The 70,597-nt window shown below is 52.8% G+C and overlaps 1 protein-coding gene across 1 annotated transcript; it reads left to right on the top strand.

Moving 5' to 3' along the window:
- Positions 1–26,820: 26,820 nt before the first annotated feature.
- Positions 26,821–55,629, top strand: LOC123346125 (E3 ubiquitin-protein ligase TRIM39-like). The gene is made up of 6 exons (XM_044983352.1): positions 26,821–27,310; positions 42,196–42,291; positions 43,689–43,919; positions 46,770–46,792; positions 46,865–46,968; positions 55,010–55,629. Exons 1-6 carry the CDS (start codon positions 26,891–26,893, stop codon positions 55,567–55,569), a joined length of 1,434 nt encoding a protein of 477 aa, XP_044839287.1. The 5' UTR covers positions 26,821–26,890; the 3' UTR covers positions 55,570–55,629.
- Positions 55,630–70,597: the final 14,968 nt, after the last annotated feature.

The raw sequence follows: 70,597 nt of genomic DNA, 5'->3' as shown, positions 1-70,597 counted from the left end.
GTCACCCTAGCCATGGGAAATGGCAGGGGAGGGGCCAGCACAACCAGCTCTGTCCCTGCATGGTCCCAATTCCCAGTTCTGCTCATTGTCAGGCCACCGGGCCAGAAATTAAAGCCAGGAAAACCAGAATAAAGTACCATGGATCACAATGACATCTCTATTGGGTCTGTGAAATGACAGGGGTTAATGTCTCACCCAGCATCAGCATCTCAGCACACAAGGGAGCCGTGCGGTGCCTGGCTGTGTTAGAGCAGGGGGGGGGGGGGCGGGGTTCAGAGAGAGAAACACAAAGGAAAGTGAATGTCTGTGAGGCTCTCATGACTCCCATAGTGTGCTGTGTCATTAGGAATGTACGATGAAGCCCTTTTAACACTACAAAACCTGCTTCCAGCCTCCCTTGTCTGACCTCCGCACAACATTCACCCACCTCAGGCTCACCAGCTCCCTTCCCACAGATGGCACTGAGGGAGGGAGCTGCTGGGAACAGAGCAGGGCAAGGAGGGGTTAGGGGTGTGGTTGTACAGGAAGGTGCCGAGGTGCAGGACGTGGATTGGGGATGAGCCATGTGGTCGGGTGAACATGTGGCGAGAATGGGAGACAAGCTGCCCAGGCTCCTCCCTGTGAGCAGGTCCCATTTACCCAGCCTGGGCCCATCACTCACATAGCCCTGGGCCTGGGGTCTCACTCCCCTTCCCCTTGCCCAGCCTGGTCAGTGTAAGTTCATTACCTAGTTTGCCACTTTGTCAAAGGAAAGTGGACATGCACCAGCCTTTGTTACCTGAGCAGATTTCCCAAGCATTTTAGACAAACTTACTGGTCAGGATAAAACATTAAAATAAGTTTAACTAGAGAAAGATAGATTGTAAGTGATTGTAAGTGGTAGGCATAAAGGTCAGAGATAGTTACCTTAAGAAAATAAAAAGTAAACACATTCAAAATCCTAAACTTGTAGTCTAAGGGTAGGTCTACACTTACCGCGCGCGTCGACGCGCGGTAAGTTCGACTTCTCGGAGTTCGAACTATCACGTCTAATCTAGACGCGATAGTTCGAACTCCCCGCGCGCTCCGGTCGACTCTGGAACTCCACCATTGCAAAAGGCGGTGGCGGAGTCGACCTTGGAGCCGCGGACTTCGATCCTGCGGCGTTGTGGGTGAGTAGTTCGAACTAGGGTACTTCGAATTCAGCTACGCTATTCACGTAGCTGAATTTGCGTACCCCCTTCTTAGTGCTGAATTCGACCCCCCTTCTTAGTGTAGACCAGGCCTTAGTAAGAGTTGAATCAAACAGCTTTTCTCACCCTGACAAATGGTAAAAGCAGGTTACAGTTCCTCAGTACACAGGCTGGGACTGCCTTCCAGTCTGGGACCACCCTTCCCCAGTTCAAAGCCTTGTCTTTCAGCTGTGCTGCCAGGTGTTGAGATCAGAGGGGAGAGAGGCCAAGTGATGATGTCACTGTCTCTCTTCTATGCTTTCTTCCAGCTTGCTAGAAAGATCTTTGCTGTACATGGGTTAGGTCCTCCCCCATGGTGTACGTGCCTTCTCTGAGAAGCCTCCGGGATAGTGGATTGTGTGATGATGAGCCATAAAAGCCATTTGGCTCCTCATGTACCTGAAAGGCTGGTTGTGGCTTTTCCCAACCTCACAACATATTTCAGAGACACACACAGCAACACTTCATAACTTTCCATACAATGATAGCACAGACAATCCAACAGGATATTATTTTTCAACAGATGAAAACTTTTAGAATGGTGCCTTGCAAGGCCTACTTAGTACAAAACCTATCATAGTCATATCACAGTGGTGAATATGGTGATTCCAGGGTGCTGCTTTGAGGAACAGAGTATCACACCCGGACACTGACACCTAGCAACCAACCACCCAGAGGCAGATGGAGTCCCCCACACCTCAGCAAGGAAGCTGAGCAAGTATCCCCCATCTCGAGAATAAAGGACTGGAGTGGTGTGAGGTGGGGAATAAGAGTCGGCTGCTGGAAGGAGTTGGCGCTCTCCCCTGGGATCTGATCAAGGCTCAAGGGGTTCAGAGGGAGAGACAGACAGAGCTTGAACAATGGGGTTCCTTACAGCTTGGCTGGGCTCTGGGCTGACCAGAAAGGTCTGTGCTTTAACCTTCAGTTCTCTGTGCTAACCTAAGGACTTCCTATGCTGTTTCCAGATGATTAATAAATCCTATTCTTTGGACAATGTTGTTTGAGTGTCACTGCAAATGCCAGATGAGGTGCTTTAGTCCTTGAAGAGTGGACAAGTCTCCCCCAGGAGTCTATCTCAGCTGGACTTGCTGAGCAGAGCTCCTGGTGTGAAGCTGGAGCTCAGTGTAAGGCTCAATGTAAGGAGGCGGTGAGGCCGCGTGGCTTACCCTGGAGGAGGAGTGAGGGGGTCTGGCACACTGAACTCATTCCTCTTAGAGACTGTTTCAAAGCTGGGGGCTTAGCGCTGATTGTGTGGCTCTGTGACACCTCCTAAGGTAGCCAATGGGAGATGCTGATGAGAAAGGAGTGTACTAAGCCCTGCCCCTCTCACAGAAATAGGTGTCACAGTTCAGGGCAACTGCACCTGTATCTCCCACTCAGTGATTCAGCAAGGGCACCATTCACAGGCTCCCAGCTATTGCTTCTGTTGGGTGGAGACCCCATGTCATTTTCCCTTCTTACCAGGGTATGTCCAGGCTGCACAGTGCTTGGCCTTCACTGTGTAATTCCCAGCAGCACAGACAGGTTGCCCTGAACACCTGCTTGCTTTCCCTCCAGAGATGGATACAGTGTAATTGCTAAAGCAATAAATGACCACCCAGCTCTTCCTAAGCAAGCTTAGCTTTATTCTTAAGGTAAAAAGATGACATTAAATACAATGGAAGGACCTACACACAAGCTCATAAGCTCACCAGGCATCCCCCCACCCTAGGGGTTTCCTTGTGGTTCAAGTTCATCAGAGCTTCAGCTCAGAATGAGCACCCAATGTTATGAGGCCTCAGCAGGCCAAGTCCTTCCAATCCTCCTGTAGGGATTGGGGCCCTCGGGGGACAAGGGTTCTGTCCATTTGCTGGACCAGGAAGAAGGTCCCAAATCATTTTAAACTCAGGCTTTTATCCAAAAAGCTTTTCTTTGTCTCTGGGTCTCCAGAGAATCCAGTTCCAGCTAGCATATTCATATCTCAGGTGCAGGGGGTGGGGGAGAAGGGCGACTTCAAAGGCTGATATAATATTTACATTATCGTACTATCTTTGAAGTTCAGAGCAGATCAGTCTGTTATGTATCTCTGAATGGTGCTGGTCTTTTAATTACATGAACCAAATAGGTAACAACTTGGTCATCTGGCTGTCCATTAGTTCTAATGACTGGCTATGGTCGGTCTGGAATCCTTGAATCATCTTCTTGTTCTGCATCCACTATCTGTAGAGTTTGCTCAGCTGATTGTTCTTTCTGAGAAAGTATCAGAGGGGTAGCCGTGTTAGGCCTTGTCTACACTACAAGACTATTTTGAATCAACTTAGTTCGAATTTGTGGATTCGACCTTATGAAGTCGAATTTGTGTATCCATACTAAATACACTAATTCGAATTTCTGAGTCCACATTAACGGGGCCAGCGTCGACTTTGGAAGCGGTGCACTGTGGGAAGCTATCCCACAGTTCCCGCAGTCCCCGCTGCCCATTGGAATGCTGGGTAGAGCCCCCAATGCCTGCTGGGGGAAAAAATGTGTCGAGGGTGGTTTTGGGTAACTGTCATCATTGAACCGTCAATCACGCCCTCACTCCCTCCCTCCCTGAAAGCGCCTGCGGGCAATCTGTTCGTGCACTTTTCTGGTCAGTGACAGCGTGGACGCCACAGCACTGCAAGCATGGAGCCCGCTGCGATCCTCGCCGTTTTCTCCTCCTCGCACTTTATTGTCCACCTCTTCCACATTCAGCTGCTGAGAAATTGGGCTACTTTTCAGTGGTTCTGCAAGCACTGGGGGACCATAGGGGACGTTTTACCAACATGAACGTCGGATGGCCGGGCAAGGTTCCTGATGCGTGTGTTCTCAGGAACTGTGGGCTGCTCAGACGCCCGCTGGAAGGTAGTTTCTTCCCGTACCACGAAATAACTGTTGTGGATGTGCATTTGCCTATAGTGATCCTCGGTGACCCAGCCTGCCCGCTAATGCACTTGCTCATGAAGCCCTATACAGGCGCCTGGGACAGCGACAAGGAACTCTTTAAATACCAGCGAGCAGCGAGCAGCGTGACCTGTGACTGTTCAGTTTCTTTACAGAGAAGCTGAACCTGCCCCTGTTTCTTTACCCACTGACTGTTGACTCTCCTCTTCGGTTAAATACCCCGTTCTCCCCGTTTCCCCCACTTCCAAGACACGTGTAAAAATAAAATACATGTCACACTGTTACTGAGGAGAGGTTTCTTTATTCATGACTTTTCGTTAAAGGGTTGAAACTGGAACGCAGACTGTGGTGGGTAGGGTGTGCGCTGATGTAAAGACCACCTCTAAACTCAAGGAATGACAGGCTCCTGCTCCTATAGCGGTCCGCATTGCCGGACTGCTTGTTTCAACAAAGCCTGCCATCCCTCCTTTTTGGGATTCTGTGTGCGGGGGGCTATGTGGCCTTGTGGCGGAGGAGGACGGATACAGATTCCTCTGCTGCGTGACTCAGCGGTCCACGACAAGGACCGCTGTATAAGATCTGTAACAGCCCTCCCCCGCTAAAAAGTCACATCCCCACCGCCCACACAGAACCTGGAAACCACCTCCCATACCGACCACGGTGCCTACTGACTGCACTGTGTGTGTGACCCGCTGCTGATCCGGCCCCCGTGTCTGTACCCTGGGAAAGGTGCCTGTCCTATGCAATTAGCAACGCACTTCCCCACGCACCCCATTCAAACACAGTCTTCAGTGAAAAAACATGACGGAAACAGTACTTAACAGCAAAGTATTTTTATTACTTAAGTACACAGTTATGGGATGGGACTGGGATTGGGACTTGTTTGAGTCCGGAAGGGAAGGACTTATGCAAACGTAGGGTATGAGAGCTTTTGGTTACTTGAGCACTCTGCTGGGGTGCAGTGACAGTATTCACGGCCCAGGGCGGGCATCCTCCTGGTTATTTAGGGTGAGGGGGGTATGTGACTTTGTGGCGGGGGAGGGCGGTTGCAGAGATACTGCCGGGGGCTCTGTCCTGCAGCGGTCCTGCAGAACATACACAAGTCGCCGGAGCGTGTCCGTTTGCTCCCTCACTAGTACAAGCATTGCTTGAGTCGCCTGCTTGTGTTCCTCACGCCACCTCTCCTCCCATTCGCTGTGTGAGCGCTGGTACAGAGAGACTTTCTCCCTCCACTGCCTCTGCTGGTCCGCCTCGGCTAGGTAGCAGCCCACACATTCATCGAAAATCGTGTCCCTTGTCTTTTTCTTTCGCCGCCTAATCTTCGCCAGCCTCTGCGAGGGGGATGCTGTGGAAGGTCTGGAGACAGTGGAAGCTGTGAGATGGGAAACAGTTAGTGAATTCCTTGCAAAGATACTTTTTTGCGAACAATTAACTGAGTCTAGGCTGTCTCTGTGAATTTTTTGTTGAGACCCCTGTGCCTGCTGTTCCACAAATCATTTGCGCGGTGGATTCTGGGTAAATGTCGGCAGTCATTCCTTCCTCCGGGAAAGCAACGGCAGACAATCATTTCGAGCACGTTTTCCATGAAATGCCCTGGCACACGCCATAGCGTGGCAACAATGGACCCTATTTTGCCTTTTGTGTATGTCACCGTATGTGTACTAGATGCCGCTGACAGAGGCGGACCAGCAGCGCTACACAGCAGCATGCTTTTGCTTTTGCGTGACAGCAGCGATGGTTACCAGGCATACTGTACCGTCTACCATACCATGAACTGGTAAGAAGACGGTAATAAGATGGTCATGGTTACCTGTCCTTTTGCACTGCGCCATTTGGTGCTGTCATAAGTGCCCCTGGCCGATCAGCCAGGGGCGCAAAAGCAAAATTTGGGAATGACTCCCCGAGTCAATCCCTCCTTTTTGGGTATCTAAAAATAGAATCAGTCCTGCCTAGAATATGGGCAACTGTACTAGAGAACCACTGTATCATAGAACCAGAGAGCACAGCTGCTCTCTGTCCAATCATGCATAAATTTTGAGCTGAATGCTATTCACAGGGTGTGCTCCTGAAACAACCCCAGCTGTTCATTCCGTTCTTCCCCCAGCCTTCCTGGGTTCCAATACCATTGTCCCCCCACTTGTGTGATGAAGTAATATAGAATGCATGAATAAGACACAAGTAGTCGTTTGTGAGAAATGAGTGGAAGGAAGCCTCCAGCTGCAATGATAGTCCAGAGATGACATTAAGGGGTGTGGAGGAGGGAGCCAATCATCCCTCTGCTAGTCCAGGGGCAATTGAATCTTTTCTTTACAATGAAGGGTGGGGGCTGATGGAGCTCAGCCCCCTGTTGCAATGATGAGGACGGTTACCAGCCATACTGCACCATCTACCATGAAAAATTAGGACCAGGCGACCTTGATCGACCTGTCCCAAGCAAGTTGGTATGGTTACCAGTCCTTTTGCACTGCCCCATGTGCCAATAGGCTGATGATGAGGACGGGTAGCAGTCCTATTGTACCATCAGCCACCCATGGCGGGGTGGGAGGAAGGATGTTGTTGTTGAGTGCTGCAGCAGCGCGTCTATCTGCAGCATTCAGTACAGATACGGTGACATGTAAAAGAGTCAACAGAGGATTGTTTTCCCTTTAACTTCTGGGGGTCGGGGGGGGGTGTGCGTAAATTGCCGAGCTATGCCCCGACCCACCGCGGACACTGTGTTTGACCCTAGAAGCATCTGGAGATCAGCCAAGAATGCAAATGCTTTTCGGAGACAGCAGGAACTGTGGGATACCTTGCGTCCTCGTTCCCCCCTCCCTCCATGAGCGTCCATTTGATTCTTTGGCTTTCCGTTACGCTCGTCACGCAGCTGCGTGCTGAGTCTGTGCTATGCCGTCTGTCCGTTTATTTATTAAAAATACTTTGGACCAGGCGTAACGTAACAGTTCTTCCCCTACTTAGATGCAGGAGTCTCCGAGCGAGATAACCGTGAGGACGGGCACTGAAGGAGATAGAGAGCGCATGCTGCGTGAAATCTAGCACGAACCACGGACCTATGCAGCCGTGCTCTGGGAGGCAGTGCTCCCTGAATACCGCATGAAAGCCTCGCGCGGAAAAGTGTGCTATCATGGAGCACCCAATAAGGCAGCTCTCCCCAGGAACCTCCTGCTGATGCTTATCGATTAACGGCAGGAGAGCTTCGTGGAGATCTCCCAGGAGGATTTCTGTTCTATCACCATATATACAGAGACCTCCTTTTCACACACTTCAGATTCCTGTTATATTAAGAATAAAAGTTAACATGGTTAAAGCACTTACCGACTGCTCCTACCCCTGATTCAGGATCCGGGTTCCTGGCCGGGGAGGGTTGGTAGGGGATCTCCGTGACGGTGATGAAGAGATCCTGGCTGTCGGGGAAAGCAGTATTGTAAGCGCTGTCGCCTGCCTCGTCCTCCACAAACCCTTCCTCATCTTCCCCGTCCATGAACATCGTCGAGGAACTGTCCGTCGACACTGTCCCATCATCAGAGTCCATGGTCACTGGTGGGGCAGTGGTGGCAGGCTCCGTAGCATCCGTTGGCCGCTTTGATTTTTTGGTAGGCTTGTGTGGGGTCCTTGATTTTCACGCGGCACTGCGTTGCATGACGGCTGTATCCTCTGTCTGTATCATGGCTTTGGAGACCTTCTCGTAGGTCTTTGCATTCCGTTTGTTGGAGCGCAGCTCCGAAAGCACAGACTACTCGCCCCCCACACCGATCAGATCGAAGAGTTCCCTGTCAGTCTATGCCGGGTCCCTCTTTCTATTCAGAGATTACATGAACTCCTCTGCTGCAGAGCTCTGCATTGCTGCCGGTGCTGCTGAGCTCGCCCCGATGTCCAACCACAAAATGAGATTCTAACTGTCCAGAAAGGAAAAGGAATTCAAATTTTCCCGGGTCGTTTCCTGTGTGGCTGGTCAGAGCATCGAAGCTCGGACTGCTGTCCAGAGCGTCAACAGAGTGGTGCACTGTGGGATAACTCCCGGAGCTACTAAGTTCGATTTCCATCCACACCTAGCCTAATTCGAACTAGCCATGTTGAATTTAGCGTTACTCCACCTGTCGGGGTGGAGTACCAAATTCGAACTAAAGAGCCCTCTAGTTCGAATTAAATGGCTTCCTGGTGTGGACGGTTGAGCGGTTAGTTCGAATTAACGCTGCTAAATTCGATTTAAAGTCCTAGTGTAGACCAGGCCTTAGTCTGGATCTGTAAAAGCAGCAAAGAATCCTGTGGCACCTTATAGACTAACAGACGTTTTGCAGCATGAGCTTTCGTGGGTGAATACCCACTTCTTCAGATGCAAGACATCTTGTTTTTGTTTCTTGTTTTTGTTTGAGAAACAAACTGTAGATGTTGACAGTTTCTGTTGAAATCGCCTCTGTTGGTCTCAATCACAGACAACCTGGGTGTTGAATTCTTTTTCTTTACAGCAGCTGGAGTATTCCATTCTTTTTCTCCATCCAGTTTGACACAAACATGGTCACCAGGTTCTAGGCCTGGCGGTTTTCTAAGGGTAGGTCTATACTTACCCGCCGGGTTGACGCGGAGAGTTCGACTTCTCGGAGTTCGAACTATCGCGTCTAATCTAATCTAATTCGCGTAGCTGAAGTCGCGTACCTTAGTTCGACCCCCCCCCCCCCCCGTAGTGTAGACCAGGCCTAAGTGATGTCTGTTGTAAAAGTGTTCATAAGCTCTTTTTGCCTTTTTATTCAATTTGACTAGTTGGGAGGACAGTTCTGAGTTGTCTTCCCATCAGGAGTTGTGCTACACTATATCCAGTAGCTGCTATTGGTGTTGATCTATAACTCAGTAGAGCAAACAATGGATCTTCCTGCTGAAGGATATTCTTGGCTGTCTGTACAGCTCTCTCAGCCTCTCCATTCGCTTGTGAGTAATCTGGGCTGCTCGTAATATGAGGAAGATCATATTTTGTTTGGATAAATTAAATTCTACTTCAGTGAATTGTGGTCCATGCTCTGTCACATGTTCTTCTGGAACTCTGAAATGACCAAAAGTGCACGTCAGTTGCTCTGTAACACTCGGGTGTGTTACGTCTTTCAAGTACACTATTTCTATACACCTGGAAAAATAGTCCACGACTACTGGGTAAAGATGTCCCCTGAATTCACATAAAGCTGCAGCTAGTCTCTTCCAAGGTCTCCTTCATTCAGACCAGCTCCTTGATAGTGTCACTAATTGCTACAGGCCATATCTTTTTCCCTGCAGCCTTCAGTAAAAGAGCTATGGGAGCCCAAGGGGAAATTTTCTACCAAGGGCAAATTTAACAGCAGTTCAGGAGTGTTTAATAGCTGATGTCCTGAGCCTGGCCTGCCTGTACCTGTGTATTTCCCTTCCCCCAATCCCTCAGTGCTGCCCATCCCTTCTCTAGCCCACTCTTTGAACCCCTGATGCCCAGCCCTCCCCTCATCTCTCTCTCTTTCCCTTGGCACCAGTTCTGCCTCTCACTCGTAATCTACGGCCCTGGTGCATGCCCCTCCTCTTCCCCCGTAGCCCCCCCCCCAGTGCCCGCCACTCCCATCACCTCATTCTGCCCCCAGGCACATGCTCCTCTCCTCACCACCCCCCTGCAACTCCCTGGCACCTGCCCCTCCTCCTCTTGCCCTCCTCTGCCTACTGGTGACACAGTCCCTGCCCTAACCAGCCCCTTTGCCCCTGGGCTCCTGCCTCACTCTTTCCCCGGGTGCCTGCCCATTCCCTCCCTCCATGGTCCTGGCACCTGCACACTCCTCATCCCCCCCACACACCCCGGCACCAGTCCTTCCCCTTGATGCCCTCTGCCCCATTGGAGCTCCCCCCCATTCCCTCACATCCCTCTGCGCCCTGGTGCCCACCTCTTCCCTGGCTTCCCTGTGCCCCCGGGGTCCGTCCCCTTCTTCTGCCCTGGTGCCAGCCCCCCCACCCTCTGCAGCCCCCGGGAACCTGCCCTTCCCTTCACCCCCCTCTGTCTTTCTGGTGCCTGCCCCTTCTCTTGACCCCACATTCCCCTTGTGCCTGCCCCACCACTATGTCCCTCCCTCCACCCCCTCTGCTCCTGTCACCTCCCCCTCCCCTTTCCTCTCCCAGCATCAGCCTGTCACCTCCCCACACCTCCACTGACCCCTTCCCACCCCTCCCGCATTCCTCCTGCCCTTTCCCCTCATTGTCTTCTCACAGGCAGAGAGGCCCTGACTCCTCTCAGGCAACAACCCCCCCCCAGTGATAAACAGGGGCGCAGGTTAATTTCCCTTTGATCCCAGTGACCAGCCCCTGCCCCTGGCCCTGACTCTGTGACTCTCTCCCCAGTGGACGTGACTCTGGATCCAGACACGGCAAATCCCAAACTCGTCCTGTCTGAGGATCGGAAACGTGTGAGACACGGAGACAAACGCCAGGATCTGCCCAAGAACCCTGAGAGATTTGATAAATATCCCATTGTCCTGGGTGCTGAGGGGTTCGCGGGCGGGAGGCGTTACTGGGAGGTGGAGGTGGGAGACAAGCCTGACTGGGCTCTGGGGGTTTGTAGGGAATCTGTGAGCAGGAAAGGGCAGGTCAGACTCACACCTGAGGCTAGATACTGGGTCGTGGGGCTGAGGGATGGGGGATACCAGGCCCTCACCTCCACCCCGACCCCACTCCCTGTGAGCGTCAGGCCCAGCTGGGTGGGGATTTTCCTGGACTATGAGGCGGGCGAGGTCTCGTTTTACAATGTGACTGACAGGTCCCATTTCTTCACTTTCACTGACACCTTCTCCGGGACGCTCCTCCCTTTGTTTTGCCCAGAGCTCCATAAGGCAGGTAAAAATGCGGCTCCCCTGATAATCTGCCCGGTCCCAGCTCAGGCTGGAAGAAATCTCGGTCCCTGACAGTGACCCCACGGCACAGACTGGCCCCTCCCAGCCCTGCTGCTCTTCCCAGTCCCAGTGGTGGGGGCCAGTTACTGCAGCAACTGGACTTTCTGTGCTGCCAGTTTCCCTTCTCAACTGGAGGTTCCAGTCGAAAACCAGACACCTGGGAACCCCCAGCCCCCACCTTTCCCGTCCCCTGCCCCAGGGGTAGCAGGTGGTGGGGGATGGGGTCATTCACTCCTGTCAGAATTTTCTACTCCTGTGAAATCTCAATGTAAAATATGAAAGGATAAAGATTATTCTAATTTGGAAAATATTATTGTAACAAGGTATAAATACAAGACTATTTTAATTTACATTTCAACAGTATTTCAAAAACAAGCATCTAACCATATTTTTAGAACTGGAATTATTTACATTTATTTTTTGATTCTTCCCTCAAATCTATATTAAAGTTTAACTTCTCTAAATAACGTCATTTGTATTTCAGCTGTGGAATTTCAAGAAATCCAAAATATTTATCTTAACAAAATAAACTATTAAATTGTAGGACTGGGTTGTTCAGTTACAATGTACATGTGTCATAAACAACATAACTACACATGTGCAGCTTCTCTCCCCGCCCCCACTTTACTGTCTTAATTGGTTCTCTCCAGGAAATTCATCACAATTGCTCTGGGTTCTATCCACCACCTTCTGGAATGCTCTGTAAAAATAGTGACCGGCTGGTCTAATTCCTTGAAATTAGCGATTAGGACGTTAGGTACCTTGTGGGATTTTCAAAAGTGCTTCTGTTTAGGCACCTAACTCCCTTTGGTTTCAATAACCCTTGGGTACCTAACTCCTATTGATTTCCCTTGGGCACATTACTTGCTTAGAAGCTTTTGAGAACCCACTAGGCATCTATCTGCCTCTGTAGGCACTCCTGTGTCTTCATAACTCTGGCCCGTAGTGAAATTCCATGGGCCGGACTGGTCGGGACATCTGCCTCTGTTACACCTGGACCCTGCTGTGCTTCCTGTGCCCAGCTCTATGAGTGCACAGGCCCTTCCCTCTGGGCAGCCAGGGGCCAGCCAGGGCCCTCAACCTCTGTGAGCATGTCCTGTTGTCAGCTTCCCCAGGACCTGCTGCGCCCACTCTCTGCTGGCACCACAGGAGGAGCCCTAGGAAAAGCCAGACTGGGAGGAAAGCTGGGGCTGGAGTTCCTGTTGTGTTATTGTGAGTTACCTTATGAATAAAGCAAAGTCCCAGGGCAGGGGTGAGTTTGACCCCACACAGCATGTGCAGACTCTGGAGCAGGATGGGAATGCCACTCATTTACAGCATCATATGAGCAGGAGTTCATAGCTCCTTGGACAGTTTCTAACCACCTGTCCAGTGACAGAAGGAGATCGTCCATCAGTGCCCCTAAAGCAGTTGCAGTTCAATGGCCTGGCCTCAATCCAGAGCGAGCCATGTCTAGAGTGTAGCTCCAGCTAGATGAGCTAGTGGGGGGCCATTTGCTAGCTCCCCTCTCAGCTCGCTCAGGAATAGATATAATGCTAGTAATAGTGGTGAAAACTGAAGCATCCAGGGTGGGTTTGCTCAGTGTTGGTTGGACTATTACATGTTTGAAAGAGGGAGGGAAGATTCCTTCTCTGACTGGGGCATTGGCTGTTTAGGTGAGGGGGTGGCTCCCCCCACTCCTGTCTGCAGCAGGGCAGGGACACAAAAGATAAAACTTGGGGGAACCTGTGAATTGTGGGAGACACACAGAATTCCATGGCATCACGAGTCCCCTGAGCTGTGATGAATGGAGACGTTCCCATTTCTTAGCGCTATGGTTTCAGGCTGTCTGCAGACTCAGGCGGGCATCACTGCATCACTTACACTCAGTTCCTTTTCAGGGTTATCTCTGCAAGCACAAGGTCTAGAAACACAGGGTGCGATACTGTGCCGGGCCTCTGGAACGTACAGCACAGAACTCACAGCTCTGGGGGAGATGGCAAAGGTCACTTGACACCACTTCTGCACCTTTGGCATTCCAGGCTGCTCTGGGGGGAGGGAGGGGATAAACCATCCCCCAGTGTAATTTAAGGTAGCCAGGGGAGCTGCCCTAAGTCACAGGAGCCCAGAATGGACTGCCTATGGGAGGCAGCACTCTCAAAAATGCCCATTGTGCTAACAGTATGGACCCACCTCCTTCTACTTGCAGCACATTCCTTGCTGCCTTTCTGCAGAACATCCCTGCGAGATTGGAACGTGAAACTTTTTGATGGGTTACCAAAGAATTGCGGTGAGCGAGGCAGGACACATAGATATAGGGGGTGGGGAGTGACTTTTGGAATGGCTGCCTGTAGCTTTGGAAACAGGACACACCTGTGTGTAACTGTTATAACTATAAAGGAAGGGAACAGCCCTCCTGTGTACAATACTATAAAATCCCTCCTGGCCAGAGACACCAAAATCCTTTTACCTGTAAAGGGTTAAGAAGCTCAGGTAACCTGGCTGACACCTGACCCAAAGGACCAATAAGGGGACAAGTACTTTCAAATCTTGGTGGGGGGAAGGATTTTGTTTGTGCTCTTTGTTATGGGGTTGTTCGCTCTTGGGACTAAGAGGGAGCAGACATCAATCCAGGCTCTCCAAATCTTTCTGAACCAGTCTCTCATATTTCAAACTTGTAAGTAACAGCCAGGCAAGGCGTGTTAGGTTTATCTTTGTTTTCTCAACTTGTAAATGTTCCTTTTTGCTGAGAAGATTTACCTCTGTTTGCTGTAATTTTGTACCTAAGACTAGAGAGGGTTCCTCTCGGCTCTATGAATCTGATTACCCTGTAAAGTTATTTTCCATCCTGATTTTACAGAGATGATTTTTACCTTTCTTTCTTTAATTAAAAGCCTTCTTTTTAAGAACCTGATTGATTTTTCCTTGTTTTAAGATCCAAGGGGATTGGATATGGACTCATCAGGAATCGGTGAGGGAAAGGAGGAGGGATGGTTAAATTCTCCTTGTGTTAAGATCCAAGGGGTTGGATCGGTGTTCACCAGGAACTTGGTGAAGAAGTCTCTCAAGACTATCCAGGGAAGGGAGTTAGTATTTGGGAGTGGTGGCAGCAAAACCAAATCTAAGCTGGTAATTCAGTTTAGGGGTTCACATGCAGGTCCTCATATCTGTACTCTAAAGTCCAGAGCGGGGAAGGAACCTTGACAGTAACAGTCTCTGTTTGTATTTGGGTCTGATTGCTCTCTGTCTATGAGGGTGTCCATGTATAGAGAAAGTTTTTAAAAACAAAATTTCTCTGTTAATCGATTGACTGCTCCAGATGGTGGCAATCATAGAAAATATTTACTAGTGAAGCACTTTGGAGCTGTGGAGTCTTAGCAGAAACATTTATTTGTATGAACTTCTCCTCACCTCTGTACAATTCTTCACAAAGCACTCAGACCCGTTCCCTGGGCTGAGTCAGAGATTGACAATGGCTTGTTGTTTACATTTGGGTTGCTTTAAGCAGGTATCTGAAAAGACATGCAGCTTCGTGATTCATGGTCTGCAATGTAAATGCCTCCGAGTGACCTGAAACCCTCAGGAGTCACCTCTTTGCTTTGAGCTTTCTGGTAGTTGATAAAGAAGTTTTATTTCCTCATCCTGTATTGGGACTGGCCGGCAGGAACCTGCTGTACCTAATCAGGGGGCTGCATTCTACGCTAACAGCAGAGGCACTGACTCCGAGGGTGCTCTGGGGCCCAAGCACCCATGGAAAAAAATAGGGAATGTTCAACACCCACCAGCCACAGCTGTTTGGTGCTGGCCGCTAATCAGCTGTTCTGCAGGGTCCTGGGGCTGGCCACCAATCAGCTGTTCCCCAAGCTCTATTTGGCTGGCCCTAGGGCTGGCCGCTGATCAGCAAGTGGCTGGTGGGAGGCTCTCGGGGAGGGGGCAGAGAGGAGTGAGAGGTTGGCGGGTGGGCGGGAAGGCTCAGGGAGGGGGTGCAGAGGAGCAAGTTGCAGGTACAGGAGGAGGCAGTGTAGGGGCAGGAAGAGGTGAAGTGAGGATGGGGCCTGGGGGAAGATGCCCCGCGGGGACAGGGCCTTAGGGTGGAGCAGGGCCAGAGCATCCCGTGGGAAAAACAAAAGTTAGTGCCTGTGTCTAACGGGCTGTCTTCATGGCAGAGGTAACTCAGGCTCTAAGTCTGGCACTGCCCTAACCCCCGTTCTGTCCACACACAAACCCTCTCATCCCAGTCTGGTGGTGCTTTCAACCCAGGTGACTTAAGTGACCAATCTGGTGGATGTGAGCTAGGAGCCTTTCCAAATTTCCAGCTCCCACCTTCCTCTCTCCCCCTACACTCTCCCTCTTCATTCAGCCCCCGAATGAGTTTTCAAACTGGCAGTTGGATGCCCAGGCAATTGGCTTCTAACTCGGACTGAAGCCCCAACCACTGACTGTTAACATGCCCATGCCATGGTGGGCACATCCCCAGCTACTAATTTTCTTTTCTCTTTGAGCATCTGTCCATCCCCCAACCTCCATCTGTGAGCTCAAAATGGCGACCTCCTGGAGCAGTCACAGCCTCTACCTCCCCTCCTTTCCCTTACAGGGTAGATTCAAATAATGATTCTGTTCAGTTGTGCAGCTTTTCAAAGTTTATTGAGAGAGTTGGTACAGGAAAAACAGTCTGGTTAGTATCATTATGAACTGGGTGAAACCTTGATATGGGTCAAGTTAAAAACTCTCTGAGATTGATGGATGTGAATTCATCCTTCAGTTAACATAACTGTTAGGATAAATTTATCACCAGCCGCTACCTAAGACAAAGGAGGTATGTGAACCCACCCAGGGGGTTTGGACAGAAGGGCTTTGCTGAGCAGTATTTTGGGTAGGAGGGCGTGTGTGTGAAAATATGCAAAATGCAGCGGACCAGCGAACAGACAAGAACAGAGAGGCAGAGGCAAAAGCCAAGCAGCCGCTGTGAGCACAGTGTGGCCCCGGACAATCTAGAGAGAGCGTCTGGTGTTGACTAAACGGGCTTGGAGCTGCAAGCTACAAAATTGGTCCTGTTCTTGGTTCCTGGCTCCTTGTCCCTAATGACTATTCCCAAACCAGCCCCCAGCAGTGTACGGGGAGATCTCGGCAGACCAGTAAAGTGCTGAACCACGACCGCTTATTGCTAAAAGTAGCCAAGCCAGCAGGCTGTAAGTGGGCGTATGCCAGAGCCGTAACTAGGTATTTTTGCGCCCAAGGCAAGAATATAAAATTGCGCCCTCCCCCAGGGCTGGCTCTTCGGCGGCAATTTGGCGACGGGTCCCTCAGTCCCTTTCAGAGGGAAGGGCCTGCCGCCAAATTGCTGCCAAAGAATGAATGAAGTGGCGGCGGTAAAGCCTGTGATTTTGGGGGGGTCAACTCATTATTTTTGACTGCTTGGGCTGGTAATGTTGCTTCCAAGATGGTCTTTGATTCCAGTCCAGTTCCAAATCAGAGAGGGACTCACAGGTTAAGAGAGGTGGGAGGTGCTGGATATCAGCAGTGGCCACTAGGGATTAGCAAGTGTCTTGAGAATGCTGGGAGTTCAGGTCTGCAGGGCAGGATCAGGGGTGGCAGTTTGTAGAAATTTTGGTGGTGCCCAGAACCCATCCCCACCCAAACTCTGCCCCACCCACCCACCCAAGGCTCTGGGAGGGAGTTTGGGTGAGGGAGGAGGTCTGGGGTGCAGGCCCTAGGCTCGGGCAGGGGATTGGGGTACAGGCTCTGGGAGGGAGTTTGGGGATGGGAGAGGGTGCAGAGGGAGGGGATGCAGGTTCTGGGAGGGAGTTCTGAGATGAGATCTGAGTCATAATTGCTGAGGTTCGCATTTTAGGTAACTAGGAAGTTTGTCTATATGTGCCCCACAGCCCCTGATCTCACCCCCACAAATCAGGCTGCAAATGGAGACTCGGCTACAGCCTGAACTCTCTGCCCAGAGCCATTTGTCCCATAGACTCTGCCCAAGGCCGGCTCTAGCTTTTCTGCCGCCCCAGGCAGAAAAGAAGAGCGCCGCCCCCCCCCCAGCGGTGCCGACCGCAGCCCGAGCCCCCGCCCCCCGAGCGGCGCAGCGCCGCCCTAGCCCCCCCCAGGGAGGCGGCCCGCAGCTGGCTACCGGTTGGTCTGGAGGGTGGGGGGTGGCCGCTGCCCGCAGGAGAGCAGCGCGAACAAGCTGAGGAGCAGCCCCTCCTCTGCAGCTGGGGCAGGGCCGCGCTACCAGCTCCGCCGGGGGGGCCCTTACTGCGGAAGAGCGGCGGGAGCTGGTAGCGCGGCCCTGCCCCGGCTGCAGAGGAGGGGCCGCTTCTCCTCCGCTTGTCCCCGCCGGTGCACTCCGAGAAGCGGCCCCTCCTCTGCAGCCGGGGCAGGGCCGCGCTACCGGCTCCGCCTGGGGAGGGGAGGGGGTTGCTTACCTTGGAAAGGCAGGAGCCGGTAGCGCAGCCCTGCCCGGGCTGCAGAGGAGGGGCCGCTTCTCGGAGTGCACCGGCGGGGACAAGCGGAGGAGAAGCGGCCCCTCCTCTGCAGCCCGGGCAGGGCCGCGCTACCGGCTCCCTCCTTTCCGCGGTAAGCAACCCCCTCCCCTCCCCTCCCCACCCCACCCCACCCCACCCCAGGCGGAGCTGGTAGCGCGGCCCTTCCCCGGCTGCAGAGGAGGGGCCGCTTCTTGGTGTGCACCCGCTGGGACAAGCCGAGGAGCGGCCTGTCCTCTGCAGCCGGGGAAGAGCTCCCGCCGCTCTTCCGGTAAGCGGGCACATACACGCCCGTCATTTCGCCGCCCCCTAAATTTTGCCGCCCTAGGCACCTGCTTGTTTAGCTGGTGCCTAGAGCCGCCCCTGACTCTGCCAGAAGCACAGACCCTCTGCAGCTGCACCTGGGCATCTCTCAAAGTGGCCATCTCAGAGCCCCAGGGGCTCATGTCTCCATCTAATGACTGTGCCAGCCCCCCCGCTCTAATTAACCAGCCCTGGGTCAGACACGCTGGGAACTTTCACACTCAGACTCTGGAGACACTTTGGGTTCATCTACACAGCCCACGGCAGTGAGTCTCAGAACTGAGTGGACAGATTCAGGCTTGCAGGGATCCCTCTTTGGCCTTAAAAATAGCCGCATAGACATTCAGGCTCAGGCTGGAGCTCAGGCTCTGAAGTCTGGGTGGAGCCAGGTCTGCCCCTCAGAGCGCACACGGGTACATGGTCTGTGTCCACATCCCCTTCACCCCCTTCCTGGAATGGGGAACAGCAGCCCCAGGGCCCCTCCTTTCACCCCCCAGGGCAGGGGCGCGAGAGCCCTCGGCCTCCTGGGCAGTGGGACCTCCCAGCACCAATTCCTGAGTCAGTGTGAAAGTGTCTCCACCCAGAGAGCTCTGCGCACCCAGCAAACACAGATGTGCCTGTGGATCAGGATATAGGACGATATTCCCCCAGGAGTGATGGAAGCTCCCTAAAAGTAAAGGGGCCATCGGCTGCTGGAGCTCTGGGTAACCATGGAACGAGGACGTCACAGCAGTCGTGTGAGCCCCTCACTGTCCTGCCAACGTGGCTCATCTCTGACACCTGCTGGACCCTCTCTCTGGGGAGCAATCATCCCTGTGGCCCATTCAGGTCTTGGCTTCCCTGCGGAGGTGGCCGGTGAGTGATGGCCATTCATGTGAGTGATGGCGTGAGCTCCTGTCCGCTGGGAACCAGACTGTGAGCCTGGGCTGAGATTGGTGGGGAGTGAAAGGCCCCAGCTGCCCTCACAGCCCCCCTGAGCCAGCTGGTTTCCCCCTGCAGTGCGATACCAGCGCTGCTCACTCTTGGTGACACTCCCAGTGCCCCCAGCAGGCAGGGCGAGGGCCTGTCCAAGGAGAAATGGGCACAATCTGAAGCAAGGGAGGTTGAGGCTGGAGATGAGGAAACACTTTCCAATTCTCAGGGCAGTAAATCTCTGGACCCGGCTCCAAGGGAGGTTGTGGGATTCCCGTCACTGGAGGTTTGTAAGAACAGGTTGGATAAATCCCAGCTGGGGATGGTCTAGGCCAGGGATAGGCAACCTATGGCACGTGTGCCGAAGGCGGCACACAAGCTGATTTTCAGTGGCACTCACACTGCCCAGGTCCTGGCCACCGGTCCGGGGGGCTCTGCATTTTAATTTAATTTTAAATTAAGCTTCGTAAACATTTTAAAAACCTTATTTACTTTACATACAACAATAGTTTAGTTATATATTATACACTTAGAGAAAGAGACCTTCTAAAAACATTAAAATGTATGACTGGCACACGACACCTTACATTAGACTGAATAAATGAAGACTCGGCACAGCACTGCTGAAAGGTTGCCAACCCCTGGTCCAGGCCCTGCCCCAGCGCGGGGTGGCTGAACTAGGTGACCTCTCAAGTCTGGGTTACAGCTGTTCTGGGGCTGGGCCAGGGCCCTGGGGGCTTTCAGTGAATCTGCCCAGGACATTACAAGCCCCGGGTGTGTGGGTGGCTGTAGCAGGGGAGCTATGGGGTGTCGGTGCCTGCACAGAGGGAGCTCTGGGTCCAGAGTGCCTGGGAGTTGCAGGGATGGGGCAGCTTGGGAGCAGTGAGTGAGATGGGGAGCTCGGAGCCAGCAGGACCCATTCACCACAGTGCAGGTACCGGCTGTTGTGGGGAGGGGGCACTGCTGGGGGGAAGCAGGGTGGATCTGGCACCATGTCCTGCTTTGTGAGAATAGTAACTGAGGCAGCCCAGGAACAGAAGCCAGTGGGGGCTGGTGCCCAGGGCCGGTGCAAGGATGTTTCGCGCCCTAGGCGAAACTTCCACCTTGTGCCCTCCCCCGTCTCCAAGCCCCCGCCCTGAGGCGACCCCCCTCCACCCTGAGGCGCCCCCCCTGCAGCAGCTCTGCCTTTCCACCCTGAGGCACCCCCCCGCCCCAGCTCACCCCTGCCCCGCCTCCTCCCCGAGCACACCATGGCGGCTTCACTTCTCCCGCCTCCCAGGCTTGCGGCGCCTAAGCTGATTGGCACCACAAGCCTGGGAGTGGGAGAAGTGAAGCAGCCACAGCGTGCTCAGGGAGGAGGCGGGGCAGGGGTGAGCTGAGGTGGGGAGTTCCCCTGTGTGCTGCCCCCCCCGTACTTGCTGCAGGTGGCCCTCCCCACACTCCCCTGCCTCAGCTTCCTCCGCCTAAATGCTGGCGGCAACCGGGGTGGCCAAAGATCCAGCCTCCGCAGTTGCTGACGAAGAAAATGGTGCCCCCCAAATCTTAGCGCCCTAGGCGACTACCTGGATCACCTAAATGGTTGCACCAGCCCTGCTGGTGCCTTCTCCCAGGGGTGGGATGGGGACACAGAGCTCTGAGTCAGGGACTAGGTTGTGTATGTGGAGCAGGTAGATGTCCTAGTTTTGTGAACCTGAGAGGTGGCAGCCCTATAAGGATCCCCTAACAGTGTTGGTGAAACTGCCCTGGATGCCCCCCTCTCCACAGCTCTATGCAGTAGGATACCCCAGAGTGCATGGACCCCCGGCCAGTTGTGTTGCAAAGTCTGTGCATGTCCCCTGGGCTCACTGATCCCTGCTGGAGTGGCCCAGAGTCTCCCAGCATGCACCAGAGCGCGCACACTGTCAGGCTGCATGCTGGTAGCAAACACACACACAGAGCTCAGCCACTGCTGTGAGGCAGAAAAGCTGCCAGGTGGCCATAGTTTGTTGTAACTGGGTCAGGGTAGTGTCACAAGCTGGTTACATCTGCCCTTCAGTGAGGACAGGGCCTTCCTCCCCCCAAAGCCATGGAGACACTGAACAGCTCCTGTCTGAGCATGTTATGTTAGAAAGAAATTGTGGGCTAAAGCCTGGTCTGAGCCTGCTGCTGGGAAGCGAGAGCTGAGCAGTTGAGTGCAAATTGTGGACAGATAAGAACAGCCGCTCTGGAAAGGTGGAGGGCCGGCTCCAGGTTTTTTGCCGCCCCAAGCAGAAAAAAAAAGCGAGAATGCCGCCCCTTGAGAAGTGCCACCACAAGCACATTCTTGGAATGCTGGTTCCTAGGGCCGACCCTGGAAAGGTGACACCAGGGGGCAGCATTCCCTCACCAATCAGCCCTTCCCAAAGGGGACATGTCCCTGCTCTGCAATAAACCTGGGTTTTGTCTGCCCCTTTCCATCCACCCCAGTGACATTGCTGTTTCCAGCCTATTGAATGTCATAGGAAAATGCTCTGTGCAGGGAAAGGAGCAGAGAGCTCCCAGGGGGAGGTGGGTGTCACCATGGATAAAACACCAGCTGTATGTACAGTACCTGCGTAAAGCTGGGCGCTTCTCCACCCTGCAACCAAACACAGACAGAGGGGTGAGAACGCCCCTGAACACCGACACACTGAGCAGGAGACAATGTCACACAGGGTGATACAAGGGGGAATGGAACTTACTGAGCTCAGCCTGGAGTTTGTCTGAAAATAAAACAGATAAATGAGTCAATATCACATTATCTTGCAGATGGGAAGTGAGTCAAAAAGACCTAAATGCAGGGAAATTACAATCCTTAGACTCAGCTTGGAGGCTACATCAACAACCAGACACCTGAACCCCTGAGAAACAAAAGAATCAGCAAGGGGACAAATATTGTAACCCCACATGGCCACGGGCAAGGGGTTGTTAGAGCCAAAACAGGGATCCTTCAGCAAATGGAAAATATTAACCCTGTGAAGCCAAGAAAAAGGAGCACACCGTATATCAGGTGAAGTGCATGATGGGAATTAGGAGGCTAAAATGGAATTAGAAGAGTGACCAGGCAGAGATATAAACCAAATACCAGGGAATTATTTCAGTCCATCAGAATCAGAAAGCCTGTGAGAGAAATGAAGGATGCCTTGGATCAGCAGGGGAAAGGAAGCAATTGAGGACAGTAAGGACAATACTGAGAGACAATATCTGATTTCTTTGCATCAGTTTTCAGCAGGGTGTTGGGGCTGCTCTGTTCATGAAATAAAGATAATGGATTGGGGTGTGAAGAGGAGAGATTGGAACAAACTGGTAAGTTAAAGAAACAGCAGCCACCAAGACCAGATGGCAAATGCCCGAGAGTTCTGAAATGACCTAAGAGTGATATGGCTGAGCTGCTAACAGTAATCTACCTCTCATTCAAATCAGTTACTCTTCTGGAGAATCAGAGGGCTGGGAATGTTGTACCCAGCGTTAACAATTTGATAGAGGTAATCCTGAGAATTACAGCCCGGTGAGCTTTATGCAGGGCCTGGTAAACAATAACTAATATAGAACTGTGCGGTCATGCTATGCTAAGTTCTAACCAGCCTAGCTTCTGCAAAGGAAAATGGGGTCTCCCTAAATCTATCAGAATTCTTTGAGCATGTAAATAAAACAGTGGACAAAGGAGAACCCACTGACACAGTTTATGTGTTTGCGGTATAAGTGTAGCTTGGCTGGTCCCAGGATATTAGAGAGACAAGGTAGATGAGCTAAAAGTTCCTGTGGAATTTCACAAGCCTTTGACAAAGTTCCTTACAAAAGGTTATAAGAAAATTGAGTCATCATGGTATGAGAAGTAAGATTGTCATGGATCAGAGATTGGGGCCTCTGTCACAGACAGGATCTCAGACTAGTCAGACTCTGGTCTGATTTGCTTTGGTGACTCCTGTGTTCCCAAAAGCTTCTGTTTTGGAGTCTGAGTCAGGAAAACACTGTGCATGTGCTGAACAGGGATGGATTCACTCATGGGCTTATAGAATCATGGAATCATAAGACTGGAAGGGACCTCGAGAGGTCATCTAGTCCAGTTCCCTGCACTCATGGCAGGACCAGCACCATCTAGACCATCCCTGACAGGCAGGACCGCCCAGAGGATTCAGGGGGCATGGGGCAAAGCAATTTCGGGGGCCCCTTCCATAAAAAAATGGCAATACTATACAATACTATATTCTCATGGGGGCCCCTGCTGGGCCCGGCGCAAATTGACCCATTTGCTCCACACCCACGGGCGCCCCTGGGAAAAATAAACCTTCTGCATCTCAGCACAAACCCAGGTTTTGAGAAAACTTCTTTACAAGGTATCACTGGTTCTCAGCATCAGCTAGTGCTAAAAGGCACTAAAGCTCATTAAAAGGGTTGGACAAATATTTTCCGTCAAAACTTTTTCTGGATCAAAAACTAGGGGTTTTTAAAAAGCAGAAAAAAATCAAGGACAACGTCTGCTTTCCTTGAAAATTTGTTGTGGGTTTTTAATTGAAAAGCTGAAATTAGTCTGCAAAAACCTGAATATGGTTTGGGGTTTCAGAAGTGTGTGGTCAAATATTTGCTGCTTGTTTGATTTTTTTTTAATAAACTCTTTGATTGTTTAAAGAAACAATAAAAAAATTCTGCTTAAAAAAATTCCAAAACTTTTGAACCACGTCAGCTTGTGGACCAAACGCCTGAGCCCATCCAGTCAGAGATTTTTCCAGGTTTCTGATACTCTGCTGGCTTCCTTGACTCATATCTGTCTCCATAACTTTGGGTTCATTTAGGTTAGAACATAAGAACAGCCATACTGGGTCAAACCAAAGGTCCATCCAGCCCAGTATCCTGTCTACCGACAGTGGCCAGTGCCAAGTGCCCCAGAGGGAGTGAACCTAACAGGTAATGATCAAGTGATCTCTCTCCTGCCATCCATCTCCACCAGGGCCGGCTCTAACATTTTTGCTGCCCCAAGCAAAAAAAAAAGAGCGCCGCCCTGCCCCCGCGAGCGCCGCCCTGCCCCCCCGAAGCATCGCGTCGCACTGCCCAAGTCCCCGCCCCCCAGCGTCACGTCACCCAAGTCCCCGCCCCTCCGAGCGTTGTGTGGAGCCGCCCAAGTCCCTGCCCCCCCAAGTGCCACGTTGCACCGCCCAAGTCCCTGCCCCCCCCAGCGCCGCGTCGCGCTGCCCAAGTCCCCGCCCCCCCAGCGCCGTGTTGTGCTGCCCAACTCTCCGCCCCCCCAAGTGCTGCCCAAGTCCCCGACCCCCCAGCACCGTGTCATGCCGCCCAAGTCCCCGCCCCCCCAGCTCCGCGTCGCACCGCCCAAGTCCCCGCCCCCCAGCGCCGCATCGCGCTGCCCAAGCCCCTGCCCCCCGAAGCGCTGCCCAAGTCCCCTCCCACCCCCAGCATCGCGTTGCACCGCCCAAGTCCCCCCCACCCAGCATTGCGTGGCCAAACCAAAAACAACAAAAACAAACCCCGATTGCCGCCCCCTCCTAAGGTGCCGCCCCAAGCACATGGTTGGTAGGCTGGTGCCTGGAGCCGGCCCTGGTGGACGGAGCTGAGCTCAGCCTGGAGCTCGCAGCCCCGCACCCTTACCATGTGGTTCTGAGTGGGGCGAAGCTCAGGGCCGGCTGGAGCCACACTGCACCGCTGTCCAGGGATGCTCCTGGATGCGCTGAGGCTCCGGGAAAGGGGCGGAGGCGGGGTTGGGTCCGGCTGGGGCCGGGGAGGGAGCCTCGGCCGTTCTTGTGGGGGCTCCTGCGGAGCCCGGGCAGCCCTGCTGACAGGTGTTTATCTAACCTGCTCTTAAAAATCTCCAATGATGGAGATTCCACAACCTACCTAGGCAATTTATTCCAGTGCTTAACCACCCTGACAGTTAGGAAGCTTTTCCTAATATCCAACCTAAACCTCTGACCTTGTAACTGACAATGGGGCATCGTCATTGAATGGGAGAGCTGTTAACGAGGAGGCACAGGGATTGGCTGTAGCCCCCTCACTATTCAACTTTGTAATTAATGATCTGGAAGTAAATATAAAATCACTGCTGATAAATTCTGTGGCTAACATAGCTGGCTGGGAGTGGTGGCAAATAATGCTAGTGACAGGGCTGTTGCATAGAGCAGGCCGGATGGTTTGTTAAACTGGGATTAGTAAAACAAATGCATTTTAATACAGCCAACAGCAAGGCCCTATAGCTAGGAAGGAAGACTGGTGGCCACAGTTCCCTGTGCTCTAGGGGTGGCCTGGAAAGCAGTGACTATGAAAAGGATTTAGGTCCTAGAGGACAAACAGCTGAACCTGAACTCCCGTTCCTAATGTGATCCTTGGATGTAGAAACAGGGGAGCAGCCTTGGCTTCTTTGTGTATGTAATTAAATCACCTATTCATTTCTGTAAGTAACTTGTTTGGGGGCTTTTCCCAGGCCACGGCTTCTGCTTTATTGTTGTTTGTTTGGTTGGTTTTTAATTTCCCACGTGATTGGCTCCTGGTTGTGCAATCTGCTTTAAAAAAAAAAAAGGTTGAAAAGGCTGCTTCCTTCCTCTGCTCAGGAGAGTGAAACTAACCTGCAGGGGCTGGTAGTGGGGGAGCAGCGGGGTGAGCAGGGCAGAGCCTGGGAGGGGAGGACAAGGAGTGGAGCCAGTGAAGGGGATGGCAATGGGTGTGAGGCATCCAGGGTGGTGAGGAGGAGGAGTTGGGTGGCAATGATCAGAACAGAATTGCAGGGCAAGACTAGAGTCAGAATGGCCAGATGCTCTCTCCAGGCACCAACCTTGGCTCTGGTTCATTTCATCAGGCCCCACCAACTTGAATACATCTAACTTACTTACATATTCCGTAAGCTGTTCCTTCCCTATTTTGGGTGGAGCTCCTTTCCCGTTGCTGCTAATATTAATTGTGTTGAGTATCTGGTCACAATTAAACTTTTTAGTGAAGACTGAAGTAAAATAGGCATTAAACACCCCAGTGTCCGTGACCGGGACTTGGGCAACCAGGCCTAGGGGTCAGTAACCAGAGCTAGGAGCCAACACTGGAGCCAGAGCTGATGTCAGGAACCTGAGTCAAGGTCAGAACTGGGTTAGCTGGAATGAGGCAAATCAGGTGCAAGGCTAGAACAGGGCAGGTGCCATCCCAGCAGCACCTGATGCTTTGAGCAGCCTTTAAGTGCATCTGCTGCTGGGCTTAAGAGCTGCTCTGCTGACTCTCCCAACCAATCAGGTGCTGTAGCCAGTCAAGCAGTCTCACTGCTTCCAGCTGTTGTCCCCAGGGCACCGGCCCCTCCACTCTCCAGGGACTCTGGGGCTCCACTGCTGGCCCCCGGCCCACCAGGACTCCGCTTCCCAGGGGCTCAGCTCCCAGCCGCTGGCCCCCTGCTCCTCCGGCCGCTGCCAGCTCCACTCTTCCCTGGTCCCACAACACTCCTGGCCCCAGCCCGTCAGTTTTTCCCCCTTGAGTGTTCCAGCCCCGGAGCACCCACTGGGTCACTGACTATGCCAGACCAGGGGTGTTGCTGGACTAGGGAGGTTCAACCTGTAGCATCAATTATTATTTTCTATGATTATTTATTATTACAACCATACACTGAGCAGCGCAATGACATCCATGCGCACAGAGTTAACCAAGGCGCGCTGACGAAAACAGGAGTAACCAAAACACTGCTTTAAAAAGGAGTTAAAAATAAATAACTAAAATAGAGTGAAGCTGCATTTACAGTGGCTTCTAGGAAACAGAGTAACTGTCAGGCCCTGGGAACAGCAGGTCAGAGCCACATCAAGTGACAATGAATTATTTTATGTAACAAAGACATATGGGGCAATGGGCTTTAACACCACAGCCCTGGGGGAGGGGTGCTGAGATGGGCCAACAAGGAACACCAGCCTCTCTGCCACATGGCCTATTTTGGCAACCACTGCAGATGGCCCACCCCACTGTGGTAACTTTTATCCCGTCTGCCTATTCGTTTCTTAAAGTTGCTTGTTTGGAGGCTTTTCAGGGCTGTGGCTTCTTCCCTTTTTTTTTTTTTTTTGGGGGTGGAATATCCTGCCAGAGCGCGTGATTGGCTCCCGGTTGCACAAGATGCTAAAAGAAGCTTTAAAAGGCTGCTTGTTGTTGATTTTTTCCTTTCACTTTCGGGTTTCCTGCAGGTGTGGCTGGTTGGGCTGCTGGCCGCCTGCAAAGGGCAGAGAGAACAGACACCCACCCAGCTGCGATGGCCTCTCCAGTTACAGCAGGGGACATAAAAGATGACGCTATTTGCTCCATCTGCCTGGGGTATCTGACAGAGCCGGTGACTATCGCGTGTGTGCATAACTTCTGCCGAGCCTGCATCAGCCAGTACTGTATGGAAAAGGGAGTGGGGACACCCCTGACCTGTCCCCAGTGCAGAGCCCAGTTCCAGAAAGGGGAGTTCAAACCTAACACCCAGCTGAGCATCATTATACAAAAGCTCAAACAACTAGGGTCAAAACCAGGACAAGGGCAAAAGGAGGATCTGTGTGAGAGACACGAGGAACGTCTCAAACTCTTCTGTGAGGAGGATGGAGAAACCATTTGCTGGGTGTGTGAGAAATCCCGGGACCACAAGTCTCACACGGTGGTTCCTGTGGAGGAGGCTGCCCAGGAGTACAAGGTAGGAAATGCTGTTGACTTTGCTTAATTAAACCCCTTAAGGACCCCAGGTTTATCCCCCATCAATCCAAGGACAATCTTTCACACCTGGCTGCATAAGGTTAGGCACCTAAACGAAAGGGGCCTGGTTTTCAGGGGGGTGAGCACTGGGGTTGTGGGTAATGGAAAAAGATCCAGACTTTTTTGCCCCAACACTGCAAGTGTCAATGTCTGATAGAGAGAACAGGGCTGATGGCTCTTTGTGCACCTGCAACCCGTCTGCCAGGTTGAGTGGGCAGCAAGAAGGGCTGGGTTCGATATACAACACAGAACCAGCTCGAGCCCCCACCCAGTGACCTGGGCAAACCACACCCCACCCTGTGCGCCTCTGAGAGGCAAAACTTCCTCTCTCTAAATCACAGAGCCTGAGTGTGGAAAACACAGGTGCTGGCTTCCTCGTTTCCCCAGGGGTGCTCAAGCCCTGCTCTGCACAGGCCCTGCCCCCACTCCATCCCTTCCCCCAAGACCACACCCCCACCCCACCTCTTCCTGCCCTATTCTGCCCCCTCACCCGAGCGTGCTCTGCCCTCGCTCTGCCCTCTCCCCCCAATGCCTCCTGCCCACAGCTGTATAGCTGACCCACGGTGGGCAGGGGGCACTGGGAGGAAGGGGGAGGAGCTGATCACAGGGCCGCTAGTGAGTGCTGAGCACCCACTCTTTTTTTCCCTTGGTTGCTTTAGCCTTGGAGCACCCACAGAGTTGGTGCCTATCGTAGAGAAGAAACTTTAAATGAGAGTTGGGAGGTCACCCTGCATTAATTAAGCAAAATGCTGCAAGCAGGATTCATGAACATAAAACCGTGAGCAAAACCCCCACCCCAGAGTGTGATGGGCAGTGTCTTCTGCCTCAGGTTTTTTAGTTCTACAACCAAAAGTTCCTTTAACAAGTCCCTCACCACACCCCACTCACAGTGGTTGCCCCAGGTGAGTGAAGACTCGGAGGTACACCTGGTGGAGGGGAGGAAGAAGGCACCTTGCTTGCTCCTCTGCATCACCTGTCAGTCACCACCCTGCCACATACCTAACTGGTCCACTCCACCGGCTGCCCCATCAGCTGTTACCTGCTTCTCTACTATAAGCTCTATACGTTCAGTCTCTTGAGGTTCTACCCTGCTCTTAGTGATTGTCAGCTCTTAGGCTTTGCCTACACTACAAAGTTTTGCTGGCAAAAGTGATGCCACTTTAATTAAAGCCACTGTTGCATGTGCACACTAGCTCCTTGTGCAGGCAGAGCACATTTACACTAGCAGCTCTTACTTCCACACAGAGAGCAGCACGGTTAGTAGCGATCCCACTGTGAAAACTGGCCACCAGGGTGCTTTGCAGAGGTGAAAGTGGGCCGGTGCGGGCCGGAGCAGTGCTCTGGCAAGAGCCGGCCGCCAGTCCGGCCCGCACACAGCCAACATTTGCTCCCCCGTTGGCAGCCCTGCCGGTAAGTCCCAGCAGCACGGCCACACTAGCGAGGTTAAAGTGCTGGCTTGGCAGTGCTGCCGGACCCTACCAGCAGGCCCACCGACAGGGGGGAGCAATAGGGGCTGCTGCCCTGGGCCCCAGCTTTGGGGGAACCTGTGGGGCCCAGGGTAGCCTGAGGGATTAGCAGGGGGCCTGGCGCCGGCCGGCAGCAGGGGTTGGGTGCGCACCCGCACTCACTGCAGCCAGTAGGAAGCGGAGCGACCCGGCCCCAGCCGTGTTGCTTGGGGGGGGAGGAATGGAATCACCCCCTTCCCTGCACTCACCAGTGGTGGGAAGCGGAGCCCCCTTGGCCCTTCTGCCCCAAGGCCCCCCGCTTCCAGGAGGCCAGAGCTACCAACCCTGTTAAGGACGCCGGGCTTGGTGCAGGGAGCACTGGTAAGTCCTGGTGTCTACTTTTACTGACGGGGCTCAGAAACAACCAGGAAGTACTGGCACTTCTCTGCGACTGCCTTGTTCTCCAGGATCTCAGCTTTCACTTTGTGTTAAACTGACTCTCCAGCTGTTCTGGTTGTGAAGAAAACCTCAAAACTGACCCACATGTAGGGATGCAGAGAGCTGGGCACAGCAGCTCGGAGAGGTGTGAACAGCTCCAGTCCCTGAGTGGGGGGTGGGCTCAGGTGCCTGGGGATGATCCTTTAAATATCAGCATTGTTAACAATTTCATTCACCTTGTGAGAGCGGAGAGGGAGAGTTACAGCCCAGCACCACGTACTGCCAGTGACACCTCCTTCCGGTGCCACAGGCGGGTGATGTTTGGGAGATGCCACCTCTTATTTTCCCCCAGTAAAGAAGGTCCAGGCCCAGAGAGCCCACGGGTATATTCTAGCCCCATGAGGGGAGACTGGCCCCAGGAGCCATTTGGAACCAATCAGCAACTCCATCCCATTTTGAACAATGCACCCTCTCCTGTGAACAGACCATGCTGTCTCCTTTTGGTGACTCACATGGGCGGAGCTTATTTTGTGGGTGGATCTTCAGAGAATCCAGCCACCTTTGTCCCTCTGCCCTCTCCCCCAGTCCAATCCCTGCTCATTTATGAAGCTGTTTTGATGGATGCAAAGGCTGCTTTTCCGCCTCCTGTCTCTCACTAGTTCCTGCTGGCTCCTTCCCTCACTGCTTCCCTGCAGCAGCACCGCACGGGTGTCACCGAACAGCTCCCCAGGAGCTCTCAGCAGCAGCTGCAGCAGCAGCCTGGGCCCTTGGGCAGAGAGGGGGAGAGAACTTGAGGGCCCAGAGAAAAGAGAAGAGTGAAATGGGGAGATTCTGCAAGGAGCTCAGGAGGGAGCTCTCGGGTGCTCCCCTGGGTGCTGTACAGTGTCAGACTGACAGGGCAGGAGCACGTTGCTGTGCCGGGTGAAGGAATCACACGCTGTCAAAGGGGAAGAGAGTCCTGGGGTATTACCGCTCTGGAGCAGTTGTAATTATGGGTGGCACATTCCCTCAGACCGAGTGTGTCCCTTGTTCCTCACTGATCCCCAGCCACATCACAGCTTCACCCTGTACAGTTAATGGGACGGCGCTGGTGTCAGGCTCCCAGCTGCTGCCTGGGAGAGGTCACATGTGAGCCTGGCAGACAGATGAGAGCACTGTGTGGATCTTGTTCCTGGCCTGAGCCTGGGGCATAGTGCAGTGATGCATCGTCCTAAGCTCCTCGCTCTCACCGGCAGGAGGGATCATTCAGAACCTTCCCAGCTATTTCCCCTCTGGCCTGTGCTCTGTGATGTGAAACTTTAGCTAAAAACACAGGCCTTGAGAAGTCCTGAGTGTCTGCAGGGAGCAGAGTGTCCACGCTCTGAGACTGGCGTCTCTGCTCCCACGCTGCCTTTGGGGCTCGCAGAGCTGAGTCTGCTGCCTTCTTCCAGGATATTTTACTGCTTGTGTATGAAAGGACGATATCTATGGTACACAGACACCAATGATGCTGCCAGGAATGACCTTGAGCGGATCACTGCAGACTACGTGGCTCTGGGAAGAAGGATAATGGAGTTTGAGGCGCAAGTGGTGTTCTCGTCCATCCTCCCTGTGCAAGGAAAAGGCCAGGGTAGAGACCGTCGAATTGTGAAAGTCAATGAATGGCTACGCAGGTGGTGTTGGAGAGAAGGCTTTGGATTCTTTGACCATGGGATGGTGTTCCAAGAAGAAGGATTGTTAGGCAGAGACGGGCTCCACCTAACGAAGAGAGGGAAGAGCATCCTTGCAAGCAGGCTGGCTAACCTAGTGAGGAGGGCTTTAAACTAGGTTCATCGGGGGAAGGAGACCAAAGCCCTGAGGTAAGTGGGGAAGTGAGATACCAGGAGGAAGCACGAGCAGGAGAGCGCAAGAGGGGAGGACTCCTGCCTCATACTGAGAAAGCAGGACGATCAGCGAGTTCTCTTAAGTGCCTATACACAAATGCAAGAAGCCTGGGAAACAAGCAGGGAGAACTGGAAGTCCTGGCACAGTCAAGTAATTATGATGTGATTGGAATAACAGAGACTTGGTGGGATAACTCACATGACTGGAGTAAGGTGATGGATGGATATAAACTGTTCAGGAAGGACAGGCAGTGTAGAAAAGCTGGGGGAGTTGCATTGTATGTCAGAGAGCAGTATGACTGCTCAGAGCTCCAGTATGAAACTGCAGAAAAACCTGAGCGTCTCTGGAGTAAGTTTAGAAGTGTGAGGTGTTGTTGTGGTGGGAGTCTGCTATGGATCACCAGACCAGAGGGATGAGGTGGACAAGGCTTTCTTCTGGCAACTAACAGAAGTTACTAGATCACAGGCCCCCGGTTCTCATGGGGGACTTCAGTCATTCCAGTATCTGCTGGGAGAGCAATACAGCGGTGCATGGACAATCCAGGAAGTTTTTGGCAAATAAATGTAGGGGACAATTTCCTGGTGCAAGTGCTGGAGGAACCAACTAGGGGCAGAGCTCTTCTGCTCACAAACTGGGAAGAATTAGTAGGGGAAGCAAAAGTGGATGGGAACCTGGGAGGCAGTGACCATGAGATGGTCGAGTTCAGGATCCTGACAAAAGGAAGAAAGGAGAGCAGTAGAATACGGACCCTGCACTTTAGAAAAGCAGACTTTGACTCCCTCAGGGAACTGATGGGCAGGATCTCCTGGGAGAATCACATGAGGGGAAAAGGAGTCCAGGAGAGCTGGCTGTATTTTAAAGAATCCTTATTGAAGTTGCAGGAACAAACCATCCTGATGTATAGAAAGAAGAGTAAATATGGCAGGCGACCAGTTTGGCTTAACAGTGAAATCCTTGCTGATCTTAAACACAAAAAAGAAGCTTACAAGAAGTGGAAGTTTGGACAAATGACCAGGGAGGAGTATAAAAATATTGCTCAGGCATGCAGGAGTGAAATCAGGAAGGCCAAATCACACTTGCAGTTGCAGCTAGCAAGGGATGTTAAGAGTAACAAGAAGGGTTTCTACAGGTATGTTAGCAACAAGAAGGTCAGGAAAAGTGTAAGCCCCTTACTGAATGGGGGAGGCAACCTAGTGACAGAGGGTACGTCTACACTACAGGATTATTCTGATTTTACATAAACCGGTTTAGTAAAACAGATTGTATAAAGTCGAGTGCACGCGGCCACACTAAGCACATTAATTCGGTGGTGTGCGTCCACGGTCCGAGGCTAGCATCGATTTCTAGAGCATTGCACTGTGGGTAACTATTCCGTAGCTATCCCATAGTTCCCGCAGCCTCCCCCGCCCCTTGGAATTCTGGGTTGAGATCCCAGTGCCTGATGGGGCAAAAGTCATTGTCGCGGGTGGTTCTGGGTAAATGTCATCAGTCACTCCTTCCTTTGGGAAAGCAATGGCAGACAATCATTTCACGCCCTTTTTCCCTGGATTGCCCTGGCAGACGCCATAGCATGGTAACCATGGAGCCTGTTTTGCCTTTTGTCACCGTATGTGTACTAGATGCCGCTGACAGAGACAATTCAGCAGCGCTACACAGCAGCATTCATTTGCTTTTGCATGATAGCAGAGATGGTTATCAGCCATTCTGTATCGTCTGCTGCCATTGTAAATTGGCAATGAGATGATGGTTACCAGTCCTTCTGTACTGTACTGTCTGCTGCTGTCATGGGTGCTCCTGGCTGAGGTCGGCCGGGGGCGCAAAAGACAAAAATGGGAATGACTCCTTGAGTCAATCCCTCCTTTATGGTATCTAAAAATAGAATCAGTCCTGCCTAGAATATGGGGCAAGTGTACTAGAGAACCACTGTATCCGAGAACCAGAGAGCACAGCCGCTCCATGTCAGATCCCACAGAAATGATGAGCTGCATGCCATTCACAGGGGGTGCCCCTGCAACAACCCCACCTGTTGCTTCCCTCCTCCCCCAGCCTTCTTGGGTTACCGTTGCAGTGTCCCCCCATTTGTGTGATGAAGTAATAAAGAATGCAGGAATAAGAAACAGTGATTTGTTAGTGAGATAAAATGAGGGGAAGGCAGCCTCCAGCTGCTATGACAGTCCAGACAGGACATTAAGCAGTGTGGGGGAGAGGAGCCCAGCATCCTGCTGCTATGATAGTCCAGGCAGTACAGAATCTTTTCTTTACACATGAAGGGCGGAGGCTGATGGAGCTCAGCCCCCTGTTGCTATGATGAAGACGGTTACCAGCCATTCTGTACCATCAACTAGAATTGACCGGGAGGCCAGCCAGGAGCACTCATGGGCTGATGTTTAGGATGGATATCTTCTCAACTGTACCATCTGCCACCAGGCTGCTGCTGCTGATGGATAGCAGTCATATTGTACCATCAGCCACCAAGGAAGGGGCGGGGCGAGGATGCTGCAGTTCACTGCTGCAGCATCGCGTCTACCAGCAGCATTCAGTAGACATAGGGTGACATTTAAAAGAGTCAAGAGATGATTTTTTTCCCTTTTCCTTCTGGGGGTGGGGGGTGGGGTAAATTGATGAGCTATGCCCTGAACCACCCTGGACAATGTGTTTGACCCTACAGGCATTGGGAGCTCAGCCAAGAATGCAAATGCTTTTCGGAGACTGCAGGAACTGTGGGTTAGCTTGAGTCCTCAGTCCCCCCTCCCTCCCTCCATGAGCGTCCATTTGATTCTTTGGCTTTCCGTTACGCTTGTCACGCAGCAGCGTGCTGAGTCCCTGCTGTGTCCTCTGTCTGGAGATTTTTAAAAAATGCTTTGGAATTTCATCTTCTGTAACAGAGCTCTGATAGAACAGATTTGTCTGCCCATACAGCGATCACATCCGTACAGTCCATGCTGGAGCTCTTTTTGGATTTGGGACTGCATCGCCACCCATGCTGATCGGAGCTTCACGCTGGGCAAGCAGGAAATGATATTCAAAAGTTCGCGGGGCTTTTCCTGTCTACCTGGCCACTGCATCCGAGTTCTGATTGCTGTCCAGAGTGGTCACAGTGGTGCACTGTGGGATACCGCCCGGAGGCCAATACCGTCGATTTGCAGCCACACTAACCCTAATCCGATATGGTAATACCGATATTTGCGCTACTCCTCTCGTTGGGGAGGAGTACAGAAACCGGTTTAAAGAGCCCTTTATATCGATATAAAGGGCCTCTTAGTGTGGATGGGTGCGGCGTTACTTCAGTTTAACACTCCTAAAATTGGTTTAAACGCGTAGTGTAGACCAGGCCAGAGATGTGGAAAAAGCTAATGTACTCAATGCTTTTTTTGCCTCTGTCTTCATGAACAAGGTCAGCTCCCAGACTGCTGCACTGGGCAACACAGTATGGAGAGGAGGTGACCAGCCCTTTGTGGAGAAAGAAGTGATTCAGGACTGTTTAGGAAAGCTGGATGAGCACAAGTCCATGGGGCTGGATGAGCTGCATCAGAGGTTGATAAAGGAGTTGGCTGATGTGATTGCAGAGTCATTGGCCATTATCTTTGAAAACTCACGGTGATCGAGAAGGTCCTGGATGGCTGGAAAAAGGCTAATGTAGTGCCCATCTTTAAAAAAGGGAAGAAGGAGGTTCTGGGGAACTACAAGCCAGTCAGCCTCACCTCAGTCCCTGGAAAAATCATGGAGCAGGTTCTCAAGGAATCAATTTTGAAGCACTTTGAGGAGAGGAGAGTGATCAGGAACAGTCAGCATGGATTCACCAAGGGCAAGTCATGCCTGACTAACCTAATTGCCTTCTATGAGGAGATAACTGGGTCTGTGGATGAGGGGAAAGCACTGGATGTGTTATTCCATGACTTTAGCAAAGCTTTTGATACAGTCTCCCACAGTCTTCCTGCCAGCAAGTTAAAGAATCATGGGCTGGATGAAAAGACTATAAGGTGGTGTGAAAGAGCCAGGCCAGTGGGGTACAGGAGTTTGGTAGAGGGCAAATATACTGGTCACTGGATGAGTAGTTTTCTGTTCCCTGAGTGACCAGAGCAGGGGCTGCACTAGAGTAATCAGGAACCTGCTAGAACCAATTAAGGCAGACATGCTGATTAGAACACCTGCAGCCAATCAAGGCAGGCTAATCAGGGCACCTGGGTTTAAAAAGGAGCTCACTCCAGTCAGGGAGGGGGGAGCCAGAGGAGAGGAAGTGTGTGAGAGGAGCTGGGTGCAAGAGGTGCAAGGAGCTGAGAGTGAGAGGGTGTGCTGCTGGAGGACTAAGGAGTACAAGCGTTATCAGACACCAGGAGGAAGGTCCTGTGGTGAGGATAAAGAAGGTGTTGGGAGGGGGCCATGGGGAAGTAGCCCAGGGAGGTGTAGCTGTCATGCAGCTGTTACAAGAGGCACTATAGACTGCTGCATTCCACAGGGCCCTGGGCTGGAACCCGGAGTAGAGGGCGGGCCCAGGTTCCCCAAACCTCCCAACTCCTGATCAGATACAAGAGGAGTTGACCCAGACTGTGGGGAAGATCACTGAGGTGAGCAAATCTGCCAAATAAGCACAGGACCCATCAAGGTAGAGGAGGAACTTTCTCACAACTGGTGTCAGAGGTGGGATTTGGTGTGCAGAGCGTGGCAGAAGAAGGAGGGCAATTAAAAAAAAAGATAGAGGGTTTATTTTTTTTTTCATCACAATGGATGACTTAGTGCGGGCACTGATACAAGCTACGGTGGCCCAGAAGGAGGCTACCCGTGTTCAGGCAGCCGCCCAACAGGAGGCAATGCGCCTGCAGCAAGAGACTAATCGCCTGCTGATGGACCAGGCTTCTCAAGACCGAGCTATGTTGTGGGAACTGGTAAACCAGGTAAAGACCCTTACAGAGCTGAACCGCAGCCCTGATGGGATGCAGATCATACGGGCCAGCCATTGGCTGCAGAAAATGATGCGGGAGGATGATGTAGAGGCATACCTTCTGGCCTTTGAGAGGACAGCCCTACGTGAGGCTTGGCCTCGAGATCAGTGGTCTGGCATCTTTGCCCCATTCCTGTGTGGGGAGGCCCAGAAGACCTACTATGATCTGCCTGAAGAGACTGCAGCAGACTACCCCCAGCTGAAAGCAGAGATCCTGGCCAGATCTGGGGTAACAACTGCAGTGCGGGCTCAGCGAGTGGAGGTCCCAGGAAAACAAAACCCCGCGGTCCCAATTGTATGACCTCATACATCTCGCACGAAAGTGGTTGCGAACAGAATCCCGGAGTCCGGAAGAGATACTAGAGGTTCTGGTCATCGACCGATACATGGGGGGGCTACCGCCAGACCTTCGTGCTTGGGTAAGCCAGAACGAACCCTCCACCTATGATGAGGTTGTTGCACTGGTAGAAAGGCGAAGGACAGCGAGGGAGCTGACCCGACCAGTTAAGGAAGAGACACCCCGGGTTAAACTAGCAGAACCAAGCCCTAGAGCTCGGGTGACTGGGCAACCAGGAGATCACAGGTGGAAAAAGAGAGGGGCTGAAGGCCCACCAGAAGCCATAAAGAGTCAGAGCATGGAGGGAGAAGAGGATCGTGATGTTAGACTGCCCAAACCGAGAGACCGGGAATGCCTAGGGCCCCATACAGATGTTATGCCTGCGGGGAGTGGGGACATATAGCTGCACAGTGTCTCAATGCTGAGGAGCCTATGCAGTGTAACCTGGGGAACTGGGCAGACCCATTCTCCCTAATCCACCTTGTGGGGTCTCACTAACCCCACATATGTACACCAGACCAGTAAAGCTAAATGGGGTAGAGACCACGGCACTGGTTGATTCGGGGAGTGCTATCACGCTTGTCTCAGGGAAGCTCGTGAAGTGTAGTCAGCTGCTGCGGGCTAAGTGTACGGGGATAACATGTGTCCATGGGACAGTTGGTTATTACCCCACTATCCCAGTAAAAATCGAGATTCAGGGGAACACTACTGAGGTAGCAGCAGGTGTAGTCCCTAAACTCCCATACCCGGTGCTCATAGGGAGGGACTTCCCAGGGTTTGGAGACTTACTCCCAGTAGGAGGATTGGAGAAAGAGGGGAACCCTGAAGTTAGTGAGGCCTCCACAGTAGACTGTCAACCCCCAGTCTTCTCTGAAATATCCCCAGATTTATTTTCCATTCCCAGACAGGGTAGAAAGTCAAAAAGGGAAAGGAGGGCAGCTAAGGCCTTGGGAACCCGAATACTGACTCAAAGCCAGAGGGTCGCTCTTGCAGGTAAGCGGACCCGAGCAGCTGAAAAGGAGGTCACCAAGGAGGGAGAAGCACCCGAGTCTGACCCCCACTCTAACGCTTCTGAACCAGTAGAGGCAACAGAGACAGGGCCCCTAGATCTTGGGCAGATTAGCCCCGGAAGAGGAAATTTTAGATGGGACCAGGCTGAAGACCCAAGGTACGACAACATTAGAAAGGAGGTGACTGAAATAGATGGGGTCCCTGTGGAAGAGAAAACCCAGGGACCAGGACCCTACTTCATAATGAAGAAGAATCTCTTATACCGGATAGCACCAGTACAGGGGCAGAAGGTACAGCAGATCCTAGTACCTCAAAAACACCAGAACACTGTATTAAGTCTTGCTCATAGTCATCTTTCTGGGGAGCATTTGAGGGTAGAGAAGACCCTGGCATGAGTCCTACGATGGTTCTTCTGGCCCGGAATACATGAAGAAGTGCGGAGTTACTGTGCATCCTGCCCGGAGTGTCAGCTGCACAGTCCTCATCCCCACCTGAGGGCACCTTTAGTACCCTTTCCCATCATAGAGGTCTCCTTTGAGCGAATAGCCATGGACCTAGTGGGACCCCTGGAGAAGACGGCTCGGGGCCACCAATATATACTTGTTGTTTTGGACTATGCTACTCGCTACCCAGAAGCTGTTCCCCTGAGGAACACAGCCTCTAAAACGATAGCCAAAGAGCTGGTGGGAATCTTTGCCCGAGTGGGGCTACCAAAGGAGATATTAACAGACCAAGGAACCCCATTTATGTCAAAGCTAATGAAGGACCTCTGTACGCTGCTCCATATACATACCCCGAGAACTTCAGTGTACCATCTGCAGACTGATGGATTGGTAGAAAGGTTTAACCGAACCCTCAAGGCTATGATAAGGAAGGTGGTAAGTCGGGACGGGATGGATTGGGACACCCTACTGCCCTACCTTATGTTCGCTATCGGGGAGGTACCTCAGGCCTCAACTGGGTTTTCCCCCTTCAAGTTATTATACGGGCGCCACCCCCGTGGCATACTAGATATCGCCAAAGAGATCAGGGAAGAGGAACCCAATGAGGGGAGAATTGTAATAGAACGTGTAATACAGATGCGAGACCGGATAGCCCGGGTCACCCCTATTGTACGGGGACATTTGGAAAAGGCACAGGAGGCCCAGAGAACCCATTACAATCACCAGGCAAAAGTACGACAGTTCCAACCAGGGGATTGGGTGATGGTGTTGGTACCCACAGCAGAAAGCAAGCTTCTGGCCCAATGTCAGGGGCCCTATGAGGTGGTTGAACCCATGGGGGAAGTAACCTAAAAGGTGCAGCAGCCAGGATGCCGAAAACAAGAACAGATTTATCACATCAACCTTCTGAAACCCTGGCATGCACAAGAGGCATGCATAACTGCCCGAAAAGACCTAACCCAGGAAAACAAGCCTTCCAAACAGGTGAAAGTGTCTCCCGATTTAGCACCAGACCAGAAGAATGAGGTATCTGAGATGATCTTCCGGAACCAAGATGTGTTCTTGACAAAACTGGGTCGAACAACCGAGACATATCACCACATCGTCACGAACCCTGGGCCAGAATAACAATGAGGCCCTATCGGGTACCAGCGGCCAAAAGGGAGGAAATAAAAGCAGAAGTAAAAAAAATGCTGGAGTTGGGGATCATTGAAGAATCCCACAGTCAGTGGTCCAGCCCAATCATGCTGGTGCCCAAACCTGATGGCACCACAAGGTTTTGCAACGACTTCCGGCGACTAAACGAAGTATCCCAGTTCGACGGTACTTGACTACCCTAGAGTGTCAGATTCCCCTTGCGGAAGATGCAAAGGAAAAGACTGCGTTCTCTACACCAGAGGGTCTTTTTCAATATACTGTCCTCCCTTTTGGACTACATGGGGCCCCAGCTACTTTCCAGTGCCTCATGGACAAGCTACTACACCCGCATAACAGATATGCTGCTGCCTACTTGGACGATGTGGTCATTCATACCCCAGACTGGGAAACCCACCTAGAGAAGGTGGAGGCAGTCCTTGATACCGTCAGGCGAGCTGGCCTTACAGCAAACCCTGCCAAGTGCGCTGTAGGGTTTACAGAGGCCAAATATCTTGGCTACGTTGTGGGAAAAGGTCTGGTAAAACCCCAAGTGAACAAGTTGGAGGCCATCCAAAACTGGCCCCAACCACGTCACAAGAAACAAGTCCGGGCATTCCTAGGTGTTTTGGGGTATTACCGACGATTTATCCCCCACTTTGCCACAAGGGCAAGCCCCCTAACAGACCTAATGAAAGCCCGTGGACCTCATCTGGTGAGATGGTCTGACGCAGCAGAGGAAGCATTCACAGACCTACGAACTGCCCTCTGCAGTAACCCTGTTCTGATAGCCCCTGATTTCACCAAGGAATTTATCCTGCAGACAGATGCATCGGAAGTAGGGTTGGGGGCCATTCTATCACAGATGGTCGGGGAGGAGGCACATTCAATTCTCTACCTCAGTAGGAAACTCCTTCCGAGAGAATAAAAATATGCAGTGGTGGAGAGAGAGTGCCTCGCCGTAAAATGGGCCATGGAAGCATTGCGCTACTTGCTCAGGCGCAGATTTGTCCTCGTGACCGACCATGCCCCTCTTCAATGGATGCAGTGGAACAAGGAGAAGAACACAAGGGTGACCAGGTGGTTCTTATCCCTCCAACCTTTCCAGTTCCGTGTGCAACACAGAGCAGGAAGCCGTCACGGTAATGCCGATGGCTTGTCACGTGTGCACTGTTTGGCATCCCAAGCTGCCCAACCCCTTGGTGTTGAGCAGGGAGGAGGGATATGTGACAGACCCAGGCCAGTGGGGTACAGGAGTCTGGTAGAGGGCAATATACTGGTCACTGGATGAGTAGTTTTTTGTTCCCTGAGTGACCAGAGCAGGGGCTGCACTAGGGTAATCAGGAACCTGCTAGAACCAATTAAGGCAGACAGGCTGATTAGAACACCTGTGGTCAATCAAGGCAGGCTAATCAGGGCACCTGGGTTTAAAAAGGAGCTCACTCCAGTAAGGGAGGGGGGAGCCAGAGGAGAGGAAGTGAGTGTGAGGAGCTGGGAGCAAGAGGCACAAGGAGCTGAGAATGAGAGGGTATGCTGCTGGAGGACTAAGGAGTACAAGCGTTATCAGACACCAGGAGGAAGGTCCTGTGGTGAGGATAAAGAAAGTGTTTGGAGGAGGCCATGGGGAAGTAGCCCAGGGAGTTGTAGCTGTCATGCAGCTGTTACAGGAGGCACTATAGACAGCTGAAATCCACAGGGCCCTAGGCTGGAACCCGGGTTCCCCCCAAACTTCCCAACTCCTGATCAGACACAGGAGGAGTTGACCCAGACTGTGGGGAAGATCACTGAGGTGAGCAAATCTGCCAGATAAGCACAGGACCCACCAAGGTAGAGGAGGAACTTTGTCACAGTCAGGGCCGGCAATAACATTTTTGCCGCCCCAAGCAAAAAAAAAAGCGCTGCCCTGCCCCTCCCTGAGCGTCACGTCGCACCGCCCAAGTCCCCACCCCCCCAGCGCCGTGTCGCATCACGCCGCCCAAGTCCCCACTCCCCCCAGCACCGCCTGACCAAACCAAAAATGACAAAACCAAACCCCGATTGCCGCCCCCTCCCAAGGTGCTGCCCCAAGCACGTGCTTGGTAGGCTGGTGCCTGGAGCCGGCCCTGGTCAGAGTGGATAGAAAGCTGGCTAGATCATCGGGCTCAATGGGCAGTGATCAATGGCTCCATGTCTAGTTGGCAGCCGGTTTCAAGCGGAGTGCCCCAAGAGTGGGTCCTTGGCCAGTTTTGTTCAATATCTTCATTAATGATCTGGAGGATGGCGTGGACTGCACCCTCCGCAAGTTTGCTGATAACACTAAACTGAGAGGAGTGGTAGATATGCTGGAAGGTAGGGATAGGATACAGAGGGACCTAGACAAATTAGAGGATTGGGCCAAAAGAAACTTGATGAGGTTCAACAAGGACAAGTGCAGAGTCCTGCATTTAGGATGGAAGAATCCCATGCACTGCTACAGACTAGTGATCGAGTGGCTAAGCAGCAGTCCTGCAGAAAAGGACCTAAGGGTTACAGTGGATGAGAAGCTGGATATGAGTCAACCGTGTGCCCTTGTTGCCATGAAGGCTAATGACATTTTGGGCTGTATAAGTAGGAGCATTGCCAGCAGATTGAGGGATGTGATCATTCCCCTCTATTTGGCATTGCTGAAGCCTCATCTGGAGTACCGTGTCCAGTTTTGGGCCCCACACTACAAGAAGGATGTGGAAAGAATCCAGCGGAGGACAACAAAAATGATTAGAGAGCTGGAGCACATGACTTATGAGGAGAGGCTGAGGGAACTGGGATTATTTAGTCTGCAGAAGAGAAGAATGAGGGGGGATTTGATAGTTGCTTTCAACTACCTGAAAGGGGGTTCCAAAGAGGATGGATCTAGACTGTTCTCAGTGGTAGCAGATGACAGAACAAGGAGTAATGGTTTCAGGTTGCACTGGGGGAGGTTTAGGTTGGATATTAGGGAAAAAAATTAACTAGAAGGGTGGTGAAGCATTGGAATGGGTTACCTAGGAAGGTGGTGGAATCTCCTTCCTTAGAGGTTTTTAAGGTCAGGTTTGACAAAGCCCTGGCTGGGATGATTTAGTTGGGGATTGGTCCTGCTTTGAGCAGGGGGTTGGACTCGATGACCTCCTGAGGTCCCTTTCAACCCTGATATTCTATGATACTCTCCACCCATCAGACAGGCAGACTAATGGCTGTTCACTGCACGCAATGTCCCTGCAGGAGAAACTCCAGGGAGCCCTGGGTCCTCTGAGGAAGGAGCTGGAGGAAGCCCTGGTGCTGACGTCTAAAGAGAAGAAGAAAACCACAGAGTGGCAGGTGGGTGTCCAGGTTTATCTCTCCCTGAGCCCTTCCCCCTGCAACTCTCCCAAGGATGAAGGAGCTGTGAAGCTCCAGGACGAGGGTATGAACCTGCTCTGGTTGCTTGCCCCATGACAGAGGCTTGGTGCCAGTAGGATCAGGCTGTGTCTCTGGTGGGGGTCTCAGCACAGCAGCTCCTGTATGTGGCAGAGGAGGGGCAGTTCCTGGCCCTAGTGAGGTGGTGCAAACTCACCCCAGTGCTCTCTGATAGGGGCAAATTCTCAATAGTGGGTGCAGTGTTTTCACTATGACACGGATCCTGTTTCCCTCCTGCAGGTGGGGCTGGTGTAGAGGCTGCTGCAGCCAGTGGGATTCAGAGGCCACCATGAAATAGCTCCACAGTGTGTCTGCAGCCTGGAGGACACAGGGATTGTTCCTTCTCCATCCTCCCCCATCTCCTCCCCCACAGTCCCTGCAGTGCATCTGCCCAGTGCCTGGGCCGGACACTAGAGCTGGGGGGAGGATTTACCCCATGGGTGAGGTTCAAAATCACTCAGCTGGCCGGGCTGGGGCTGGGCTGGGAGCTGAGCTCTTCTGAACATCGAACCCAGTTGTGGGTGCTGAGCTCTTTGCAAAGTCTGCCGCAAGGGTGCGTCTAAATTGCACCAACAAGTAGCTGCGGGCTAGTCACTGAGTCATTACCCAGGGTGGGCTTGTACAGCCCCTGCTGCTGTGGCTTCACTGCTACCAACACCCAAGCAAGCTGGAGTGTGTCGTCACCTGCTGCCTTCACTCCTCCATTGCAGTGTGGACACCCCCTGAGTCAGCAGAACCAGGGGCGGGTCAGTGTAAAGCCAGGCAGAGCTTTGCCACTTCACAGCCTCTGCTGCCATCATGTGGCCACCTCATCCCAGTCACCTGCTACTGTTACTGGGACCTTACCTGTGCTTGTCTGTAGCCAGGTGATGAACCCATGGGACACAATGTCTGTGCCAGTTCACTTGCCTTTCACAGTGAAATCCCCACAGAGAGCGTGGGATGTGTGAGGAAGACACTGGCTGGTCACTGGACACATGGGCATGGGGTGCTCAGGCAGGCTGGGTGAGGCCAAAGCCAGCTCTGACAATACCCTGGGTGCCCAACACCCATGTGTGCCCCACTCCCTTGTGTCCATCCCATGCCACCTGCAAGAACATACTGCGGCTTTACAAAGCACCCTGGACAACCCCACTATGGAACTGGCCTTATTAATTCTGAACTAAAACAAACCCCTTGTGGTACGTTTCTCAAAGTAAATATCCTTACAAACCTGATAGTGATTTAACATTCCCTGCTTCATGGATAGAGGCCCAGTCTGTTTAACTCAACATCTGGCTCACGTTTTCTCTCTGCCTTTCCTATTTTTCTATCTCCAGGGGAAAGTGAAGAACAAGAGAGAGATGATTGCAGGTGAATTTAACAAACTGCACACACTGCTGAGAGAGGAGGAGCAGCTGCTTCTGCAGAGCCTGGAGGAGGAGGAGAGGAAGACTCTGCAGAGACTACAGGAAAATGTAACCAAACTCTCCCAGCAAAGCTCCTCTCTGCAGCAGCTGATCACAGAGATCGAGGAGAAGTGTCAGCAACCAGTTGTTGAGCTGCTAAAGGTGAGACAGCATCAAAATTCTCCACCCATCCAGAATTAGAACTCAGATCCAGGGCCGCCCAGAGAGGGGGGCAAGTGGGGCAATTTGCCCCAGGCCCCAGGCTCCGCAAGGGCCCCCACAAGAACGGCCGAGGCTCCCGCCCCAGCCCGACCCCGTCTCCGTCCCTCTCCCGGAGCCTCAGCGAATCCAGCAGCGTCCCTGGACAGCTGCCCAGCGTGGCTGCGGCGGGGCCCCTGAGCTCCGCCCGGCTCCGAGCCGCGTGGTCAGGGGGCAGGGCTGCGAGCTCCAGCGGGGCCTGAGTTCCCTCCGCTCGGCCCGGAGCTCGCAGCCCCGCCCCCTGGCCACGCGGCTCTGAGCGGGGCGGGGTTCAGGCCCCGCCAGAGCCACGTTGTGCCGCTGTTGAGCGAAGCTCCTGGATGCGCTGAGGCTCCAAGTGAGGGGCCGGGGGGGGGGCAGGGAGTCCCGGGGACAGGGAGGGGGCAGAGGTTGTGGGGAGTGGTCAGGGGACAGGGAACGGGGTGGGGGTTAGATTGTGGGCATTCCGGGGTCTGTCAGGACTCAGCAGGGGGTGGATAGGGGACAGGGCAGTCAGGGCACAGGTCCCAGGGTGGTGGTTGGCTGGGTCTCTGGGGAATGGTGAGGGGGCAAGGAGCAGGATGAGTCAGGGATTCTGGGGGGGGCAGTCGGGAAGCAGGAAGTGGGTGGGGGTCGGATACGGGGAAGGGCCAGTCTGTTTGGGAGGCACAGCCTTCCCTACCCTAAAGCTCATTCAGCAATTTGAGGCTTGCAGAAGAGCCAAGCTATTAGCTTTTCCATTAGGGCTACCATCCCTTTCACTTCTCAAATGCCAAATTATAGCCTATATTTAATTTCAGTGCCATAGGGAGATTCATGTCAGGGGAGGGTAGCTTCATTTAAAATTAGCCACTGGGGGAGGGATCACATGAGAAGAGCAATATTGTACACCACCTACCTCCTTCCCAACCCTGCCAAGGGAGACCCCCCCTCTCCTACATTCCCTGAGACTCCAGAGGGGTTAATTCAGTGGTTCTCAAACTTTTATACCGGTTACCCTTTTCACATAGCAAACCTCTGAGTGCGGACCCTCCACCTTATAAATTAAACACACTTTTTTATATATTTAACACTATCATAAATGCTGGAGGCAAAGCGGGGTTTGAGGTGGAGGCTGACAGCTCGCGACCCCCAGTAATAACCTCGTGACCCCCTGAGGGGTCCTGACCCCCATTTTGAGAACCCCTGGGTTAATTTAATTTTAGCACCCTGTGTCCATTCACATGCATGTGCTATTTTGAGCATTTAAGTTTTTCACAACATAGGCTCACCCCAGATTCTGGAACAACCTCAAATGCTCAGTTGGTGGAGTATATACATAAGCTATACTAAAGACAAACCCCCAGTAACCGTATCCAGTTTGTGAGGGACCTCATGGAGCCAGTCTCTAGGATACAGATAAATGCATGGAGGTTAAGTCCATTAATGGCTATTAGCCAGGATGGGTAAGGAACGGTGTCCCTAGCCTCGGTTTGTCAGAGGGTGGAGATGGATGGCAGGAGAGAGATCACTTGATTGTTACCTGTTAGGTTTACTCCCTCTGGGGAACTTGGCATTGTCCATTGTCGGTAGACAGGCTACTGGGCTGGATGGACCTTTGGTTTGACCCAGTATGGCTGTTCTTATATTCTAACCTAAATGAACTCAAAGTTATGGAGACAGATATGAGTCAAGGAAGGCAGTAGAGTATCAGAAACCTGGAAAAATCTCTGACTGGATGGGCTCAGGCGTTTGGTCACAAGCTGAGGTGGTTCAAAAATTTTGGATTTTTTTTAAGCAGATTTTTTTTATTGTTTCTTTAAACAATCAAACACAGCAAGCAACAAATATTTGGCCACACACTTCTGAAACCTCAAACCATGTTCAGGTTTTGGCAGACTAATTTCAGCTTTTCAATTAAAAAAAAACACAACAAATTTTGAAGGAAAGCAGACATTGTCCATGATTTTTTTCTGCTTTATAAAAACCACTAGTTTTCAATCCAGAAAAAGTTTTGATGGAAAATATTTGTCCACCCCTTTTAATGAGCTTTAGTGCTTTTTAGCACTAGCTGATGCTGAGAACCAGTGATACCTTGTAAAAAAGATTTCTCAAAACTGGGTTTGTGCCGCGATGCAGAAGGTTTATTTTTCCCAGGGCCGCCTGTCGGGGGGAGCAAGTGGGGCAATTTGTGCCGGTCCCCGCAGGGGCCCCCACGAGAATATAGTATTGTATAGTATTGCAATTTTTTTTATGGAAGGGGCCCCTGAAATTGCCTTGCCCCAGGCCCCCTGAATCCTCTGGGCGGCCCTGCTCAGATCCCTGGGTCTGGATCCGAACAATTAGAGTAAATGTGTTCTGTGGTTTACTGACAAACAGAACATCCGGCTAAGGGCTCCACCAGTTCCAAAATATCCCAGTTCATGTTAGAGGGGAATTCTCCTCATGGAGACCCAGTGAGGCCATGGGAGATTAAATGGATGATACAAGAATGATACTGAGCTGAATCCATCCCTACTCTGACTCCAGAACATTGGACCCAACTCAGGCAATAAACACAGATACTGATGCGTTGGGTGCCTAGAAGGGAGAATCCTTTAGCTAAATTCCTGTCTCACCTACATAAATGAAAGAAGTGTTAATGCAAAATAGTGTACGAGATTTTACCACAAAGGAGTGAAGCCTGGGAGGGTTGATCTGTTTTCTAGATAAAAGTTTGATACCCAGAGTGAAACTCACACAATTTTATGCACATTGTGTTAATACAGAACATTGATTCTCTTTTTTTCCTTTCAGGATGTGAAAAGCACCTTGAGCAGGTGTGTTTCCTATGTTCATTGCTCTTATATTCGTGGTGGTGGTTCTGGGATGATGGGACGTTTTCTTCGTAGGAGTAAGAATATGAAACTCCAGGAACCAGAAGCTGTTTCTACTGACCTGAAGAACGTGTATAAAATTTCCCTTGACGTGGGGAAAGCACTGAAGAGATTTGTAGGTGAGTGGATTCTACTGGAACATTCAGCTGTGTTGTGCCTGGGGATCTGGACAGAGCCTGGACCCCAGGACACGCTTGCACCCAGATGACAGGCTTGGAGCTGTGATAGCTGGAGGCTGATGCGCTGAGTGCTGGGCAGTTTGCCTGCTACTTACAGCCACCTGCTGGTACTTGCCCAGGTGTCTGACCAGGCGCCGTCACTCTGACATCCTGACCCCTCCATGGCTCAGTTACTGGGTGTCCCTGAGCCAGGTGCTGTGAGGCCTGGACTGGGCCCATCGTGCTGGGAGCTGCACAGATGGGTAACGGATGACGTGTCTGTGCCTCTCTCCTGGGACATGGGAGGGCTGCGTTGTGTGGCCATTGCTCAGCACTGCCCCAGCCCCCATTAGCCAAGGCTGGCCCAGCTTTCTGAGCTGGAGGAGGGGCCAGTCTGGCTGCTATGGTCTGACCTGGGCCGTATGTTACTGGGTAACAAGCTGAATCCTACGGGCCCCTCGTCTGCTCTGAGCACAGCCCAGTGTGAGGTTGGGTCAGTGGTTTGCTGCTCAGTGAGTGAGACTCACTCACAAGAGTGTGACCCTGTCACAACGGCTGAGCGTGAGCTGCCCCCATCCAAACCCCTCCCACAACCCCAGTGCGGAGACCCGGGGCAAAGGCAGAAACCTGACAGCGAGAAGGGACAGAGAAGAAGCTAAGGCAGAGGAGAGGAGGGAGGGAAGGTTCAGTGAGCTCGCTCTGTGGTAGTTGAACTGGCCCATTCCTCCTACCCCCCCCCCCGCTCCTCTCCTCCCCCCCCCCCCCGCCAGCAGGGATCAGTCGAAGGGGCCAAGCTGGGTGTGTCTCTCCCGGCTGATGAGGCTGCACAGTCTGTGCCGGCTGCAGGGCCAGGATCTCAGGGCTCCGGGGAGCAGGAACCCCAGGCTGTGGGGGAAGCAGCTTCCTGTCTGTGACTGTCTGGAGCCAGCACATCCCGGCTGGGCTCTGGGCCATTCCACACCCTGGCCCCTGAGCCTGTTGGGATCCTGAGCCAGTCAGCTCAGTGCCTCGTTCTAGGGGATCACCAGCCCCTGGGGAGCCTCCTGTCAGCCCCCCAGAAGCCCCTTCCTGGGCAGGGTCCCAGGCCCTGAGTCACTCGCTGGCTGCTCCAGGCTGGCCAGGCCCAGGGTCTCCAGCAGGGCTGTTGTGCTGGCACCGCGCTCGCTGCCAGAGCTCCCAGCCCCTGACCCAGCCCGGCCTGTTGTCCCAGTGCTGACCCCTCCCCTGCAGGTGGGGACGCTGCTGCTCTCAATGGCTGAGCCCCTCTCTCTGCCGCTGCCTCTGCTGCTGCGCTTGGAGGCTCAGCACGTGCCAGGGTCAATGCGGCGCTGCTGGGGCTGCTCCTTCCCTCGGCACCTGGGCTCTCTGTGTCTGGGGCAAATGGCGGGTGAGTGGGCAGGGACCTGCTCAGAGACACACGCCCTGAGCTGCACCCAGAGGGCAGAGACCAGCCAGGGCTGGGCAGCAAAGTGCCACCCTGCTGAGACTAACCCTTTCCTTTCCCCCGCCCCAGCAGCCCTGGCCACTCAGTGCCACTCGACTGCCTGTGCTCTGACCCCAGGGACCCGGGTTCGGCAGCTCAGGGGAGTCTCTGGGTAAATGTGTGGGGCAGAGTAACCAGGGCTTCCTGTGCTTCAGGGTCCCCGTGTGCAATGGGGAAGGCCCCGCACTGTCATGCAGACCTTAGGGGCTGGGCAGTGAGTGTTGTTATTGATACCATCCTCAGCCATTTCAGGGTATCTTGGCAAGTTTCTTGCCTCAGTTTACCCTCTTCAGCACTCCTTAAATTACGCCCCACAGTCCAAAATATCTCAGAGAAAAGTCCCCTCCTGGGGTCCACTCTGAGTCCAAGTAAATCCCGAAATATAATCTTTTCCCTCACTCTGCTCCAGCCTCCAGCTCTCACTGCAGCTCCTCACTGTCCTCAAGTCAGGAGCCCTCAGTCCTTCCCAGACCTGGGCTTGGATTAGTTTCCATCATGGAATCAGACGACTCCAGCCCTCCCTCCTGGAGCTGGGTCATTTCAGACTGTGCCTTTATTCTCTGCATCCACTTTCTCCAGCCAGGGGCAGCTCTCCAGGGTTCTGTCCTGCTCCAGCTGCTGCTGTCATTGTCATCTCTGGCAGCTCCTCCCCCTTAGGGGAGCTCCTCTGCCTAGGACAGTGGTCCCCAAACATTTTTGGTCATGTCCTTCCTTAGCTGGTTTGCGCCCCAACCGTGAGAGCTGCTGTCAAGAGCTGGGCCAGGAACGGGGCTCCAGTTGGGGCCAGAAGCTGGGGGCCGTGGCTGGGAGTGGACCTGCGGTTGGGGCCGGGAGTTGGGGGCTTCAGCCCGGGGCAGAACCATGTTTGGGGCTGGGGCTGCAGCTTGGTTCTCAGCGTGGAGCAGGGCCGGGAGTCGGTGGCTGAAGTCGGGGCCGGAGATGCAGCTGGGGCTGAGGGTGGGGCCGGAGTGGAGCTGGGGGCAGAGCAGGGCTGGGTGACGTTCCCTTCCTGCCACCCATGGGAGCTGGTCCACGCCCTGTCAGGCCCCCCAAATGTTCCTACACACCCTCTAGGGGGGCACGACTCACAGTTTGGGGAGCACTGCTTATAGCCCCTTCCAGGCTCCTTGCTCTGTGAGCTCTCCTGGGAGCTCCTCTCCTCAGCAGCTTCCTGTCCCTGGGATCCCTTCAGCTGAGCCCTGGTAACCCTTTATCAGCCTCATTAGCTGTTTCGCTGCCAAGTAGCCACCTAGGGATTTAATTACTTCCAAGTTGGTGTGGGTTGTCTCATTCTCCCTTACAGGAGCCTGTCACAGGTAGTCTGGTCCCTGACTCCCTTAAAAGGACCAGCCCTCTTGATACCTTTCCTCCGACCCCCAGAGCCAACCTGTATTCAAAGGGAGGCTTGACTATGGCTGACACTTGGTTATGTTCTGCTAGAAAAGTTTCAAACTCCAGGGAAGTAAATTGGTGGCCACTTCCAGGAGCTGCACGGACCTAGGCAGGCAGGGAGCCTGCTTTAGTCCCAGGCCCCCGCTGCGCCACTGACCAGACTTTTAATGTCCCAGTCGGTGGTGCAAACCGGAGCCGCCAGGGTCCCTTTTTGACCAGGCGTTCCAATAAAAAAACAGACGCTTGGCAACCCTATGGACAGGTGCCAGCCCTAGGTCCTGTCCATATGGCCCAGTAACACCCTGCTGAGCCAGGTACAGGCAGCCACATGCCAGCCCAGACCCCTGGCAGGGATGCTGAGCTGCCAGCTGCCATGGTCACTAACAGTGTTAACTCTGTCACATGCCACTCACCAGGCTTAGAGCCCCCAGGGCCCTGGGCCCAGCCCCAGGAACTGCTGTAACCTAGAACCAGAGCAATGCAGGGCTGGAAGGGACCTCGAGAGATCACCTAGTCCAGCCCCCCACGCTAGGTCAGGGACTAGACTATCCCGGGCAGGGATTTGTCCAACCTGTTCTTACAAACCTCCAGTGACGGGGATCCCACAACCTCCCCTGGAGCCGGGTCCAGAGCTTCACTGCCCTGAGAATTAGAAAGTGTTTCCTCATCTCCAGCCTCAACCTCCCTTGCTGCAGATTGTGCCCATTGCTCCTTGGACAGGCCCTCGCCCTGCCCGCTGGGGCACTGCCTGTGTCACCAAGCCTGAGCATCGCTGGTATCGCACTGAATGGCTGGCGGTGCTGGGCTGGCTCAGAGTCCAGTTCCCAGTGGACAGGAGCTCACATTGTAACTCACTTTAATGGCAGCCTCACCAGCCACCTCCGCAGGGAGGCCAAGGCCTGAAGGGGCTGCAAGGACGATTCCTCCCCAGGGAGAGGCTCCAGCAGCTGTCAGGGCTGAGCCATGTTGGCAGGACAGTGGGGGGCTCACACAGCCTCTGTTTCCTTATACCCTCGATACACAGAGCTCCAGCAGCCGGGTGTAAAACCCAATTCATACCCCCAGCACCGAACTCACTGACACTGCCCCAAGGGTCCTCTCCTACTGGGGTTGGGGAATGAGTAAGGGGCACTGGAAGAGGGGGGCCAGGGGCCATGGCCCCATCACTTTTACCAATGGGAGGGCTGTTCCCTCCCACTTTTTACCAGCTGTAAGGGTGAGCGACGATGGGGGAGGGGCCGAGAGGAGAGACCAGGGGGACAAGGTGTTGTGGGGAAGAGGTGGTGTGAACGCAGGGGCACAGGAAGAAGGGGCAGTGTGAGAGCGAGGATTCAAGGGTGTGGGGACAGGAGCTCAGGGAGAAGGGCTGGCACAAGTGGGTGACCCCTCTACTTTTAGGGAGCTTCCATCACTCCTGGGGCGAGCACCATCCCGGATCCTGATCCACGGGCACATCTGTGTATTTGCCGGGTGCACAGAGCTCTCTGTGTGGAGACACTTTCACGCTCACCCAGGAACCTGTGCTGGGAGGCCCCACTGCCCAGGAGGCCGAGGGCTCTCACTCCCCTGCCCTGGGGGTGAAGGGAGGAGCCCTGGAGCTGCTGTTCCCCATCCCAGGAAGGGGGTGAAGGGGATGTGGACACAGACAATGTCCCCTCTTGCACTGTGAGGGGAAGACCTGGCTCCTCCCCGGGATTCAGAGCCTGAGCTCCAGCCAGAACCTGAAAATCTATACGGCTATTTTTAATTCCAAAGAGGGAGCCCCGCAGGCCTGAATCTGTCCACCCTGTTCCAAGACTCGCTGCTGCAGGCTGTGTAGAAGAACCCAAAGTGTCTCCAGAGTCTGGGTGTGAAAGTTCCCAGCGGGTCTGACCCAGGGCTGGTTAATGGGAGCGAGGGGGGTGGCTGGCACAGTCGTTAGATGGAGACACCTGAGCTCCTGGGGCTCTGAGATGGTCTCTGTGACTGTTATCCGCCCTGGGAGATGCCCAGGTGCAGCTGCAGAGGGTCTGTGCCGCTAGCAGCGTCCATGGGACAAATGGCTCTGGGCAGAGAGTTCAGGCTGGAGCCAAGTCTCCATTTTCAGCCTGATTTGTGGGGGTGAGATCTGGGCCCAGGGGTCATTTGTCTGCAAAGGGCAAATTAAACAGCAGCTCTGGAGTGTTTCATAGCTGATGTCCTGAGCCTGGCCTGCCTGTAACTGCGTTTCTGGGGATGTTGACAGTCTCTCCTTGCAAATCACTGGGATTGGGGCTCCTAAATTGCTCAGACAGGTTTGCAGTGGCGCTGGGTGAAATGTTTTGGACAAATAGTTTATTTGCTGCAAAATTATATTTCGGGTCAAGAGAAACTATTCGTGAATCCATGTCGGGTTTGGTGACTAGTTTCAATTAAGAGAAAAAGGTGCCGCCACTTCCCTTGTAGCCTTTAGCCCAGTGGCTGGGCCCTCAGCTGGGAGCCTCAGGTTCAATCCCCCGTGTGATGCCATGAGAGCTTGAACCGCTGGGCTCCAGGTGTCTGATGACGTCCCCCTGTGTCTGAACACTGCCATGGGCACTGGGCCAGAGCGTGGGGGTGAGAACGACTCTGCAGCCCAGTGGGTCGGGCCCCCACCTGGGAGCCCAGAGTCCAGCTCCCCTGCTCCAGTGACCCTGTAATTATTGATCCATAATCCCAGTGAGGGGAGGGGTTACGGCCCCTGGCACAGCAGTGTCTCAGCCATGTCTGCCGGGGTTTCCTTGCACTGATGTAGCTGCACCAGTGCAAACCCCTAGTGCAGACGCGCTGTGCAGGTGTGAACTGGGACTGGTCCCTGGTGCAGCTTCTCTCAGATGGAGGGGGGCAGTAAGTGGGGAAATGCCCCCTCCCCTCCCCACTGCCCTGGCCTCATTAGCAACAGCCCATTAATCTGCATTTATACCCCACTCCGAATCTTCCACTGTAATGCCCCCCAAGTGAGCCCAATCCAGGCAACTGCCCCCGTGGGGGTGGGGCTCAGCCCGGCAAGGGGAGAGCCTGGCTGTGGGGTTTCCCTGGCTGGAAGGTGGGGCCTGTGGGGCCTGCCAGCATGGAGAGTCCCAGCTGCTCCCCCTGGGGCAGGGCTGCACCCCCAGTGTGTGTGGGGACAGCACCGACCTGCTCTGAGCGAGAAACCAACCACACATGGCCCGAAAGCAACAGAGATTCCCTGGAGCCTGCCTCTCCCTCACCCCTCTCTGGCTCCTGCCCCTCCCTTACCCTTCCCTCACCCCTGTGAGGGACCCTGGACCCTGCGTCTATTCTGACCCCTCACCAACATCCCTCCCTCTCTTCTCACTCCCTTTCTGCTCCCCTGGGCCCTGCCCCTCTACTCCCACTTTGCTCCCTGGCACACGCCCCTGCTCTCCACCCATCTCTGCCCCACTGGAACAGCCCATCCCTTCTCCCCCTGCCCTCCTGGCATCTGCCCCTCTCCCCAAACATCCTCTGCACCCTGGAGCCCTCCCATCACTTCACACCCCCGCTATGTCCTGGCATCCACCTCTCCCCTTTCCCTCCTCTGTGCCATGTCTCCCACCCCACCTCTCACCCCAATCTGCTTCCCTGGTGCCTACCACTGCCATCACTGCCCCCACCCGCTGATGGCCACCCCTCACCCTCCTCTGCTGTCCTGGCTTTCGCCCTTCTTACTCCCCTCGGCCCTCCTGACTCCTGCCCCTGTCCCCACCCTCTCTGACCCCTGGCACCCGCCCCTTCCCTCGTCCCCCTGCGCCCACCCCTCCTCTAGCCCCACTCTGATCCCCTGGCACCTGCCTCTCACCAATCCCCTCTCCTAACGCCTCCCTCTACCCACCTGCCCTGCCTCTCACCCCTCTCTGCCCCCTGGTGCTTCTCCCTCCCCTCCTCAGCCCTCCCTGTGCCTGCCCTTCTGCTCAACCCCCTCAATCCCCTGGCACCTGCCCTTTCCCTTCCCCCCCCTCCACCCTCCTGCTGCCTGCCCCTTCCCTCCTCCTGCCCCCCAACACCTGCCTCTCCCCGTGTACACTTCCTTCCTGGTGCCCAGCCCCTCACCACCCTCTGCCCCACTGACCGTGCTCTCCTCTTGCTCCTCTGCCACCATCGCCCATGCCACCTTCTTTTTATTTCTCACCCCTGCCCCTCCCCTCCCCCTCTGGCTCCGTAACACCTGCACCCCTCACCACCCCTCCAGTCCCCTGGTGCCAGCTCCTCCTCTGCCCCAAATCCCAGCTCTGCCCTGGCCCCATCTGCCTCCCTGGTGCCTGCTGTTTCCTTTGCCCCCTCTGCCTGCCTGGTGCAAGTCCCTTCCCTCGCCCCCCTTTGGGACCCCTGGTCTCAGCCCTTCCCCTCACCTCAGCACTGCCTTACCCCTCCCCTCCCCCTCTCCTAACCTCTGGGCCCCACCCTCCCTTCATCCTTCCTCTGCCCCCCTGGTGCCCACATCTCCCTGCACACACCTCTGCCCCTAGGGCCTGCCCTTCTCCACACCCCTCTCTCTGCCCCCCTTCTGCTCACCTGCTCCCACACCCCCCATTCTGCCCCTTTGGCACCAGTGCCTGTTCATTCGCTCCCCCCCATGGTTCCACCTCCCCACTCCTCCTCATCTCACCCCCTGGCAGCTCACCCGCCCCTTGATTTCCCCTGCCCCATTGGAGCTCCCCCATTCCCTCACACCCCTCTGCCCCCTGGTGCCTGCCCCTTCCCTTGCTTCCCTGGGGTCCATCCCCTTCTTTTCCCATGGAGCCCACCCCTCCCCACCGCCCTGCAGCCCCCTGGAACCTGCCCTTCCCTTCACACCCCTGTCCTGGTGCCCCTCCCTTCCCTTATCACCCCATAGCCCTTGTGCCTGCCCCATGTCCCTCCCTCCCCCCTCTGCTCCTGTCACCTCCCCCTCCCCTTTCCTCTCCCAGCATCAGCCTCTCCCCTCCCCCGCCTCCCCTGACACCTTCCCACCCCTCCCCCGATCCTCCTGCCCTTCCCCCTCATTGTCTCCTCACAGGCAGAGGGGCCCTGACTCCCCTCAGGCCACAACCCCTCCCCCCAGTGATTAACGGGGACGCAGGTTAATTTCCCTTTGATCCCAGTGACCAGCCCCTGCCCCCAGCCCTGACTCTGTGACTCTCTCCCCAGTGGAGGTGACTCTGGATCCACACACGGCTCATCCCTGGCTCGTCCTATCTGAGGATCGGAAACATGTGAGACACGGAGACAAACGCCAGGATCTGCCCAACAACCCTGAGAGATTTGATCCTTGTGTCTGTGTCCTGGGCACTGAGGGGTTCGCGGGCGGGAGGTGTTACTGGGAGGTGGAGGTGGGAGACAAGACGAGATGGGAACTGGGGGTTTGTAGGGAATCTTTGAGCAGGAAGGGGCAGGTCACATACACACCTGGGAATGGATACTGGGTCTTGTGGCTGAGGGATGGGGGATACAAGGCCCTCACCTCCCCACTGACCCCTCTCCCCATGAGCGTCAGGCCCAGCCGGGTGGGGATTTTCCTGGACTATGAGGCGGGCGAGGTCTCGTTTTACAATGTGACTGACAGGTCCCATCTCTTCACTTTCACTGGCACCTTCTCCGGGAAACTCCACCCTTTCTTCTGTCCCTGTCTCAACGCTGGGGGTACAAACGCGGCTCCCCTGATAATCTGCCCAGTCCCAGCTCAGGCCGGAGGGAATCTCTGTCCCTGACAGTGACCCCGCGGCACAGACTGGCCCCTCCCAGCCCTGCTGCTCTTCCCACTCCCAGTGGTGGGGGCCAGTTACTGCAGCAACTGGACTTTCTGTGCTGACCGGACGCTGCCAGTTTCCCTTTTCAGCTGGAGGTTCCAGTCGAAAACCGGACACCTGGGAACCTCCAGCCCCCACCTTCCCCGTCCCCAGCCCCAGGGGTAGCAGATGGTGGGGGATGGGGTCATTCACTCCGGTCAGAATTTTCTACCCCTGTGAAATCTCAATGTAAAATATGAAAGAATAAAAATTATTCTAATTTAGAAAATATTATTGCAACAAGGTGTAAATACAAGAATATTTTAATTTTCATTTCAACAGTATCTCAAAAACAAGCATCTAACCATATTTTTAGAACTGGAATTATTTACATTTATTTTTTGATTCTTCCCTCAAATCTATATTAAACTTTAACTTCTCTAAATAACGTCATTTGTATTTTGACTGTGGAATTTGAAGAAATGCAAAATATTTATCTTAACAAAATAAACTATTAAATTGTCAGACTGGGTTGTTCAGTTACAATGTACATGTGTCATAAACATCATAACTACACGTGCAGCTTCTCTCTCTCTCTCTGTCCCCTCCCCCCACCCACCCTTTATTGTCTTGATCGGTTCTTTCCAGGAAATTCATCACAATTCCTCTGGGTTCTGTCCACCACTTTCTCTAAAGCTCTGTAAAAATAGTGACTGATTGATCTGATTCCTTGAAATTAGCAATTAGGAAGTTAGGTACCTTGTGGGATTTTCAAAAGTGCTTCTGTTTAGGCACCTAACTCCCTTTGGTTTCAATAGCCCTTGGTGCCTAGCTCCCATTGGGTTGAATAGCCCTTAGGTACCTGACTCCTATTGATTTCCCTTGGGTGCATTACTTGCTTAGAAGCTTTTGAGTACCCAGTAGGCAACTGTCTGCCTCTGTAGGCACCGCTGTACAGAGGTGAAAGTAAGCCGGTCCGATACGGCGTGCCCGCAAGGGCCTGTTTGCCGTGCTGGACTGCACTGGTTTCCATGGCTGGAATTTAAAGGCCTCTGGGCTCCCCGTAGTGGTGGGGAGCCCAGAGCCCTTTAAATCCCGCCTGCAGCTAGGTGGCCGGGATTTAAAGGGTTTGGGGCTCCCTGCAGCGGTGGGAGCTCCTGGCCCTTTAAATCCATGTCTGAGCTCGGCTGCCAGGCTGGGGCCGGGATTTAAAAGGCCCGGAGCTCCACGGCGGCTGATTCAGGGGGCCCTTTAATTTGCCCCTGAGCCCCAGGGGCTCCCAGTCACCTCTGCAGCTGGGAGCCCCCGGTTGATTTAAAGGCCCTCAGCCACTGCTGGTGCCCCAGGGCCTTTAAATCTCGAGAGGCCCTGCCAATTCTGGTTGAGGCCACACCTCTTTTGGATGAGGCCACGCCCCCTCAGGACTCCGGTAGTACCGGTAAGTTCTGTAAGTTACTTTCACCCCTGCCGCTGTACCTTCAAAACTCTGGCCCGTAGTGAAATTCCATGGGCTGGACTGGTCGGGACATCTGCCTCTGTTAGACCTGGACCCCTCTGTGCTTCCTGTGCCCAGCTCTGTGAGTGCACAGGCCCTTCCCTCTGGGCAGCCAGGGGCCAGCCGGGGACCTCAACCTCTGTGAGCAAGTCCCATTGTCAGCCACCCCAGGACGTGTGGCGCCCACTCTCTGCTGGCACCACAGGAGGAGCCCTAGGAAAATCCAGACTGGGAGGAAAGCTGGGGCTGGAGTTCCTGTTGTGTTATTGTGACTTACCTTATGAATAAAGCAAAGTCCCAGGGCAGGGTGAGTTTGACCCCACACAGCATGTGCAGACTCTGGAGCGGAGTGCAAATGTCGCTCCTTTACAGCATCTTGTGAGCAGGAGTTCATAGCTCGTTAGTCAGTTTTCTAACCACCTGTCCAGTGACAGGAGATCATCCATGTGTGCCCCTAAAGCAGTTGCAGTTCAATGGCCTGGCCTCAATCCAGAGCGAGCCGTGTCTAGAGTGTAGCTCCAGCTAGATGAGCTAGTGGAAGGCTATTTGCTAGCTCCCCTCTCAGCTCGCTCAGGAATAGATACGATGCTGGTAATAGTGGTGAAAACTGAAGTATCCAGGGTGGGTTTGCTCAGTGTTGGTTGGACTATTACATGTTTGAAAGAGGGAGAGAAGATTCCTTCTCTGACTGGGGCCTTGGCTGTTTAGATGAGGGGGTGGCTCCCCCCACTCCTGTCTGCAGCAGGGCAGGGACACAGAAGATAAAACTTGCGGCAACCTGTGAATTGTGGCAGACGCGCAGAATTCCATGGCATCACGAGTCCCCTGCGCTGTGAGGAATGGAGAAGTTCCCATTTCTTAGCGCTATGGGTTCAGGCTGTCTGCAGACTCAGGTGGGCATCACTGCATCACTTACACTCAGTTCCTTTTCAGGGTTATCTCTGCAACCACAAGGTCTAGAAACACAGGGTGCGATACTGTGCCGGACCTCTGGGACATGCAGGACAGAACTCACAGCTCTGGGGGAGATGGCAAAGGTCACTTGACACCACTTCTGCATCCTTGCTATTCCAGGCTGCTCTGGGGGGAAGGAGGGGATAAACCATCCCCCAGTGTAATTTAAGGTAGCCAGGGGAGCTACCCTAAGTCACAGGAGCCCAGAATGGGCCGCCTATGGGAGGCAGCACTCTCAAAAACGCCCATTGGCTAACAGTATGGACCCACCTCCTTCTACCTGCAGCACATTCTTTGCTGCCTTCTGCAGAACATCCCTGTGAGTTTGCAATGTGAAACTGTTTGGTGGGTTACCAAAGAATTGTGATGAGCAAGCCAGGACACGTAGATATAGTGGGTGGGGCGTGACTTTTGGAATGGCTGCCTTGAGCTTTGGAAACAGGACACACCTGTGTGTAACTGTCATAACTATAAAGGGAAGGGAACAGCTCTCCTGTGTACAATACTATAAAATCCCTCCTGGCCAGAGACACCAAAATCCTTTTACCTGTAAAGAGTTAAGAAGCTCAGGTAATCTGGCTGACACCTGACCCAAAGGACCAATAAGGGGACAAGATACTTTCAAATCTTGGTGGGGGGAAGGCTTTTGTTTGTGGGCTCTTTGCTTTGGGATTGATCGCTCTTGGGACTAAGAGGGACCAGACATCAATCCAGGCTCTCCAAATCTTTCTGAACAAGTCTCTCATATTTCAAACTTGTACATAATAGCCAGGGAAGGCGTGTTAGGTTTATCTTTGTTTTCTCAACTTGTAAACATTCCTTTTTGCTGAGAAGATTTACCTCTGTTTGCTGTAACTTTGAACTTAAGGCTAGAGGGGGTTCCTCTGGGCTCTACAAATCTGATTACCCTGTAAAGTTATTTTCCATTCTGATTTTACAGAGATGATTTTTACCTTTCTTTCTTTAATTAAAAGCCTTCTTTTTAAGAACCTGATCGATTTTTCCTTGTTTTAAGATCCAAGGGGATTGGATGTGGACTCACCAAGAATTGGTGGGGGAAAGGAGGAAGGATAGTTAAATTCTCCTTGTGTTAAGATCCAAGGGATTGGATCAGTGTTCACCAGGGACTTGGTGAAGAAGGCTCTCAAGACTATCCAGGGAAGGGAGTTAGTATTTGGGAGTGGTGGCAGCAAAACCAAATCTAAGCTGGTAATTCAGTTTAGGGGTTCACATGCAGGTCCTCATATCTGTACACTAAAGTCCAGAGTGGGCAAGGAACCTTGACAGTAACGGTCTCTGTTTGTATTTGGGTCTGTTTGCTCTCTGTGTACTTGAGGTCTATGAGGGTGTCCATGTAGAGAGAAAGTTTTTAAAAACAAAATTTCTCTGTTGTTAATCGATTGACTGCTCCAGATGTGGCAATCATACAAAATATTTACTCGTGAAGCACTTTGGAGCTGTGGAGTCTTAGCAGAAACATTTATTTATATGAACTTCTCACCTCTGTACAATTCTTCACAAACCACTCAGACCAGTTCACTGGGCTGAGTCAGAGATTGACAATGGCTTGTTGTTTACATTTGGGTTGCTTTAAGCAGGTATCTGAAGAGACGTGCAGCTTCGTGGTTCATGGTCTGCAATGTAAATGCCTCCAAGTGACGTGAAACACTCAGGAGTCACCTCTTTGCTTTGGGCTTTCTGGTAGTTGATAAAGAAGTTTTATTTCCTCATTATGTATCGGGACTGGCAGGCAGGAACCTGCTGTACCTAATCCGGGGGCTGCATTCTACGCTAACAGCACAGGCACTGACTCCGAGGGTTCTCTGGGGCCCAAGCACCCATGGAAAAAAATAGGGAGTGTTCAACACCCACCAGCCACAGTTGTTTAGTGCTGGCCGCTAATCAGCTGTTCTGCAGGAGTCCTGAGGCTGGCCACCAATCAGCTGTTCCCCGAGCTCTATTTGGCTGGCCCTGGGGCTGGCCGCTGATTAGCAAGCGGATGGTGGGAGGCTCTCGGGGAGGGGGCAGAGAGGAGTGAGAGGTTGGCGGGTGGGCGGGAAGGCTCAGGGAGGGGGTGCAGAGGAGCAAGTTACAGGTACAGGAGGAGGCAGAGTAGGGGCAGGAAGAGGTGAAGTGAGGGCAGGGCCTGGGGGAAGATGCCCCGCGGGGACAGGGCCTTAGGGTGGAGCAGGGCCAGAGCATCCTGTGGGAAAAACAAAAGTTAGCGCCTGTGTCTAAAGGGCTCTGTCTCCATGGCAGAATTAACTCAGGCTCTAAGTCAGGCACTGCCCTAACCCGCCTTCTGTCCACACACAAACCCTCTCATCCCAGTCTGGTGGTGCTTTCAACCCAGGGGATTTAAGTGACCAATCACATCAAACATAATGAATATACAAGGTGATTTGCTCCATGCCTGCTCACATCACATGATTTCTGACAGGTCTCGATGCCTCTTTGGCTGAGCAGCAGTTGAAATTTTGGACCTGGCTGGGGGAGCCGGGATCCATTTGGATGAGCAATTGCAGACATGAAGTCAGGGTTATCGTCAGTGTCATCTGGTTATTTACAGAAACACAGAGTGAGTCCTGTTCCCCTGAAAAGCAGTGGGGATGTACAGTGCACAGGCGCCTACAGAAATCCCAAGCCCAATACTCCAGCGCTGTGCCCAAGAAACAGCTCTCTCTGCCTTTGCTGCCTTCCAGCATCAGCCTGCACTGCGAGGGCTCAGTCACACAGCGCAGAGCCAACCCCCAGCCCCTGCCCTTGGAATCTAGGGGCTTATCTCTGGGGGGGCGGGGGTTAAGTCTAGACTAACTCAAGTTAATGCAGATTGAAAATACCTGTGTGCACATAACACAAACCCATAAAGCGCACCGACTCCCCACTTGTTGTGAATTCTGGATTCCACTTTAAAAGTGCGCTAAATTCAATGTGAATTAAGTTAGTTTGCGGATTATTGCTCATGTGGATGCAATGACGCCACCATAAGGACAGTGGAGCCCCGAAGCCGAGCAGCAAGAGTCACTGGAGGAGGAACACGGAGAGGGCCGTGAGGAGATCTCCCCGGACAGAGGTGTAGCGAGCGCCCTCCGTACCCTCCGCCCGGAGGGGGCCCTGCAAGGAAGGGGGCCCCTAAAAGTGGCAAAAAAATGTAAGGTATAACTAGGTAAGTGACATTTATTGACGCTATTGCACAATCCATGTCGGTTTTACTGACAAAACCGTGAAGTCATTATGATACATCATAATGCTATTGGCTACATCAGTTGTCTGTTGGTCAGTTTCGAATTTTAGTTGGACCCATTCAAAGAATGTGTATTTGCGTTCATAATGGCGGTCGGCGGATAAATATTATTCATTTAGTTGTTTAGTTTTTTATCGTTTCCAACGCAGAAGCGTGCTTTGTGATGTCTAAGAGAACGTATAAGAGCGGAGCTAGTAAACGAAAGGCAGCAAAAGATGCCGAGAAGGAACTTGAGAAAATTCCAAAGTTGTCAACGTATTTTGCGCTGCTATCCAACGTACAGGTACAGGCACATGAAACGGACAGCGCTAGCAGCGACGAATCGTATCCAGAAGTATCCAGAAGTGCTTCAAGTGAGGTCAAAGGTGAAGCCAGTTGTTCTACCAAACAAACTGTGACAGATATTCCAGCTGCTGCCGGGAAAGAAGTATCTGAATCTGAACCACTGACTGATGATCCAGGAGATTGGCCGTCTATAATATCGGACAGGCAAGTGTGTGACATTGTTGCACGTGGCCCACCGCAGCAGAATGAAAGTTACGAATTTCCATTTAACGAGGAAAGATGGAGGTTCACAAGTACTCATTTCTATCGAACCGTGGCAAATGGCGAGAAAATAAGATGTTCATGGTTAATGTACTCAGTTCAGAAAGATGCCATTTTTTGTTTTTGTTGTAAATTATTTGGCACTGGCGACATACCGCTACGTCGTGGAACATCTGCTTGGAAATCACTGTCAAAAAGACTTCAGCAGCATGAAACAGGCAAAGGTCATCAAGACTGTATGGTGAAATGGTTTGACCTTCGGTCAGGCATAGTAAACCGTACATCTATTGACCAACTCGAATTGCAGGCTTTTCTGAAAGAAAGAGATTTCTGGAGAAATGTTGTCAAACGCATGGTTGATGTCGTTATTTTCTTGTCCGAAAGAAACTTGGCATTTCGAGGAAGTAATGAAAAGCTCGGCGATCCTTCGAATGGCAACTTTTTGGGACTGTTTGAATTGCTTGCAAAGTATGATACTGTCCTCAGCGAACTTTTACAGAGGATTAAGAAGGCAGAGACACATGTTCAGTACCTCAGTCCACAGATCCAAAATGAGCTGATTCAACTTGTTGCCAGTAACATTCAAGAGGCCAACATAGCGAAGCTTAACAAAGCAAAATATTATTCAGTTATTTTGGACTGTACTCCCGACGTGTCACATGAAGAATAGATGTCTGTGGTGTTATGCTTTGTTGAATGCAACGGTGAAGATGGTGTCAATATTCGTGAAGCGTTTGTTGGTTTTCTTAATGTTCATGATACAACTGGTGAGGGCTTATTGGAAGTGTTTCTTGAAAAGGCAAACAACTTAGGAATAGACATTGCTGACATGAGAGGCCAAGCTTATGATTACAGCACAAATATGAGAGGAAAGAATAAAGGAGTTCAAGCCCGCATGCTAGAAATAAATGGCCGTGCCATGTGGAGCTCACACTTGGAATCTTGTGATCTCAGACGCGGCAAAGTCATCGAAATATGCCGTTGACTTTTTCGGTCTGATTAACAGAATATACGTTATCTTTTCTTCGTCACCTTCACGTTGGGATATACTTCAAGAACATATGCCAATATCTGTTAAAGGGTTATCGGACACTCGTTGGGAGTCGAGAATTGATGCTGTGAAGCCATTGCGTTATCACCTTGAAGAATTGTGCAATGCTTTGTCATCTTTGCGAGAATATGCGCTCGAAAAGAAAGATGGCAATACAGCAACAGAAGCCGGTGCGCTTTTAGACCATGTTACTACGTGGCCTTTTGTTCTGACTGTGTACACGTGGTACGATATACTATTTCACGTCAATAAAACCAGCAAATTAATTCAGTCACCAGATGTGTCAATTGACATACTGCAGGCAGAAGTCGGTGCTACAATGAAGTTTTTGGAAGACTATTGAAATACAGGATATAACTCTGTGGTCACAAATGCACGTGAAATAGTAGAGCATATGGGTATTGAGCAGGTGTTTCCAGAAATCAGGGTGTGACGTAAGAAGAGAATGTTTGATTACGAATGTGCTGATGATTCGAGTCGTCTTTCTGCCAAAGAAAAATTCAAATCGCAGTTCTTTCTTGTTCTCACTGATCAGGCCATATCTTCTGTTTCGTCGCGATTTGACCAACTCGTGGAGTGGTATAAGTTGTTTGGATTTCTGTACAACGCTAACAGCCTGAAGCAGTGTCACAGAGAAAATGAACTGGAGAATCACAGCAAAAATTTTGAAAGAAAAATGGGAGACATTGATGCCAACGAACTCATAATGGAATTGAATCATTTTATTTATGTCATCGAGAAAGAGAGAGGACTTGTCACAGCAAACAATTTTTTAACGTACATATGCAAGAACAGCCTTCAGGAGATATATCCGAATCTTTGCATTTGCATCAGAATTCTTCTGACCACACCAGTTACTGTCGCCGGTGCTGAAAGGAGCTTCAGCAGAATGAACTGATCAAGAATATCCTGCACTCAACCATGACAGATGACAGGCTTTCTGCACTTGTAGTTATCTCAATCAAAAACAAGATTGCCAGATCTCTGGACTATGACGCATTGATTAACCAATTTGCGGAGAACAAGGCTCGAAAGAAGCGCTTTGCGTAAATACGGAATACATGTACACTGTAGGCCTATGTATACATAATATGAACCCTGTATATTGTATAAAATAAATACCGCATTCCAGTTTCTGCATTGTAAGGGGCCCCGGACATATGTTCGGAGGGGGCCACGTTCTTTGTTGCTATGGCCCTGTCCCCGGAAAGCCAGGATCCCTTCGGGACTCAGGCCTCTGAGCGTTGCCTTATAGGAAGCTGCCCTGATTCTCAGCCCCAAACCCAGCCCAGGACACAGAAGGAAGATCTGACTGAGGGGAGCTTGGCGTGTAAGGATCCCTCTTTACAATGTATTATTGTTATGCTGTACTGCTGGGCTCACTGCTGTTCTGGGTGCCCCATGGCCTCAGCCATTTCTGGTGGATGTGAGCTAGGAGCCTTTCCGAATTTCCAGCTCCCACCTTCCTCTCTCCCCCTACACTCTCCCCCTTTGTTCAGCCCCCTGAACAAGTTTTCAAACTGAGAGTTGGATGCCCAGGCAATTGGCTTCTAACTCGGACTGAAGCCCCAACCACTGACTGTTAACATGCCCATGCCATGGTGGGCACATCCCCAGCTACTAATTGTCTTTTCCCTTTGAGCATCTGTCCATCCCCCAGCCTCCATCTGTGAGCTCAAAATGGCGACCTCCTGGAGCAGTCACAGCCTCTACCTCCCCTCCCTTCCCTTACAGGGTAGATTCAAATAATGCTTCTGTTCACTTGTGCAACTTTTCAAAGTTTATTGAGAGAGTTGGTACAGGAAAAACAGTCGGGTTAGTATCATTATGAACTGGGTGAAACCTTGATATGGGTCAAGTTAAAAACTCTCTGAGACTGATGGATGTGAATTCATCCTTCAGTTAACATAACCGTTAGGATAAATTTATCACCAGTCCCTAGCTAAGACAAAGGAGGTATGTGAACCCACCCAGGGGGGTTGGACAGAAGGGCTTTGCTGAGCAGTATTTTGGGTAGGAGAGCGTGTGTGTGAAAATATGCAAAATGCAGAGGACCAGAGAACAGACAAGAACAGAGAGGCAGAGGCAAAAGCCAAGCAGCCGCTGTGAGCACAGTTTGACCCCGGACAATCTAGAGAGAGCGTCTGGTGTTGACTAAACGGACTTGGAGCTGCAAGCTACGAAATTGGTCTTGTTCTTGGTTCCTGGCTCCTTGTCCCTAATGACTATTCCCAAACCAGCCCCCAGCAGTGTACGGGGAGATCTCGGCAGACCAGTAAAGTGCCGAACCACGACTGCTTATTGGTAAAAGTAGCCAAGCCAGCAGGCTGTAAGTGGGCGTATGCCAGAGCCGTAACTAGGTATTTTTGCACCCGAGGCAAGAATATAAAATTGCTCCCTCCCCCAGGGCTGGGTCTTCGGCAGCAATTCGGCGACAGGTCCCTCAGTCCCTTTCAGAGGGATGGGCCTGCCGCCAAATTGCCGCCGAAGAATGAACGAAGTGGCGGCGGTAGAGCCTGTGATTTTGGGGGGTCAACTCATTATTTTTGACTGCTTGGGCTGGTAATGTTGCTTCCAAGATGGTCTTTGATTCCAGTCCAGTTCCAAATCACAGAGGGACTCACAGGTTGAGAGGTGGGAGGTGCTGGATATCAGCAGTGGCCACTAGGGATTAGCAAGTGTCCTGAGAATGCTGGGAGTTCAGGTCTGCAGGGCAGGATCAGAGGTGGCAGGTTTGTAGAAATTTTGGTGGTACCCAGAACCCGCCCCCGCCCAAACTCTGCCCCCGCCCACCCGCCCAAGGCTCTGGGAGGGAGTTTGGGTGAGGGAGGAGGTCTGGGGTGCAGGCCCTAGGCTCGGTCAGGGGATTGGGGTGCAGGCTCTGGGAGGGAGTTTGGAGATGGGAGGGGGTGCAGAGGGAGGGGGTGCAGGTTCTGGGAGGGAGTTTGGGGATGGGAGGGGGTGCAGAGGGATGGGGTGCAGGGGTGAGGGCTGTGGGTTGTGGCTGCAGATGAGGGGTTTGGAGTATGGGGGGCTCAGGACGAGAGTCGGGGTGAGGGCTCTGTCTGGGGCTGGGGATGAGGTGTTTGGGGTACTGGAGGGGCTCAGGGCTCAGGCAGAGGGTTGAGGGTGTGGTGGGGGTGAAAGCTCTGACTGGGGGTGTGGGCTCTGGGGTGGGGCAGGGCTGCGGATGAGGTTGGGGTGCAGGCAGGCTGCTCCAGGACAGGGGCCAGAGAAAAGGACTCCACCCAGCCCTTTCCCTGCTGGCAGCAGCGAGCTCTGGGGGAGGAGCCCCCCTTTCCTGCCCCCCAGCAGCACACTCACCCCCACCACTGTCACTGCATGTGCTCCTAGGGCCTCTCTCAGATCCAGCCTCACTGGGGCTGCCTCCTTGCCCAGCATGGGGCAGGAGCAGTGACTGCGGGCCGTGTGGGGGGCTGTGCTGCTGGAGGGTCCCATTGGAAAATGAAAGGGTCTGAGGGGGAAGGGCAGGCTCAGAGTCAGTCTGCCCTGGCAGTGACGTGGGGGCACTAGGACCCTGCGGCAGCAGTAGCTGCAGGGAGGCAGCATGGAGCTGCTCTGCTTCAGGTCCAGGAAGGGGGGTGGAGGACACTGGGGGGTGGCGCGGGGGGGGGGGTGGCAGGTGGGGCCAGGGGGAGATCACCTCGGTTACAGATATCTCTGTGCCTGCCAGCGGATTTTTTTTTCCTCCACCACTTTCTGCGCCCCTCGGCTTTTTTGCACCTGAAGCAAGTGCCTCATTCGCCTCGCCCTTGTTACAGCAAAGGGTATGCAGCAGCATGACCGAGTCAGGAGGGGAGGGGGTTTGGGTGTCACAGAAAGGGCAGCTTGATCCGCATCCTTCCTGATGAGAGCTGAGTCATAATTGCTGAGGTTTGCATTATAGGTAACCAGGAAGCTTGTCTATGTCTGCCCCACAGCCCCTGATCTCACCCCCACAAATCAGGCTGCAAATGGAGACTCAGCTCCACCCTGAACTCTCTGCCCAGAGCCATTTGTCCCATGGACTCTGCCAGAAGCACAGACCCTCTGCAGCTGCACCTGGGCATCTCCCAGAGCGGACCACAGTCACAGAGACCGTCTCAGAGCCCCAGGGGCTCACGTCTCCATCTAACGACTGTGCCAGCCACCCCCCTCGCTCTCATTAACCAGCCCTGGGTCAGACACGCTGGGAAATTTCACACCCAGACTCTGGAGACACTTTGGGTTCATCTACACAGCCCACGGCAGCGAGTCTCAGAACTGGGTGGACAGATTCAGGCTTGCAGGGCTCCCTCTTTGGCCTTAAAAATAGCCGCGTAGACATTCAGGCTCAGGCTGGAGCTCAGGCTCTGAAGCCCAGGGTGGAGCCAGGTCTGCCCCTCACAGTGCAAGAGGGGACATTGTCTGTGTCCACATCCCCTTCACCCCCTTCCTGGAACGGGGAACAGCAGCCCCAGGGCCCCTCCCTTCACCCCCAGGGCAGGGGAGTGAGAGCCCTCAGCCTCCTGGGCAGTGGGGCCTCCCACCACCAATTCCTGAGTCAGTGTGAAAGTGTCTCCACCCAGAGAGCTCTGCGCACCCAGCAAACACAGATGTGCCTGTGGATCAGGATATAGGATGATATTCCCCCAGGAGTGATGGAAGCTCCCTAAAAGTAAAGGGGCCATCGGCTGCTGGAGCTCTGGGTAACCATGGAACGAGGACGTCACAGCAGCCGTGTGAGCCCCTCACTGTCCTGCCAACGTGGCTCATCTCTGACACCTGCTGGACCCTCTCCCTGGGGAACAATCATCCCTGCGGCCCATTCAGGTCTTGGCTTCCCTGCGGAGGTGGCCGGTGAGTGATGGCCATTCATGTGAGGCCTGGTCTACACTACGTGTTTAAACTGGTTTAAGGAGCATAAAACCGATTTAACGCCACACCCGTCCACACTAAGAGGCCCTTTATATCGATATAAAGGGCTCTTTAAACCGGTTTCTGTACTCCTCCCTAACGAGAGGAGTAGCGCTAGTATCGGTATTACCATATCGGATTAGGGTTAGTGTGGCCGCAGATCGACGGTATTGGCCTCCGGGTGGTATCCCACAGTGCACCACTGACTGCTCTGGACAGCAATCTGAACTCGGATGCAGTGGCCAGGTAGACAGGAAAAGCCCCACGAACTTTTGAATATTTCCTGTTTGCCCAGCGTGGAGCTCCGATCAGCACGTGTGGCGAGGCAGTTAAAAATCAAAATAAAGAAAGAGCTCCAGCATGGACCATGCGGATGTGATTGCTGTAAGGGCAGGCAAATCTGTTCTATCAGCGCTCCGTTACAGAAGACGAAATTCAAAATCATTTTTAAAATATCTCCAGACAGACGCCATAGCAGGAACTCAGCTCACTGCTGCGTGACAAGCGTAATGGAAAGCCAAAGAATCAAATGGACGCTCATGGCCTGGAGGACTCAAGCTATCCCACAGTTCTTGCAGTCTCCGAAAAGTATTTGCATTCTTGGCTGAGCTCCAAATGCTTCTAGGGTCAAACACAGTGTCCGCGGTGGGTCAGGGCATAGCTCGGCAATTTACGCTCCCCCCCACCCACCCCCAGAAGTGAAAGGGAAAACAATCCTCTCTTGACTCTTTTACATGTCACCCTATCTTTACTGAATGCTGCAGATAGACACGATGCTGCAGCACTCAACACCAACATCCATGCTCCCCCCTGCCATGGGTGGCTGATGGTGCAATAAGACTGATATCCATCATCATCATCAGCCTATTGGCACATGGGGCAGTGCAAAAGGACTGGTAACCATGCCGACTAGCATCAGTTAGGTCAATCAAGGGTGCCTGCCCCTAATTTTTCCTGGTAGATGGTGCAATATGGCTGATAACCATCTTCATCATAGCAACAGGGGGCTGAGCTCCATCAGCCCCCACCCTTCATGTGTAAAGAAAAGATTCAGTTGCCCCTGGACTAGCAGTGGGATGCTGGGCTCCTCTCCTACACACTGCTTAATGTCCTGTCTGGACTATCATAGCAGCTGGAGGCTGCCTTCCACTTATTTCTCACTAACAAGTCACTGTGTCATCACACAAGTGGGGGGACAATGCTATGGTAGCCCAGGAAGGCTGGGGGAAGAACAGAATGAACAGGTGGGGTTGTTGCAGGAGCACCCCCTGTGAATAACATACAGCTCATAATGTCTGCAGGATCTGACACAGAGCAGCTGTGCTTTCTGGTTCTATGATACAGTGGTTCTCTAATACACTTGCCCATATTCTAGGCAGGACTGATTCTATTTCTAGATACCAAAAAGGAGGGATTGACTCAGGGAGTCATTCCCAATTTTGGCTTTTGCGTCCCTGGCTGATCTCAGCAAGGGGCACTTATGACAGCAGCAAATGGTGCAGTGCAAAAGGACTGGTAGCCACGATCATCTTATTACCTATTTATGGTATGGTAGATGGTACAATATGGCTGATAACCATCTCTGCTGTCATGCAAAAGCAAAAGCATGCTGCTGTGTAGCGCTGCTGAATCTCCTCTGTGAGCGGCATCTAGTACACATACGGTGACAGTCACAAAAGGCAAAACAGGCTCCATGATTGCCATGCTATGGCATCTGCCAGGGCAATCCAGGGAAAAAAGGCACGAAATGCTTGTCTGCCGTTGCTTTCCCAGCGGAAGGAGTGACTGACGACATTTACCCAGAACCACCCGCGACAATGATTTTTGCCCCATCAGGCACTGGGATCTCAACCCGGAAATTCCAAGGGGCGGGGGAGGCTGCGGGAACTATGGGATAGCTACGGAATAGCTACCCACAGTGCAATGCTCCAGAAATCGACGCTAGCCTCGGACCGTGGACGCACACCACCGATTTAATGTGTTTAGTGTGGCCGCGCACACTCGATTTTATACAATCTGTTTTGCTAAACCGGTTTATGTAAATTCGGAATAATCCCGTAGTGTAGACGTACCCTGAGTGATGGTGTGAGCTCCTGTCCGCTGGGAACGAGACTGTAAGCCTGGGCTGAGATTGGTGGGGAGTGAAAGGCCCCAGCTGCCCTCACAGCCCCCCTGAACCAGGTGGTTTCCCCCTGTAGTGCAATAACAGCGATGCTCAGGCTTGGTGACACTCCCAGTGCCCCCAGCTGGCAGGGCGAGGGCCTGCCCAAGGAGCAATGAGCACAATCTGCAGCAAGGGAGGTTGAGGCTGGAGATGAGGAAACACTTTCTAATTCTCAGGGCAGTGAAGCTCTGGACCCGGCTCCAAGGGAGGTTGTGGGATTCCCATCACTGGAGGTTTGTAAGAACAGGCTGGATAAAGCCCAGCTGGGGATGGTCTAGGCCAGGGGTAGGCAACCTATGGCACGTGTGCCAAAGGCAGCACACAAGCTGATTTTCAGTGGCACTCACACTGCCCGGGTCCTGGCCACCAGTCCGGGGGGCTCTGCATTTTAATTTAATTTTAAATGAAGCTTCTTAAACATTTTAAAAACCTTATTTACTTTACATACAACAATAGTTTAGTTAAATATTATAGACTTAGAGAAAGTGACCTTCTAAAAACATTAAAATGTATGACTGGCACACGACACCTTAAATTAGACTGAGTAAATGAAGACTCGGCACAGCACTGCTGAAAGGTTGCCAACCCCTGGTCCAGGCCCTGCCCCAGTGCGGGGTGGCTGAACTAGGTGACCTCTCAAGTCTAGGTTACAGTTGTTCT

This window comes from Mauremys mutica, chromosome 12 (genome assembly GCF_020497125.1).
Source record: "Mauremys mutica isolate MM-2020 ecotype Southern chromosome 12, ASM2049712v1, whole genome shotgun sequence".
NCBI lineage: Eukaryota > Metazoa > Chordata > Testudines > Geoemydidae > Mauremys > Mauremys mutica.
Note: the sequence above shows the minus strand (reverse complement) of the source record. Positions and strands in the feature narration are given on the sequence as shown.

Coding starts and splice junctions, on each gene's coding strand:
- LOC123346125 (XM_044983352.1), top strand. CDS start 26,891: ATGGCCTCTCCAGTTACAGCAGGGGACATAAAAGATGACGCTATTTGC. Junction 27,311..42,195: donor AGGCTGCCCAGGAGTACAAG/GTAGGAAATGCT, acceptor ATGTCCCTGCAG/GAGAAACTCCAGGGAGCCCT. Junction 46,793..46,864: donor GTGAAAAGCACCTTGAGCAG/GTGTGTTTCCTA, acceptor TTTTCTTCGTAG/GAGTAAGAATATGAAACTCC.